The sequence below is a fragment of the Nicotiana tomentosiformis genome, chromosome 2, assembly GCF_000390325.3.
Source record: "Nicotiana tomentosiformis chromosome 2, ASM39032v3, whole genome shotgun sequence".
In the NCBI taxonomy this organism is placed as follows: domain Eukaryota; kingdom Viridiplantae; phylum Streptophyta; class Magnoliopsida; order Solanales; family Solanaceae; genus Nicotiana; species Nicotiana tomentosiformis.
This window is the reverse complement of record NC_090813.1, coordinates 28209939-28281109: the sequence shown is the minus strand read 5'-3', so window position 1 is coordinate 28281109 and position 71171 is coordinate 28209939. Positions and strand designations below refer to the sequence as shown.

At 35.9% G+C, this 71171-nt stretch overlaps 5 protein-coding genes across 7 annotated transcripts; 4 read left to right on the top strand and 1 right to left on the bottom strand.

Annotated features, from left to right (window-relative positions):
* The first annotated feature begins 3285 nt into the window (after positions 1–3285).
* LOC104088518 (two-component response regulator-like APRR7) lies at positions 3286–12875 on the top strand. 2 transcript variants are annotated; one of them, XM_009593216.4, is made up of 9 exons: positions 3286–3552; positions 3947–4412; positions 5715–5876; positions 5984–6117; positions 6398–6559; positions 7151–7334; positions 7425–7821; positions 7949–8744; positions 12053–12875. In XM_009593216.4, exons 2-9 carry the CDS (start codon positions 4091–4093, stop codon positions 12065–12067), a joined length of 2172 nt encoding a protein of 723 aa, XP_009591511.1. In that variant the 5' UTR covers positions 3286–3552; positions 3947–4090; the 3' UTR covers positions 12068–12875. The 2 variants fall into 2 exon arrangements, with proteins under 2 accessions (XP_009591511.1, XP_070051214.1); XM_070195113.1 differs by lacking the exon at positions 3286–3552 and having other exon boundaries at positions 3767–4412.
* Positions 12876–15865: 2990 nt separating this feature from the next.
* LOC104088537 (uncharacterized) lies at positions 15866–17520 on the top strand. Its single transcript, XM_070193031.1, has 3 exons — positions 15866–16486; positions 16592–16865; positions 17018–17520. The coding sequence occupies exons 1-3, from the start codon at positions 15866–15868 to the stop codon at positions 17518–17520; spliced, it is 1398 nt and encodes a 465-aa protein (XP_070049132.1).
* An 11316-nt stretch (positions 17521–28836) lies between these two features.
* Positions 28837–34274, top strand: LOC104088515 (probable serine/threonine-protein kinase PBL7). The gene is made up of 5 exons (XM_009593208.4): positions 28837–29036; positions 31540–31727; positions 32052–32241; positions 32324–32712; positions 33459–34274. The coding sequence occupies exons 1-5, from the start codon at positions 28955–28957 to the stop codon at positions 33720–33722; spliced, it is 1113 nt and encodes a 370-aa protein (XP_009591503.1). The 5' UTR covers positions 28837–28954; the 3' UTR covers positions 33723–34274.
* Positions 34275–34988: 714 nt separating this feature from the next.
* Positions 34989–46520, bottom strand: LOC104088506 (thylakoid membrane protein TERC, chloroplastic). Of its 2 annotated transcripts, none has more exons than XM_009593195.4 (14): positions 46223–46520; positions 46063–46146; positions 44962–45101; positions 44786–44862; positions 43476–43563; positions 43243–43323; positions 43052–43108; positions 38929–39010; positions 37694–37743; positions 37402–37458; positions 37230–37308; positions 36775–36833; positions 35357–35414; positions 34989–35273 (listed from the first exon to the last, which is right to left on the bottom strand). In XM_009593195.4, the coding sequence occupies exons 1-14, from the start codon at positions 46380–46382 to the stop codon at positions 35182–35184; spliced, it is 1164 nt and encodes a 387-aa protein (XP_009591490.1). In that variant the 5' UTR covers positions 46383–46520; the 3' UTR covers positions 34989–35181. The 2 variants fall into 2 exon arrangements, with proteins under 2 accessions (XP_009591490.1, XP_009591493.1); XM_009593198.4 differs by having other exon boundaries at positions 44962–45020.
* An 896-nt stretch (positions 46521–47416) lies between these two features.
* LOC104088504 (protein MODIFIER OF SNC1 11-like) lies at positions 47417–52907 on the top strand. The gene is made up of 6 exons (XM_009593182.4): positions 47417–47828; positions 48782–48862; positions 48948–49073; positions 49233–49293; positions 51526–51586; positions 51680–52907. The coding sequence occupies exons 1-5, from the start codon at positions 47545–47547 to the stop codon at positions 51565–51567; spliced, it is 594 nt and encodes a 197-aa protein (XP_009591477.1). The 5' UTR covers positions 47417–47544; the 3' UTR covers positions 51568–51586; positions 51680–52907.
* The last annotated feature ends 18264 nt before the right edge of the window (positions 52908–71171 follow it).

Sequence of the window (71171 nt, the reverse complement as noted above, 5' to 3'; positions counted from 1 at the left end):
AACTTTCCAATCTAAAGGTGGACATATAAGTCCCTTTGCACCTTAAGTTGGCTTCTTCGTTGATTTGTCCTTAAAAGGAAACTATAACTTTCCAATCTTAAGGTGGACATATAAGTCCCTTTGCACCTTAAGTTGGCCTCTTCGTGGGTTTTTTCCTTAAAAGGAAACTATAACTTTCCAATCTTAAGGTGGACATATAAGTCCCTTTGCATCTTAAGTTGGCCTCTTCGTGGGTTTGTCCTTAAAAGAAAATTATATTTTCCAATCTTAAGGTGGACATGTAAGTCTCTTGAGAGTAATCTCTTCGATAGTCGGGTCATTTTGAGAGTAATCTCTTCGATAGTCGAGCCACATTGAGAGTAATCTCTCCGATAGTCGAGGCACGTTGGGAGTAATCTCTCCGATGGTCAAGCCACATTGAGAGTAATCTCTCCGATAGTCGAGGCACATTGAGAGTAATCTCTCTGATAGTCGGGGCACATTGAGAGTAATCTCTCCGATAGTCAAGCCACATTGAGAGTAATCTCTCCGATAGTCGGGTCATTTTGAGAGTAATCTCTCCGATAGTCGGGTCATTTTGAGAGTAATCTCTCTGATAGTCGAGCCACATTGAGAGTAATCTCTCCGATAGTCAGGTCATTTTGAGAGTAATCTCTCCGATAGTCGGGGCACATTGAGAGTAATCTCTCCGATAGTCAAGCCACATTGAGAGTAATCTCTCCGATAGTCGGGTCATTTTGAGAGTAATCTCTCCGATAGTCGGGTCATTTTGAGAGTAATCTCTCCAATAATCGAGCCACATTGAGAGTAATCTCTCCGATAGTCAAGCCACATTGAGAGTAATCTCTCCGATATTCGGACAAAGATAAGTACTCATCCCCTCGTACCCCAAGATTATCTTCTTCATGCATGGACTATCTTATTAAACAAGAACAAATTCTTCTCGTTCGACCTAAAAAAAAGAACAGAAAACCCAAAAGAATTAAAGCGAAAAAAAATTACCTTTGCGTAGGCTTCCTAAAGGTTAGAAGTCTGAAGTAAGATCGACTTTGAGAATGCTGCGGGTTTATGCTCAATAAACATGAGCAGGCGACTTTATATAAGTGGTGAAAGGTGACGTTGAAGATCCTTTTGTCGATATGGGATCGGTGCTAAGGCGGCAACTATAGTTTGTCCCCAACATGGATTAGGCGTGAGTGGCTGACTTCAACAAGGAATCAAATAGCTTCCTTGTTTAAACCACGTAAAGGCTGGAGGAAAAAGCAGTCGTCGACGCGTCCAACATTAATGCGGAAACTACTCACAAATCTTTTCATATTGAGTTGCTCAGTTCTTTGCAAATGAAAGCCCATAGAGTTTCCATGCATTATTTTGTCTTATATGAGCTTATCTCTGATTTTGCTATTTGCTCACATGAATTAGTTGATTTAAATTAAGGTCTTGGCATGGGTTATACACTGAAAAAACGGTTTAATTTGAAAAGCTTGAGAATTTATAGCTTTTCATCTCTATGACAAGGGACGTGCGAGTTGCTCATTCTTTTAAACACCGTACTTCAAGCCTCGTCCTTGATAAGTTGATATTTTGAGAAATTTTGAAGTAGGAGCATTTGTAAACATTTAAATTTTATCGAATCTAAATCGATAAAATAATTTGGACTATATTTTAAATTCAATATATATTGGTCCAAACAAATATTATGGGCTAATATAATTGATTTAATTATATAATCCATATATATGGATTAAAAAAATAAGTCTTAATCCATTGGGCTAAAGTGATGAGCCCACTTCATTAAGCCCAAGATGTCATCTTCCTAGAGGCCCAATTCGGTGACACGTGTCATATGGCGTGGTACGCCAAGTCAAGCAGAAGAACCAATAGGATCATGCCACGTGTCAAAATGACAAGGCATGCCAAGTCACATTAAAAGGCCAATGAAATCGCGCCACATGTGCAAGTGACATGTTCTGGCCAATCAAATTGCGGCCATGTCACATTTCAATTTGATTGATCGGAAAGAGTTTATTCTTATCATAACTCTTCCCTCCCACAATTATAAATAGGGTCTTCTTAACCCAGAAAAGACACCAGAAGTTATAACAAGAAGCAAGAAAGAGCTCATGGATCAAACGCCACAAATTTCTCTACAAGTTTCAAGCTTCAAGCAATCAAGTTCAAGTTCAAGAAATCAAATTCAAGCTCAAGAACGAAAAACTTCAAGCTCAAGAACGAAGAACAAGTCAAGATTCAAGGAGTACGAGTTCAAATTAAAGTTCGTGCTAGTTGAATTCAAGATCATCGTTCCTGAAAACAAATTTAGATTCAAGATCAAGCTCAAAGGCCATTGGATTTATTTACTATTGGAAAGAAGAATCAGAGGATTCATAGAGATTGTACACTTAGAAATTTGAAATAAAATACTACGATTGTTGCAATATTTTTCAGTCTCGATTATTTTCCTGACGCAAATTTATTGTCTACAGTATTATAAGAAAGTATTCTTTCCATTTTTATTTAAATAATTATTTTAAGTGGACACAATTTTTTTTTTTAAAAAAAGATTGTAACGTGAATCAAAAGTACATATAAAAACATGTGATTTTGAATAATTCATGAAATTCTTTTTGATGTTATTAAATGTAACATGAAAGCTTTTGGTGAAAAATTAGTCATACAAGTTTAATGATAGAGTACCAGTGTTAGGTGACATTCTACACCTAAATGACGCACGTTGAATCATAGTAATTGTTTGTCAATTTGGCAGAATTTGACGTTATTGTGAAAACTTGATGGTGACATGATAAATGATTTGACGGCTGAGATTAATTGAAAGAATGGTGTATACCAAAATGTGTGTACGCACATTACAAACCAAAAGTTGCCCGTGCAGATATTCACTTTTAGATATTTCTGCCTAACCACATGGTTTCTCAAAGGGTATTTATGTAACTTGACGAAAATCTAACGCCGTCAGAACCGTCTTTTCATTTCTTTGTAGGCATGGTAAGGCAAACTGAAACTGTGCAACCCACTTGACGTCGACGTTTGTCTCTTAAGTCGAAAAATACCGAAAAATACTCAGCAGTTGCCACGTGTCAGTCCTTCAAATATGTCCTGATTCGGCCCAAACCCTCGATCTCCCTTCTTTTGATTCTCCTCAGTATACTGACTGACGTGGCATATCTCATCCTACGTGGATACTATGGGGCCTACATTTTGTCCACGTCATCCGCTTCGATTCGTCCCAACTTCCAAGTTTCTTATTATTACCTCATAATTAACTTTCCGTGGATATAGTAAAGTGTTTCTTCGCACAACCAAAATCTCCCTGTGAGAAAAATAGTTAGAAACCCCTTCTTGTTTTTACTCGATAAAGCAATTCATTTCTATATCTGTTCCTTAATTTTCTGTAAAATTCATTATGATATAATTACTAATTTTCTCTCCAAATCAGTTATCATGACTCAGTTGCTCTATTTTTTGCTGGGTTTAACGGAATTTCGATTGAAAAAGCAATCTCTTTAACTGCTTTCTCGATGACCTCAGAAGGTGCGTCTCTATTAATTATCATCAAATTCAAGTATATATTGTAGCTGTATGTCTATTTTTGTTTTTGGTATCTGTCTTTCTGCTATGCAATTGTATCATATGCTTAGTATTAGTCTCTGTGCTGGTTAGTACTAGGGTTTGGTGTGTAATTATTAAGTAGTATTTCAATATTATTGATTTTGTTATTCAATTGATCGTATATTTATGACAGTAGTGTCCGGGTCAGTTTGTGCGCACTTCTGTCTATTCCGCCGGGTACCTGCTACCTAGGTACTCGGTAGCTCTGCCTACTATGGTAATGGCTTAGGCTGATGAGAAGAAATTTACCTTGTGTTTTTACCTCGATTATTCGATTAATCGTCTAACATTTCTAATGTGGAATGGGTTTGAGAAGGTTTGTGTTATGAAGAATTTGGGTTCTTGATGAAGAAGCAATGCACAGTTTGTTTTAGCTGACAAGGATTTATGAGAGATTATGCCGGTACCACATCTTCCTTTGCATTAGTATTTTTGGATCTGGTTCACAGGGAGTGTTTCAATGACAATAGTTGGTGATGAAGAAAGAGAAATGCCAGATGAGGACAAGGTTATTGGAGATGGGATTTCACATGAGAGGCTAAATGTAGTTCAGGATAATAAGATTAACACTAATACAACCAATAGTGATAGAATAGATGTGAGAGGGAACACATTGCAAGCTCAAGGTGGTTTGAAATTGCAACAACAGCAACAGAGTCAAGGGTCGGTAGTTTGTTGGGAACAATTTCTTCATGTCACCTCCATTAAAGTGCTGCTGGTGGAGAATGATGATTCTACACGACATGTCGTCTCTGCTTTACTTCGAAATTGCAATTATGAAGGTTAGTTCTGTGTTATTTACTATTGTCAAGTTTGAGTTTTAGCTTGATGCAATGTTAGCAAATAGTTAAAATTGGATTTTTTTTTAAAAAAACTTAGGTTGTTCTTGTATCTGCATAGCTTTCCTTTTATCCTTTCAACTCTATCTTGCAATATTCAAATACAACTGGCTGAAAGATTAGCGAGATTTTACATCTGAGTTTGTTTTAATTTCTGGTTATGACTATTTGCGACCAATCGGATATTGCTTATAATATTGGGTACTTAAACAAGGATATTGAGGTATCATTTGCAGTATATTTGTTTGCATGTTTTATCACTAGATGCTAAACTTGAGTTGCATAATGGGTTGCCATTGTTTGTCAACCTGATGGATACCAGAGTAGTTTAAAGCTGAAGTCTTTTGGGGCTTTAATTGCGAAGCAGAATTAAAGTATTGCTTTAATAAAGGAAAGCACTAATGAAGAAAAAATAAAAAAATGCATGTGTAATGCAACAAAAACAACTATTGTAACAAAGGAATTGAAATAACTGCTATAATTTAGTGGAATATATGGAGTAAAAATCATATCAATCAAGTTGAAAAATCATCTTAAATTTCTGATTTAGATGAAAAGACACGGACAAAGGCTTTCAAAGAGAAATCCAGTAACGAATGAAATGAATAGTTGCGATTCTGCAAGGATCTTACCCCTCTTCTACTTCAGAATGACTCAAAGAGAAAGATCTCAAATATTTGTATAACTTAATGCATGTGGGGTTTTTTTTCCCCTCAGAACATCAATTTAATATTGCTTTTAAAAAAAATTGTTAGTATTAAATAGTTCTTTATGCTTGTCTCAGATGCTGCTAACCATGTTCTATATCATGTAAGTAGAGTTACTATACCATGTAACTAGAGTTACTTGAAGGGCAGCCAACTGCAACTGAAGAGCTGCTGAAATCCTTCTCCTGATCTAGCAACTTAGTTCCATTCTAAATTAAAATATAAATGGGTTGTGGTCATCTAATTGGTATCTAAATTTGTGAATCTTGTGGATGAAGCTATATACTGGCAGCAGAAATCTTTCATGATTTTCATACTGAAAAATATATCACTTCAACTTAATATGATGTTTCAAGTTTCATTTTGTGTGATATTTGGTCAGAGGAACCTAATTCGTTCTCTATGCTTTTCCCTTTTTATTACACTTTAAATGCATGAGTAGTATCTGTTGTATTTGTTGTAAATATCTTTTGTGTGGTTGCTCTCTTACCACTTTTGTATTCTTTATTATCATCTCATAAACCTTTGTTATTTGCAGTTATAGAAGCAGCCAATGGATTGCAAGCTTGGAAGATACTGGAAAACCTGACCAATCATATTGATCTAGTGTTAACAGAGGTTGTAATGCCTTGTTTGTCAGGCTTAGGCCTTCTATGCAAAATCATGAGCCACTACACACGCAAGACTATTCCTGTGATCAGTAAGTAACCCCTGCTAGTTTGGCCAATTCTTCTATTGTAAAACTCTTACTATACCATGTTTAATTTTGAATTGATACTATTAACACCTGATGAGGGCTATGTGTAGTGATGTCATCTCACGATTCAATGGGTTTAGTCTTCAAGTGTTTGTCAAAAGGTGCAGTTGACTTCCTGGTAAAACCTATACGGAAGAATGAGCTTAAGAACTTGTGGCAGCATGTGTGGAGAAGATGCCACAGTGTGAGACACCATTACTCTCAATATCATTTTTCTTGTAAGCTTCTTGGTGTAAAATGAATGGATGATGCATTGATGTCCATCAACATACCTAAATAATCAGTTAGTGTTAGTTATGGAGATTAGTCTCTGCTAATTTGTTCAGTGGGCTGTTTTTCTAGTTATTGGCTGTTTCTTTAGTTGTGTGTAATATGCCATTTCTGTAGTCTGTACTCACCTTTTAAAGCTAGCCTTCCCAGTATTTTGGTGTACTAATGTGATTGATTTGTTTTCATTTTCTCAGTCTAGTGGAAGCGGGAGCGAAAGCGGTACTCAAACCCAAAAATCTATAAAATCAAAAAGCAGTGAGAAGTCTGAAAACAACAGTGGTAGCAATGGCGGGGAAGATAATGGGAGCGACGACCTAAATGCTGGTAACGGCAGTGATGATGGTAGTGGCACACAGGTACTGCCATTTGGTTGACTTCACTAAAAATAAAAGAACATTGTGCAAAATCTGCCTTTTAGCTTATTTGTCATTTATTCATATGCAGAAAATAACAAATGATAGCAACAGTCTCCAAAATGGGCTAGGACTCCTCTTTCATATTTATTTGAAGCATTAGATAATTGAGGTGATTTCCTTTTTTTTTCTTCGGAATGTTCTACTGATTAGTACATGTAGACGAGAGTCTGAGACAGTATATTGACACATTTAGAAATTAGAACACTAATTTCTGCAGAAAATAAACGAGGTAGAAATATAAGACTTCATTTGAGTTAAGAGTGCATTGGTTAGTCCATTGTGAGTTAAGATAATTTTAGATGTCCCAGCAATTGAAACCAGTGCTTATATAAGTTTCTTACAGAAAGGAAAGAAGTAAAAACTCCAAAATTTATTGTGTTTTTCCTTAGTCACATTATCATTACGGTTCAACATAATAGTTCTATAATGGTATCCCCGTTAAGCATTAAAATTCCAATGATTAATGACCAATAGAAGTACATAATGATTTGAATAATATTTTTTCCCGAGTCTGAAATTTTTATGATGCAGAGTTCCTGGATAAAGCAAGCTGTTGAAGTTGATAGCTCTCAGGCAGTGCCTCCACAGAATATGTTACCAGAGTGTTCAGACAGCACTTGTGCACAGGTTCTTCATTCAAATGCAGAAACCGCTGCTAACAGGAGCGCAGACATAAACGCCAAAAGAAAATGCCAAGAAGGAGAAGAAAAACCTGGTAATGATTATTACTCATCTTTTTCTCCTCTTTGGTTCTAGCTTCTCTTGGTTGACTGAAATGTATCTATCATGTGTTTCATTGCAAAAGGAAAACCCTACCTCATAGGCATACCTAGAAATCAGAAGTCACAATCTGAAAATGCAATTCAGATTCCATTCAAACTTGTTAGTGCGAAACAGAAGAGTCTGCTGGAAATAGATTCCAATGCAAGCAGTTTTAAGATGGATAAACACCAGGCAAATCTAGATGGTAATTGTCCATCCACTGAATATCATGATGTGACTGCTGAGACGACTCATCCTCGGAGTGACAGCAGAGAGCTGAACAAAGCTGTATTAGAAATCAATAATGCATCCATTAATGAATCTAAACAGCCAGTTCTTGAGCTAAGTTTGAAAAGGCTAAGAGGACCAAAAGAACCAGGAAAAGCTGCTCAAGATGATCGCAATGTTTTGAGAAGATCAGATCTTTCAGCTTTCTCAAGGTTTGGAGACAATAGTTACTAGTTTATGCTTTCTAAACTATTTTATCAGAGCTACTGCTGACTTCCTTTGTTGGATGGGTAACTTTCAGCAATTTACCTTTTGCTCTGTGGGTGGGCCATTTTGCAGGTATAATTCGTCCTCAAACCCTACTAGGACTCCTCATGGGATCACCCTAAGTAGTTCTTTAATTGATAATAGCCAAGAAGTTGCCAAGAAAGAGTTGGTATGTGATATTCCAACTCATACAAATAAGAAATTACAACATCCGACCTCAAATGGAATTGGCAATAACATAGATCTGGGATCCACTACTAATAAACTTTCTAAGGAACTATTCCTTTCTAGAGATAAGTCAGAAGCAACATCGACAATTAATGGTTTGCAACCATCGTCAGCTTTCAAGCCTGTAAAAATTGACTTCAGAATCTCCCCTCAGCAAGGACCACAAGTTAAGCCTTGTAACATGCAAGCCACAGCCAATCTTGCTCAGCAAGGCTCTCACACTGACATCCTAATTCAGCACCCTCATCAGCACCACCGATATCATCATGTCAACGACCTGGATCAGCATTGCACTTCCAACCATGTTGATTGCTCATTGAAAAAACTGGCTGTGGGTGGACCAAGTTGCACTTCGTCCAATATTCTAGCTAGGCCTTGTGAAGGGAACCCTGAATATCAGAGTTTGAACAGAAGTGCTTCTGGTAGTAACCACGGAAGCAATGCGCATGATGGAAGCTGCACGGCTATAAATGCTGGAGGCACAAATGGGGAAAGTGATAATGGATTAGCTGGCAAAAATAGAAGTGGTGATGCCAGTGGCAGTGGTTGTGGAAGTACGATAGATCCTTCTAAACTTGCGAAAGCAGCAGCCTTGACCAAATTTCATCAGAATAAGAAAGAAAGAAGCTTTAAGAAAAAGGTATATTGGAACATACCATTTGTAGCTTATCTATCCTAATCTTGCTTTCATCAGTGACCTATCCTATTCCTACTTTTCTTGTGAATCTTTGTGCTGAAGTACCTTTGGCATCAGCATATTACACTGAGAGTCTCCTAATTCACTTTTATAAGACACATAAAATCTCAACAGCCATTCATTTTATTTTTTTTGGTAAATAAAGAATTTTACTAACCAAAACGTAAATATGTACAGCTCAAGGTGTAGAAAAAAACATAAAATGGGCTAACTCTGAACAAACAGGTCCCAGAGTTTAGCTAACTAACATCTGCAGACAACTTGCACCCCTCTTTTCCCCTCCTAGTCGCTATTGCTTGTTACACATATAAGTTCTAAGGATAGAAGTTCAACTGATTCTTCATACTTCCCCTCTAAAAGATATCCTGGATCAATTGCCTTGTCATTACATCACTGTCTCGCTGCTTGTGTTGGAAGCACCTATAATTTATTTCCTTCCATATATTGATATGTGCACCCTGCTAGAGACATTTGATATACTTCAGCTGCGACAGACTTTCATCTAGCATTTGCCACAGCCCATCTGATTTCTTCTTGCCAATGCCCTGCCACCCTCTGAATTTCTTGCCACCCTCTGAATTTCTTGCCACATTAGTATTCTATTCCAGATGTTTACAGACACATTACACTCAAAGAATAGATGGGATATACTTTTTTTCTTCTATGTTGCACAGAGGACAGATTTTGTCAGTGACTACTCCCCACTTAGCTAGTCTATTTTTAGTAGGTAGCTTCCCATGCAGTGCTAGGATGAGAATAAATGTCCATTTGGGCATCCCCTGATTATTACACACTAATCTTCTCCATTCCATTTTTTGAAATAGCCCTCGCATGCTGATGTACATCTTTGTAGAGAAAACCTCACCCTGTTTTAGATCATGGGTAATCCAAAAGATCCGGAAGGCAGCCAAGTTCATTTCTTATGCTTTAGAGTTAATTTCTACTCTAGTCCATTGCACACAGACACAGCGTGATATAATAGTATAATTCTGCAATTTCATCGTCATCTTATGACCATGACTCCCTTAAATTAATTCGTTGGTAAATGATAGTATCTGTTGTAGTTTTCTAACAAGTAGTACTCCCTCCACATAAAATTAGGTGTCACAAGTAGATTGACATGAAATAAATTAGGCAAGAGCTGAAAATTTAATTTATCTTGATGGAAGTGGAAACTTTTGGATCAATTTAAAATAAATTGATGGTTAAAGTGCAATTTTTATTCATAAGGAAGCAGATCAGTCAGTATACTATTGTCATACCTGGTCAATGTGTTTATTTGGTGTTATATGTAGATGGCATAACCATTTTAGCCAATGACTATGAGAAAATCCAGTTAAAAAAGATATCAAACCAGTCATTTTCAAACCAAGTATTTAGGAAATCTAAAATACTTTCCTGGTTTGAGGTCACCTAATGGAGAAATGATACTGTTATTTCACAAAAGAAGCATGCATTAGCTATTTTTAAAGAATATGATGCAGTGCAACGTATTGAGTCCCATTGATCCGAATAGTAAACTGTTGTCAAATCAGGCAAAGCCATGTCTAGATCCAAGTCTCCACATAGTTGGGTTAAAGGCTTAAAGCACTAAAAAAGGAGCTCTTCGTTTGCTGCTTTTGGCAACCGGATAAAACCATTGGCTTATAGTAATATTCTAGAATTAGAGGCTGCAAACAAAACTTAAGTCGAGTTACTTTTATTTAAGTCCATTAATTTCTGCAAAAGTTTCTACTCATAGTGGGAAGAATATACCAATCCTTCACTGATTGCAGAGGCTATATCATGTAAAAGGTATGTATAGTCACTGTTTATTCTTCATATGCTCTAATATTAGTTCCAAATTTACTTATATTTGTGCCTCTTTGATGAATAAATGGCTCTGTATATTCCCCTGGTTCCAGTTTGCTTCGCGCTCTTAATTGACACCTTTCTATATTAAAAAGCTGACAATTTACCTTTTCCATGCTGCATTGACGTGACTTGTTGAAGGTCCCACGGAATCAAAAACAAGTCGTTTGCTACAAGAGTACTTTTCATATTTTATGTATATCTAGCTTACGTGTCGGAAATCTTCCGTTTTTAAATTGTCTGGTCAAAGATGCTTAAAAAAATTGAGATGGAAGGAGTAACAGTAGAAACTTTTTCCTTTTAACCTGCTTAGCTGCCAACAGTATCAGGTTTTTCTGAATCCAAAATACAAAGACACATCAGAAGAAGTAAAAGAAGGAAAGGGAGTTGATTATGTGATTCCCGGAGGGATAGGCTTCTTGGAACTTTGACGTGCAAGTGACAGTTAACTTTAGCAATATAGTTTAAAAGTTTTCAGCGGCTTTTGGATCCTCAAAAGATTCCAAAAGAACGAGATGCCAATTTGGAGGACATTTTAAAATAGTTATGGATGGATGAAAATTTCTTATGCATGTGTGATTCCATGGTTGAAATGTAGAAGTACTACCGGGGTGTTAAGTGATAAAAGGATGCCTACCAAAGTGAAAGGTAAGTACCGTAGAATAGCTATAAGACCGGCTATGTTATATGGTAGTGAATATTGGCTGCTAAAGTCCAACATATCCGCAAAACTAGTGTTGCAGAAATGCGAACGCTAAGTGGGATTGCGGTCATACAAGATTAGATAAGATTAGAAATGACCACATTCGCCAGAAGGTGCAAGTAGCATGCATTGAGGATAAAAATGAGAGAATGTTGCTTGAGATGGTTTGGTCTTGTCCTGCGTCGACCTATAGATACACCGGTCCCTAGGTGTGAAACTGTAGTGAGGGAAGGTGTTAAAAGGGGACGGGGTAGGTCCAAAATCATAAGGAAGGAAGCTATCTCGAAAGACCTTCAAATCCTTGGAATCAATGCAGACTTAACTAAAGATAGGGCACAATAGAAAGGAAGATCCATATAGTTGATACCTACTAGTTGGGAATAGGTTTAGATGCTAGAGAATTTTCAATGTTGTTATCATTATTATTATTATTATTATATACATTTATTTATTTATTTATTTATTTTTACTTGATTTTGGTAATGATGATGATTTGAGTAGAGCTTATAGAAAGAAATGAGGATTCATATTGCTGACCTCGACTTGTTTGGGACTGAGGTATAGTTGTTTTTGTTGGTGTTTGATTCTTTTGAGTATGAAATGAGCTGAGTATGTATGTCAAATGACACTTCTATGTTCTTTTATCTAAGTTATAAACTGATAACTAACATCGTGGATCAAACTGTTACTTTTGCAGGGAAATGGACTGTAATTTTTAAATTCAGATAGGCAGTACTTGAAGCATCATGTATGAACCTCTTGAGCAAATTGTAAGAGAACTGATTTTTCTGCTTCAAAGTCAAGTGATCCTAACTAGTTGAAGCTGGTCTACTACCTCTCTGCATCATACAGTTGATTGTGAGGAACACACATATTTCCAGTTTCAGTAATCTTCCTGCTGTATCTTGCATGCCGACATTCAGAAACTGATAGGAGTGCCTTATATGCGTAGGGAGTTGAATTTTAGAAGGAATAAGGTGACCTCAAAAGAGAACATGAGCTGTAGACCTAAAAGCTATCTGGCAAATTGCATGCAACAATCATGAAGTTCTTCATTTTCTGCTATTTTGCTGAAGTCAAATGGCTAAACCATACATTTGTGCCAGGATAGCGTAGTCGCAGTAATCTTTTTTTCCTTGAATTGTATCTTTTGATTCGGTACCAAACAGAAAGAGGATAGCAGAACTGTATCGAGGATATTTTCTGCGGCAGTCAGAGCTAAACAACCCAAGTAATACTGCAGAATGATGATTTAGAGTCGTACTTCCTGATCCTGCATGCATCAAGTTTTATTGTTCATAATAGTGTCTTGTACTGTGAGGATCTGGTCATGTAAAACATATAGTCAGATTTAACCATTTATTCCTGGCAGATATTCACTGTGCCAGTAATCGTGACTTGTTATTTGGGGGGGGGGGGGGGGGGGGGAGTGTTCTGCTGTTGCCTTCTATAATAACAACTTGTCACTCTTCATCTGTGTTTAATGAACAAAATATATATGGTTTGATTCTGTTTTTGATCGATTTGTGTGTATGACATTCTGACGCTCGGATTCCGCTCTGTTTAGCATTTTGGATTCCAGCAACAATTGGATCTCTTCAGCGAATTGGTATGAACCATTCTTTGCCATGAAATGTTTTAGTATCTCATGTTACATGGTTGCTATTTGAAGGCTTGAAGCTTATTTCTTCCTACACAAATCAGCAAAATACTACCGAAGAAAGAAGAAAAGTTGAGCATGTGGGTTCCATCTGACCTCATGTACAAAACAAGGAAAATGGTGTTTGGTTATTCCTCATGCTTATCTTTTTCTCGTCTTTTGTTGGTCGGTACTTACCAAGAAGGTAATCACCCATTTGATTAGCTTCCATATTCTGTTTGTTTTGTCTCCCTTTTCCTGCAGAGCCATCTTATCCCAAACTCATCGTATCCTTTCTACTATAGATAGTTGACTACAATAATGCAAAAAGGGAGCAACCTTTTACGTAAATTGCTTGTGCTTTGAGCTACTAGTCTAGTTTTGATTTTATCACCCATGTGCTTGTTGATGCCTAATTATGGCTATTCGACCATTTCCACAAATTACTACCCGTTGTTCTATTAGTCTGTTCCTAAAAGCGACAAATTCTATATGTGAAGATAGTTTAACTTTAGACTTTTTCATTTCACAAAAAATTTCATACCATATTTGAAATCACAAGCTTCAAACAAAATTCTTTCTTATATGTCAATTACCACACAAATTGAAGCGGAGGGGGTAGTATTTCTATTCTCTTTTTGTCTTTTCCTTCGATTTTGCTCCCTATTATGACCGTCACCATTCAGTTGTATTAAATTGATCGTCGGCAATCTAGTGAATGGATCGTCAATATTGATTCCAATTAAAAGAATTAACCATGCCGGTGCTTTTTTTCCCCTTCTGGATAACTAAGCACAAAATAAAGACGAAGCCATTGTAAGAAAAAAGAAGAGAAAGAAAAGACAAATTTAAAAATATCGGAGTAATTAATTTAATTCAATGGACATTGCATGTTGATAATTAATAATCAATACTTCCTCCTTTCCACTAAGTCACCATTTTACCTTTGATACACTTATTAAGGAAATACGAATTTCTAGGAAAAAAATATATTTATTAAATTAATCTTAATTAATTATTAACTTGACACGTTGGAATATGTAAATAAGGATAAATTTTATAAAATAAAATTAATTTTTTTTTGATAATGTAAATAAACACTTATTTTGAACTAAATTAAAAAGATAAAAGATCGCGGAATAACTTAAATGAGATTTAAGGTTCTAAAGTTTCAGGGATGTGTCATATATATCTCCCTAAGTTCCATGTGTTTACTTGCTACCCACCAAGTAATGTATATGGCGATATGCTGGCAAATGGCAATGAATCAATACACACCACCAAAAGCCCTTCCCAATACTGTATATGCATAGGTGTTGTGTTTCCCTATCTAAATGTATATGCAATTTTATATCCTCTTCAAGTTCCTCCATTTCTTTTATACCTAATCCTTGAAACACCACATAAGAAGGTTCATCTATTTCTTCTAACTGCTTTATAAGTACATCAAATGGGCTTAACACGGCCTTGACGGAGGCAAATTTCGGTCCGAACTTTACTCTGATCGAATGAAACTCTTCTTCTTTCTTCTCCCAGTCCTGAAACTCGGCCCGGGCCCGTTCTCTAGCTAACAACTGTAGTTCCTCTTCCCGTTGGGCTTTTTCCATTGCTCGTTCTTCTCTCCTTTTTTTCACCTTTTCGATTTCGGCCATTTGTTCTCTCTGCCTATGCTTCTCTGCCTTCATCGAGAAGGTATCGAGCGGCACGCCAAGTGTGACTACGTCTCGTTCGATTTTCTTCTTCCACACGAATTTCTCGTTCAGATTTGAATCTCCGAATGGATTTGAATCGTTAGAGTAACCGCAAACTTTCTGTACTTTCAGCTTTTGTCGCGACTTTCATTGCCTTCTTCTGTGCTTTCTTAGCTATATATAATGTGATTTCTTCTTCAGTAATTCTCCTCTTTTTCTTCTTCTTTCGCTCGTCGTCAGTACTCTCTTCATCGGAATAATCATAGTCTCTCATTCTGCTTTTTGCTTCGGCGGCCGAGGGATTTGGTTAGAGGTCGAATAATTGGGTTTTCGAGAAAAAACGCAAGTGGCCTGTGCTTTTATAAAAGAGTTACTACTATAATACTTGGCGCGCGTTTGTACATAATAATTGTAAAATAACATATAAATGGTATTTGAAAATTAAAGTTGTGTTTGTACATAAATATAATTTAGAATTATTTTTTTGAGTGATCTAGAGTGAATATTTTGAAAAATAAATTTTTGGAGTTTTTCGCAAAAAATTTAAATTTATTTTTAAGTGAAAATTAAAAATTTTATGCCCAAACATGAATTTCGAAAATTTCAAAAGTGAATTTTTTTCAAAAAAAAAGTAAAAGAAATTCATGGCCAAACGGGCTTAAAAACCCCGCTAAACTATCAACTTTTTTTCAGTTAAATTATTATGTGTCATTCAGCGCACGTTAGAGTGCATGTGCTAACGTACGCCAACTGCCATGGGGAGGAGACGATTGAAGAGAATTGCAACCACGAGCCAAGTAACTGATTACGCAGGAACAAACACTCCAATTATGAGGAATGAGAGCAATATGGTTAGAGATCAAGGGGAAGCTCCAATGGAATAGTGGCCGCCATTGTCAACCACGAAGGAAGGTATGAAAACTCCACTGGATAAGGGTAATCATAGTGGTAAAGTAGTTGTTAATGGTCCGATGATACATGCAAGCCCTAATGTAAGCAAAAAAATGTGACAATTGGTAAGAGTTCTGTACCAATTACTGGTGAACTGGGAGGGGGGGAGGGGGAAGGGACTACAACAGAGATAACTAAACCTCAAGTGAATTTGCCTTCTATAGAGGCTGATAAAGGGCAGAAATAGTGGGCAAATCTATTCGTGGGATCGAAGTTTACAGCAAAAGGTATGGATCTGAGTTTTATTGCACCAACTATAAAAAATGGTGAGCTGATTGTGGAACTCTGCAAGGAAGAAATTAAGAAGGAGACTCAGAAGTGGAAGCAAGCGTTAATTCTGTATGTTGTTGGAGGAAGTCCAACAATAGGTGTCATGGAAAGGTACATTGCTTCAGTATGGAACTTTGTAGCAAAGCCTAAGGTGTATTTTCACAATGATGGATATTTTGTGGTTCGTTTCAATTCTATTGAAGATAGGGATGAAGTGATGTATTCAGGACCTCACATGTTGAATAACAAGCCTATCATTGTCAAAATGTGGTCTGCTAATTTTGACTTCAATAAAGAGGTGCTTCAAACTATACTAGTGTGGGTCAAATATCCTAATTTGCTTTTGAATTGCTGGGAAAATAGGTCACTAAGTAGGATAAGTAGTGGTTTGAGAATCCCTCTATATGTTGATGCTTGTACTACTCAAGTTGATAGGATCTCCTATGCAAGAGTATTGGTGGAAATGGATGTTACTAAAGAGTTGCCTAGGTCCATCAAGGTGACTGATCCAAATGGGAGGGAGTTTATTCAGGAAATAGCATATGATTGGGTCCCTGAGTTCTATACTAAATGTATGCAAGTTGGCCACAAATGCAGAGTAGATGAGCAGCTAGGACCAAAACTGAAGGCTAAGAATGCAAAGCAGAAACAGGAATGACAACCTAAACCTGTACCCAAAGTGCAGGAAATTGTTGTTAAGGAGCAATCGAAGTTGATAGAGCCTAATATTGAAGGAAATGCTAGCACTAGTACATTGGTTGCTAGTGCTGGTATAGGAGCACTGAAAGGAAATAAAGAACAAGTGTGGCAGACTGTTATAAGAAAGTCAGTAGCTAGAAGCAGAGAGCGGCAACCAGTTAATGCAGTCAATGTGCTTAATGGTTTTAATCTTCTCACAGAGTCTAAACTGCAGCTAGCAATGCCAAGACAAATGGAGGAAGGAACAAGTAGACAGCGAGGTAATAATGGGCAGGAAGGGACTATGCAACCCCTTTTCATACCTGTATGAAGCTAGTAACTTGGAACATAAGGGGCTTAAATAAATCCCCTAGACAAAAATAGGTGAAGTGGTTCATTCGAAGTAATAAAGTACATATGATTGCATTATTAGAGCATAAAATAAAAGAACAGAAGGTTATGCAAATTATAAGAAAAATTACACCTGGATGGGCATGCTTAGACAACTATGAATATAGTAGTAGAGGAAGAATATGGTTGCTATGGGATTCAAGTGAAATAGACTGCATAGAGTTGTGTAGAACTTCTCAAATTATACACACTTCAGTTTATGTTAGGAGATTGGATATGAGGTTCACTTTTACAACTGTATATGGATTGCATAGTTTGGAAGATAGAAGAAGTCTGTGGGGTGAACTGACAAGATTACACTCTATACAGCAAGGGCCATGGTTGATAATGGGGGATTATAATGCCATTAGATTAGGGGAAGATAGACCAATTGGTAATCCTGTGCACGAGCTGGAGGTCAAAGACTTCAATGAGTTTATTGAAAGCATTGGATTGACAGAAATGAAAACTAGTGGAAGGAGCTTTACATGGACAAATAGACACACTTATATCAAGATTGACAAAGCTTTGATTAATGCTGAATAGATGTTGTCCATGCCACACTTAGAGGTATGGATTATGGATCCACATTATTCTGACCATTCCCCACTGAGTATAGCACTGGAGGAGGATGAAGATTGTAGTCCTAAGCCATTCAAATTTCTAAATCATCTAGTTGAACATGATGAGTTTATAAAGATAGTAAGTAAAGCATAGGAGAGGCCACAGGAACAAAACAATATGAGGAATGTCTGGCAGAAACTAAAAAGAGTGAAGCAGGCTATGAAGGTGTTAAACAATAATAAGTATAATGCCTTTGGTGATCGGATCAAGGTATGTAGGCAAAGACTAATTGCTTTGCAAGAACAAATGAAGGATCCTGGTCAATCTGAGGCCCTAGTAGCTGATGAAAAAGAAATGAAAGTATAGTTGGAGAAATGGTTAGGGGAGGAGGAAAGTATTATGAGGCAGAAGTCAAGAGTAAAATGGTTAAAGCTAGGTGATGCCAATACAACATATTTCTTTACAAGTATGAAAAACAGATACAGTCAGAACAAGATCAAAAGATTAATAAAGTGTAATGGGGATACAGTGCAAACAAGGTAGGGAATTGAGGAGGAAGTGACATGGTTCTACCAACAACTATTAGGTTCCTTAGCAAATGAGTTGCCTGCTATTAATCCAGCTATCATGAGAGATGGTCCTATGGTGAATAGAGTGCAACAAGTGCAACTGATAGTAGAGGTATCAAAGGAGGAGATATATCATGCTCTAAAAGGCATAAGTGACAACAAAGCCCATGGGTGTGATGGTTTCAATGCTTTATTCTTCAAGAAAGCTTGGCATGTAGTAAAAGACACAATTACAGATGCAGTAATGGAGTTCTTCTTAAGTTCAACTATGTACCAGCCTATAAATTGTACAACAGTAACATTTGTACCTAAGGTGAAAAATTCTTCTAAAATTACTGAGTACATGCCAATATCATGTTGCACACTACTTTACAAGCTTATATATAAGGTCCTAACTAATATATTACAAGGAGTGAGGGATGGGTTGGTGGATAAAAGTCAATCAGCTTTTGTTTCTGGTAGATTGATACTTGACAACATAATACTTAGTCATGAGTTAGTTAAAGGGTATGGTAGAAAAGGTGTTTCTCCTAGATGCATGATGAAAATAGGTATGAAGAAGGCTTATGACTCAGTTGAGTGGGGTTATTTAGAGCAAGTATTGACATATCTGCAATTGCCAGGGAGATTTGTGCAATGGATTATGAGATGTGTAACAACAGTCTCATATTCCATCATCATTAATGGGCAGCCTACTAGGCCATTTCAAGCTAAGAAAGGATTGAGACAGGGAGATCCACTATCTCCTTATCTATTTGTATTGGCTATGGAGTATCTGACAAGATTATTGAAGACTCTCAAGAGGGATCCTAACTTCAATTACCATCCTAAATGTGGAAAAATGAACATAGTGCAACTGAGCTTTGCTGATGACTTATTGTTGTTCTGTCGAGGTAATGCTATATCTGCTCAGCTACTGTTTCAGTGTTTTCAGAAGTTTTCAAGAGCATCAGGGTTAGTGGCAAATTCTAATAAAAGCTCCATATTTTTTGGTGGAGTGCATGATGACAAGCAACATGAGATTTTACAAGTTATAGGTTTTGTGAAAGGAACATTGTCAGTTAGGTGCTTGGGAGTGCCTCTCAGCTCTAAGAGATTATTATTGGTGCAGTGCCAACCTCTACTTGAAAAGATGCTAGGGAGAATTCAATCTTGGACATCAAAGTTCATGTCCTATGCAGGAAGAATTCAGCTAATTAAGAGTGTGCTATTCTCTATCCAAGTGTTATGGTCTCAGGTGTTTTTGCTGCCAAAGAAACTGATTCAACTCATTGAAAGAGTCTGCCGGACATTTCTATGGACTGGGGGTGTGGAAGTATCAAAGAAAGCTTTATTGTCATGGGACAGTTTGTGTAAGCCTAAAGCAGCAGGTGGCTTAAATTTGCTTGATATAGAGGCATGGAATAAGGCAGCTATATGCAAACTTCTATGGAATTATCACGATCCAATTTTTCCTCCGTTGGGTATCGTGCTGGCACCTAGTCTTAGGGACTAGGTAAGCCTAACAATAATTATAACAATAATATTATTTAAATAGAATCTCTAAAAATCCCAAAACCGGTATTACAAGTCATAAGCTCTACCGAGTGTTTGCTAGAAAACTTCTAAATACAACTGTCTAGAAATAAGAATAAACAGTGCAAAACAAAAACTGGAAGGTGACTCCGAAGCCTGCGAACGCAGCAACAGGTTTACCTTGAGTCTCCACAGCAACAGGTTTACCTTGAGTCTCCACAGCAACAGTCCACACAACTAGCTAACGAACAATTACCTGGATCTGCACAAAAATATGCAGAAGAGTAGCATGAACACACCACAGCGGTGCCCAGTAAGTATCAAGACTAACCTCGATGGAGTAGTGACGAGGAACAGTCAAGACACCCACTGGTCTAATAAACTGAACAAATATAAGTACATGAATAACAGAAGTATGATGTATACATAAAGACTATGCAATATGACTCACAATACAGTAATGGCATTAAAGCAAGAAAATAACAAGTATCAGCGAAATATCATAGAAATGACGCAGAGAAAGTAAATGGAACACAACCTAAATCCGGAATCACGAATACAGCAAGGACAAGTAATAACTCAGTAATTACAACCGCTTTTACATCAGGTTTAGTCAATAACTCCACGAGGTACCGAACCTCGGACAAATCACAACTCACGGGTCTCAATGCCTGAACCCTAACACTTGGCATCATGTGCTCTCATAACCACACTGACGACTCACGTGCCAATAGAGTCATTCTCACATAGAAGACAAGTGAACAAGGGTGAGCATCTATGCTCAACAATATCAAGAACACCTTTTAACCGATAAGAGTGCTTAACTACGTATATGTTTGTGCAAGTGTCCTAACATAGTCCATACCAACAAATAAATATAAGGAAGAAGAAGAATGGACAACACGTAGAATATTTTCTCACAGCTTTCACAAGATAAAGCTCACGCAGGTACGTATACCACTACACAAATATCAACAATAAGAATGCCCGCATGCCATAAATCATCACAAATCAATCCCTGACACAGCCCACCTTGTCTCGCCACGTGTGCAATAGTAACATAAATGCCCGCTTTATCTCACCACACGTGCATAATAATATCCCCACCTAGTCTCGCCACATGCGCAACCCACACACACACACACACACACACACACACACATATATATATATATATATATATATATATATATATATATATATATATATATATATACCACATTGTCACGCCGCATGTGCAAATATCAATAGTAATAATAGCACGGTAGAAACCTCGTGCAACCCCATAACAACAACCGCACGGCAAAAACCTCGTGCATCACAATAATAACAACCGCACGGCAGAAACCTCGTGCATCACCACAACAAATACAACAACAACAATGGCAATAGTACAAAGTACGACAAGTAAATCAACTCAAGAACTTTTAAATCACAGAAAAATATGGGACCAAATCACAAGGAACAACCACAGTAAAGAATGATAGGCGTAAAGAGAACAACTCAACAAAGGGGTAACTAATGTGTATCAACGATCCCACAATATACATTTCAACAACATAGAAACTAATACGAGTCAAATAATTCCAAATAAAACAAGTCGACTAAGACATATGATATCTAAAACTTCTTTTAAGGTTGAGAAATTACTAAGGATTTTCAACAATTAAATTAAGGATAAGCATCGGAAAGATAATCATAACCTCAATTAAGACTGAACAAATTATAAGATGATACAATAATAATTTCAAATAAAGATAAGCAGTTATGAAAAGTTAGCATGACAATAGGGGAGGTAAAATCTTCAGTTAAGTCAAATAAGAGTCAAATAGGCAATAAAAGTGAATCTTGAAAGCAATTAATTTTAATTAAAGTATGTAGAGGCGAAACTAGTAAATAAGAACTTAATCATATCAAGAACAACTTCATACTCAATGAATATAAGGACCTAAGAATCCTAAAAGGCCAACTTTTCACAAATAAGTCCGAGCACGCACTCGTCACCTCGCGTGCATGGACTACAATCAACATAGAAGACTCAAATCCTAAGGGAAAAATATCCCACACAAGGTTAGGCAAGATACTTACCTCGAACTAAGCTCAAACAATCTGTAAGAATGCCCTATCCTCAATTATCCGACTTCGAATGGTTCAAATCTAACCAAACACAATTGCATATCATGAATACAACGATAATAGACTCATCTAATTAATGAAATCAATATTTTAACAAAAATTCCGAAATTTGCCCTAAAAGGTTGACCCGGGCCCACATCTTGGAATCGGATAAAAATTACAAAATATGAACACCCATTCACTCACGAGTCCAACCATATAAAAATTACTCAAATCCGACCACAAATTCCCTTTCAAAACTCGAAATCTTTATTGAAGAAGTTCTTCCAATTTCAACCCCAAAATCCGAAATTAAATGGAGAAAATAACTATAGATTAATGTAATACAACCATGGAGGAAACTGGTGTACAACAATGTTGGATTGCCAAAATGGATCTTTACAATATTCCTAGCTGCACATCGAAGGCTGCTGACTAAAGACAGATTGAGGGGATGGGGTTATGTGGAAGATGCAACCTATTCATTATGTAACAATGAGGAGGAGACCATTGATCACTTGTTCTTTAGATGTCCTTATTCTTCAAGAGTATGGATAGCAATGTTGCGATGGCAAGGGATTCATAGGCAAGCAATGACATGGACTAATAAAATTGAGTGGACAGAAAGATACTATAAGGGTAGAAGCATAACAGCTGAGCTGTATAAACTCATTCTGGCAGGTAGTCTGTACTATATATGGCAAGAAAGGAATGGAAGAATTTTCAAAGGTGAACAACAATCAGAAGCAGTGCTAAGCAAAGTAATAACACAAGATGTACATGGTCGAGGAGCTAGTAAAAAACGACTACAACGAAGATTGATGGAACTTAACTACTATCCTAATGTATATTTAGATGTCATTTCTAGTAGTTTAGTAGTTAAAACTGAGGACAGTGAATTGAATGACTAAAATCTGGGGCTTATGTCCAGATTAAGCTTGATCACAGCTTGTAAATATTACTGGTAAATTAAAGTTTCTTAATTACCAACAAAAACTATTATGTGTCTCCAAATGCACCTTAAACTATATTGCCCTTTATACTAAAAACTTCCTCGTTGCATTCTTAGAGATATGTCTAGTATCCTAATTATCTAAAAAAATATATATCATTTAACACTGCACATAACCATTTAACTCAGCTTAAAACCTTCCTAAAATATCATCTTTTTGTCAATTACCTATTCAAATTACCTAGTGTCCCCAACTGTTGAAGTTTATTTCCCTATATATTAAAATCCACCGTTAATTTTTAGCGCTACGTCTATATAACTATATTAACTTATGGTTTGTATAAAATTTTTTATGTGGTTTACTCATAATGTATTACTCTTGACTGGTAAATTCTAGGAATTTTGGCCAAAAATAGGATCTAATGTAATGTGTTATTTTTTAAGTTTAATTTTGGTTGTGCTTTATGCTAGACTCTAGCTGAATAAGTCCTCGTATACATTCACTTTGCATCTCTCTCTCTCTCTCTCTCTCTCTCTCTCTCTCTCTCTCTCTCTCTCTCTCTCTCTCACACACACACACACACACACACACACACACATACACACACACAAAAGACAAATAATATCACATTTTTTTTGGAAAAATCATCTTATATTACACAAATAAGATTACACAAGACAACATTCCATAAATAAGAAACTATTGCGGCCAACAATTATATTCTCTAATTCTAGATTACACAAACAAGGTTCAAAAGATTCAATTTCATTCTCTATAAGGTGCTCGTTTTAATAAGAAGATTTAAATGGGTATTCTTTAAACAATATGAATACGACATGAAAGAGATTAAAACAAGAAAGGGAACAAGTCAGTTTAAAAGGAAAAAATATAGGGGGAATTCTTTTTAAGGAAACCCATATGGAGAATTGAAAAAGAAAGGCGAAAAAATCTATATATATATTAAAGGAATAAAGTTATCATATATAATTGACATTATGGTTAAGCCAAGTGACAAGCTAATAAATGTCAATAGTATATGATAACTTTATTCTATATATAAAAACTGAATTTGAATTAAAAGATAATTTTGAATTTATAGATTAAGTTTTAAAATTTGAATTTAAATTAAAAATAAAAATTTATCTTTTAAAATCATATTATCATACTTAATTCGGTTAATGATCATATGCAATCATGCTAGGAACTTTTTTTTATCTTTTCTAATTATTTAAATACTATTTTGCCTCTAGAAAAAAAAGAATACTCCATATAACTATAAAACTCTTTCACATTTAAAACTCTATAATTATAGTTCTTTAAAATACTGTAGATAGATTTGAATAAAGAGAATTTCTTTTAAAATAAATGTAATATATAGGGTACACGTCTATATTTATCCAAATAACAAAAAGAGGTTAAAAATCGAATAAAAATTTACTTACATATATAATGAAGTAAACATATATGCTAGAGAAAGAAACATCACAAAAATCAGTCAATATTAAAATAAAAAAAGTTATTTTTTCTTTTCTTTTTAAAGAATATTTGTTTGAAGAGTTAGTTTGTATAAATGGACATTAAACAAATAACAAAACTTTGGCTACACAATTGCTATCATTAATTTTAATTTAGCACATTCTAGGAATTTAAGGGTATAAGCTGAAACCCCTTCATTTAGCTGCAGTCAAGCCAATATTGCAAGGGCATAATATTTTTTTCGTTGAAGAATATTAGTTTTGAATCATTAGATTATGTGAAAGGTTTTTTTTTCTCGAACTCAACACGAGAAATATTGGTTTCTAATTGATAGTTTCTATAGCAATTTTCAAGTGTGACAAAGAGTATATTTTTTTAAAAAACATTTGGTATGACGTGATTTTTTTAAAATGTAAATAAATTATTTCGAAAAAACTCTTTACTTTTTTCTACTTCAAAGATAATAAAAAGATATGATATTTTTGAACAATAGTAGAGAGTTTTTAAAATTATTATCTTATCATGGATAAACTCAAAAAACCGAAATCTTATGGAATATTTACATAAATATCCGGTCATATTTATTGTTTACTTTTTATACCTAATATAAATAGATGATATACCGACAACACACGATTATACACACACACACACACACACACACACACACACACATATATATATATACATATACATACATCAATTTTTTAATTTAAGTGGTCGGGTGAGAACCTATTTAGGCTTATTAGATAAAGCCAAAAGAAAAATATGAAAGAATTTCAACCAAAGACTAAAAATATAAATAAAGTTCTTGTGCAGACAATTTCTATTAAAACTCATCCTTTTATAGTGAAATAAATTATTATTTTTTTTAACAAAAGAAAGAATGACATAAAAATAAGATAAAAGAAAATAAATATTGAAAAAAATGTATGAAAGATCTAAAAACTAAAAATAAGAGATGGCAACGAATTTCTTCTTATGTTTCATCTTTGTTGAATATAAAAAATTTGAAAGCTAATCTCATTGATTTCAAATATTTGTTTCAACTCAAATACATAGATTATAAGATAAAGAAATATTAAAATATTTTTTTTATTTACATTGTGTGTCGTTTTAAAAAATCACTATTACTAACAAACTGATATGATATTCGAATTTGAATTTAAATGTAATTTGAGTAGTTTGTATTGAGGTTAAGCCAAGTATGGTGTCGAAAAATAAATTACTTGGTAATTTTAGGACAATATATGCAATGTTATATAATAACAATCAACAAATTTAACATTTAATGATTCAAAGAATATTTTTTTGTATATATAGGGTATTAAAAATTCAAAATATGTAGTTAGAGATATCGATAAACTTAAAATGGAGTCATACTGAAATAAAGTTTTTCTGGATAAAGAATCATTTATATCTTTAGATAGCCGATTAAAGTGAATTTTAAATTAAGGATAATATCTTCACTTGCATCATTATAAATATAATCATTATTGAAAAATATATATAAAGTTTTAGAAATTGGAATTTCAAAATAGAAATATTTTTTGAAAGATAATGTCTTACCATATAAGAGCTCAAGTCGTAGTAAAAGAGTTACGTCGTAACCAAAGAATCGTTTATATTGTTTCAACCTTTGTTCTTTGCCATAAATATGAGTTATTATTTCGCTTTGTGGCTATTTTTAGGTTCCAATGACACCAATGAGAATAGTGTAAAAATAAAATTATCACTACGAGATTTGAGAAAATGTTAGTCTTTTTTCATGTAGTGTTTCTTAGTTAATATCTAATGATTATCTATAATTATTTAGAAGGCTTAAATGTTAAGGTTATTTATATATAATTCAAATAACTCATATATTTAACATGGTTAATGTCAAATATCAAAATGGAGTCATACTGGAAAAACAAATTCACTGGCTAAAGAATTTTTAAAATTTTTAGATAGCCAACTTAGATGAGTTTTGAATTAAGGATAATATTTTCACTTATATTATTATAAAAATAATTATTATTGAAAAATAAAGTTTTAGAAATTAAATTTTTTATAAAGAAATATTTTTAAGAGATATCAACACACAAAATAAGAGTTCAAGTAGTAGTAAAAGAGTCAAGTCGTATCCAAAGAGTCATTCATAGTCTCAATATTTGATTGTTTTGTCATAAATATGAGTTATTATTTTATTTTCTGACTATTTTTAGGATCCAATGACACCGGCAAGATTGATATCAAAAAAGAAAAATAGAAGAAATGGTTGATTTTTTTTCATGTAGTGTTTAATATCCAATGATTATTTATATTTACTGAGAAAGTTTAAATTTTAAGATTATTTATATATAATTCAAATAACTTAAATATTTGACATAACTAGTGTCCGCGCGGGATGCTAATACTAGTGAATAAGAAAGGCGAAAAATGACGAAGAATGATGAATACAAAGGAAATAAGGGTTAGGCTAATTAACTGTTACATTCGACCAGGTGGACCATTTTGTTGTAGTAAGATGATAACGCAGGAGTTGTTTTTTTTAGTAGACCGGAGGTGATGAAGGAATAGATCTGGGGCCTTATGTCAAGGTTTTTTTTTCTTCTTTATAATTACATATTCGGTGTATAAAATATTTTATTTACCAAAAAAAAGTGGTCCATTTTGATGGTTTTTTTAATCTGATTCAAGACTCAAGAATGAGATAAGAAAAATATTAGATGAGTTTTTTTCATCTGTCTAATTTAGATGGATAGAGTACTTGTACTAACTTGGTGAGCAAAAGAACATGCCCGGGCCGAGTTTCAATTAACAATGATGGTCTTTTGTCTTCTTGATAATTAAACACAAAATAAAAGATGAAAGCATTGTAAAAGAAAAAAGAGAAGAAAGACGAAGACATAATTAACAATATCTAATTAATTTAATTCGATGGACATTGAATTTAATAATAATCAGTAACTTAAAATGAGATCTATAGTTTTAAAATTATAGGAATGTGTTGTGTCAAATATATATCTCCATAGGTTCCATGTGTTTACTTACTTGCTACGCACTAATTAATGAGTATGCTGGCAAATGGCAATGCATCAATACATTTTTTTTGGGTCAATAGAATAGCATACCAAAAAATTAATATTTTGTTAGTTGGGGTGGAGTGGGGTGGGGTTGCTCCAAGTTCTTTTTAAATTCCTGTGGACTTTTTCACTTTTAGCCGCACCAGAAATTACATTCAGTAGTCAAAATAGTGTATAATTTTTGTATATAACATACAGAATATATATATATATACAAAACTTATATATTTTTTGACTATTATTTTGAAAGCGGCTATACATTGTCATTTTTCCCATTCTTAATTAGATAGATCTACATCACTAATATCATTGTCAAGTGATTAATTTTTTGTGGCAAGTATATTCATCTATTTTCCATAAAAATTGCCAGCTTGGTATACAAAATATCCCGTATTCACACATGGTTCGGCGAAGGGTCGCATTTTAAGGAGGGGTTATGTAGGTAGTCACGCTGATGCAAGTATCAATGGCTAATTTCATGGCTCGAGCCGTGATTTATAGGTCATACGGCTCGAACCCGTGAACTATTTTTCACAGTGATTTTTTATGATCTGTTTTCAATTTCGGATATTGCTAATATGTTATGCCAATGGGATATAAGAAATACACACTGTTATTTATTGAAATAGTTCGATAAACTAAGTGAAACATGTAATAAAATAAATTACCTTCTATGAAAACATTTGTCACTTGCATCAAAGATAAAGAAGTTCTCCACATTTTCAAGTATATTCCAACGAATGTTCCATTCTTTGATCAATATTCTTCTCATTGATGTTGAATCAGTTTATGATATCTCTTTTTTTGCGAAAAAAGAAAAGAAAATCAGTTTGTAATATCACCTTCTACTATTGCAATTACGGCACCCCTGCAAAACCATTTTAATACCATAGGCCATAGCCCTTGTATTCATAGTCACTATCAAATACTAGGATGGTAAAATCATACTAATAAGAGTATATGTGAAGATATATATAATTATATATCATGTATTTAACATTAGATTGATTTAAACACCAAATATAATAAGTTTTTACCTATGAAGACTAACCAAAATAAAAACCTCCCATTACAATCTCTTACCATAAAAGCAGCGCCATCAATATTATATTTTGATAAAAAATAAATATCAATGTAAAATTTCAACGACTGATAAAATTTTGTAAGGAGATATCTCAAATATAGTTGCAGCTTGAACATGCATTATGCTTCCAAATATTGAAATAAATATTTGTAAATTAATGTCTGGATATTAACTTTGCTCATATTTCAACTTTCACTTGAAATAGAGAATTTGTAATTGAAATAATAATTTGAGCAGCATTTCAAGTAAAACAATAATTTCCACACACAATTTTCACCTTTCACAAACTTTTTTTTTCAAACGAAATCTCAACTTCAATTTTTTTTTCTTTTCAATTTCAACTAAATAGTCCAAATGCCTTGGAGAAGAAACAAAAAGAAAAAAAAGAAAAAGATTTTATGCCTAAAATTGACCAAGTCAACCAACTTTAAAAGGGAAGTAATCATTCATTAGTCCTTAAAACCAAATTTACAAATATTAAATAAATAAAAACGGTAAAAAGGAATACACCCACCAAAAAGGTTAAAATCCTACGTTTTCAGTCTTCACTTTTCTAGACAGCTAATCAGCTGTGCAAAACTTCCCTTTGCTACTCTTTCCATAAACTTCCAAAGAAGAAGAAATAAATTGGAGAAAATGGGTTGGTTTCCTTGCACTGGACCATCCAAACAGACCTCAAAGAAGAAAAATTGCATCGATTCAGTTCAACGCTCTTCTGGTATTTTATCAAATCTGCATATTTGTGCATTTAATCAACTGATTGTTTGATTTGGTGAAATGGGGTTGTTTTATATTTGTTAAATTTCGTGGGTTTTGATTGTTTTGGATTTTAACTTCCGATTCTTGGAAATTAAGCTGTGTACTGTTTTCCGTAATTTGATGAGCTGGATCTTGATACCTGCAATCGTAATACAATGGCTAATTATTGTTCTTGACTGTTGTTGTAATATGTTATTGGAGACCCCCCCATGAGTCCATGACCTGCTACTTTAGGTTAACTTAGAGTCTAGGATGTAGTTTCGGACCCAAGGGTGTGAAGCTGGAATGAAAATCATGGGAGATCAGGGTTCAATTTCAGTAGAATAAAAAATAAAAAAAAATTACTAGGTGATTTTCTCCTGCTTGATTAACCTTGGTAGGAAGAGTCACCCGATACCTACACTGATGAGAGAATGCAGGCGTGGAGTGGAATAATTAAGATGCATATAAGCTAACCAAAACACTACCAGTAAATTAAAATTAATCGTGGTAATAAAAGAGTTGATTGCAATTTAGAGACACCCAAGGGTGTGGTAATGGTCAATGAAGTAGGAGGAGACCCATGAGGTCTCAGGTTCAGAACGACGGTGAACCAAGACATGAAGAAGTGCAATGCAAAAGAACGCCTTCTTTCTGGAGGCCTAGATTCACTCGTTCTTGTCTCCAGCGATTAAGCCCCCCAACTAGTTGTATGGGGTGGGGTGCTTGTGACAAGCTGCTTTGGATATGAGTAATAAGTCCGGTATTTAATTGATGGGCAGAGTTACCTAATACTTGTGCTGGTGAGAGATAGCAGGTATTCGGGGAATAGTCGAGGTGCATACAAAGTTGGTACAGACACCACCATCATTAAAAGAAAAAATAATTGCAATTTAGAGGCGGTGTCTAACAATTAATTCTGATGCAGAATTTTGGGACTAGAATTTATGGTTCAATTTGTTGAATGGTTAGTACTTTAGTTTGGAAGTGGTAAAGGTCAGACGACTTAGTGCTTTCTATTAGTATCTTAATAAGAAGTTAAAGTAGTAATGATATCAATTCTGTTATTTCATTTTGTATGAATGCCTCATAGAACCAGTCGGGAGGTCCTTGTAACATGATAATGGGATGCAATGCTAGAGGATTTTGGTAGCCTCAAGTCAATTGGTTCCAATCTTCCTTCTGCAGATAAGGCAAGATAGTTTTTAACATGAAAACTTGACTAAATTTGTCCTAGTTAGTCTTCCGGGCGGAGTGGAAGAAGGGGGGATTCTTGAACCTGGAAAAGGATACAATGAATTCGAAAGAATTGAACGAGGAGCCGTATGAGGTGAAAATCTCATGTACGGTTCTATAGAGTGGCTGTAAGGGGTGGTGTTTGTGCTCCAAGTTTGTTCAAGTAAGATGACATGATTTCTCTGACCTCCGAAGATTTGCAGCTTTTCCATTTTACAATATGGATTTCGGAATATTTAACTTTTATTTCAGTATATCACCTTAGTTAACTAGTTATATGTGTATCAATTGACAATATGTATTGTGCATCCTTAAAATTTTGAAGAAGAATGGTTGTTTCACCAAGGAATGTCGCAGATAAATTATTGGTACATTATCTGTGTGAGCTATTCAACTCCTGCTGTTTTTGATACAGTATGCCACATTAAACAACATCAGCTAGTGAAGTCTTTGGTTGGATTGTAACTTGGGGAGCCTGTTTAACTCAAGAAAATCTCCAAAGAAGAGGTTTTCTCCTGGCTAACAGGTGCTACTTATGTGAGGAGGATCAGGAATCAGTTGAACATCTTTTTCTGCACTGTAGAATTTCAAGACAATGTTGGGACCTTTTTCTGAGTATCTGTGGTGTCTCTTGGGCAATACCTAATAGCATAAGGGGCCTACTCGAGTGCTGGCAAGGGCAGAGGATTCAGAAAAGCTTGCAGCAGATTTGGAATACTATTCCTATATGCATATTTTGGATCTTATGGCTGGAGAGGAATAGAGCTTGTTTTGAAGGACAAAGAGACCATATTTCTAGAATTAAGAACAAATGTTTGCAGAATCTTTTCTTATGGTGTAAGGGTAGTCTTATTGGTAGCACAAATGAGTATATGGATTTCTTGGACTTGCTAGGGGGCAGACAGTAGATGTAATATTTATGTTCTTTATGTTCTGATCTGCATTCCCTTTGTTATTGTACTACTTGTACCATCTTGGTACCTTCTATCAATAAAACATTTACCTTTTCAAAAAAACAAAAAAAAAATCAGCTAGTGAAGTATCATATGTCAATTTTCAAACAACTTTTTACAGTTAAAGGAAGCTTCATAGTTCATATAAGCAACCTCCCACATTCCATAATTGAATCAATAAAAAATTTATATCTAATTTTTTTCCCCTGCTTGTTAATGATGTTTCTGAACACTAGTTGCCTCATTTCAACGCCATGCTTTGTTTACTTTTCTATTTTATGTTCTTATCTTCAGATAAGTTGAAAGCAAGGAATTCATTAAGCACAAAGGAAGTTGTTAAGGATGCAGGGTCCAACCAAATTGCAGCCAAGACTTTTATATTTCGTGAATTAGCGGCCGCAACAAAAAACTTTCGAGGTGATTATCTTCTTGGAGAAGGAGGCTTTGGTAGAGTATACAAAGGGGTGATTGATTCCAATCAGGTCAATTCTCATGAACTCTCTTTGCTTTTTACTAATATGGAATGTAACAAAAAGAGATTGCTTTGCCTCTAATCTACCAGACTCTGTTAAACTCACTATTCTCTGAATAGTGTTCATGCGTGAATACTGAATTTTCTTCTTGATTTTTACTGACCCAAGATCACATACTTTTATCCTTTTCGGATGAGCATAGCTATGTTATCATCAGTTGGCACATTTGTAGAGGGCAAGGGGTGACACCATACTTGATGGTTTGCGTCTCAGTTCTAAGTTATTGGCTGGAGCTGAAGTTTAAGATCTTTTTGTTGATTTTGATTGGTGCAGGTCGTTGCGATCAAGCAACTTGATCGTAATGGATTACAAGGCAACAGGGAATTTCTTGTCGAAGTGCTGATGTTAAGTCTGTTACACCATCCTAACCTTGTAAATCTAATTGGCTATTGTGCTGATGGAGATCAGAGACTTCTCGTCTACGAATATATGCCATTAGGGTCATTGGAAGACCATCTTCATGGTAATCTTTCTTAGCCAGACATTCTTTTTCATTTTATTTTGAAAGTCGGCTTAAATTTGGAATTGAAGTGATTCTTCTGCAGATCCTACGCCAGGTAAAGAACGGCTAGATTGGAACACAAGAATGAAAATTGCTGCCGGAGCAGCAAAAGGCTTGGAATATCTACACAGTGCAAGTCCTCCTGTAATATACCGTGATTTAAAATGCTCAAACATTTTGCTTGGTGAGGGTTATCATGCAAAGCTCTCTGACTTTGGCTTGGCCAAATTGGGGCCAGTAGGAGATAACACCCATGTCTCTACGAGAGTTATGGGTACTTACGGGTACTGTGCGCCAGAGTATGCCATGACTGGACAGTTGACTTTGAAGTCAGACGTTTACAGCTTTGGGGTAGTCCTCTTGGAGATTATTACAGGCAGGAAAGCAATTGAAAGTTCAAAAACCGGAGGAGATTTCAATCTGGTTATATGGGTAAAATTTTCTTTATCATACATCTTTTTGGTTGCTGTTGATTCTGTGGTGGCATGTTGCTTCAATGTATTTTGATCTCTATAATTATTCAACTATAAAAGGGAAAAAGAATCTTATCGAACAGTTATAAAATGCGTTTACAGTAATCTGCATTCCATAAGATGAGTTCAATGAATGAGTTAAAAAGCTGGTCATTGCTGATCTAATATGATTATGGTTTGACAATTATCTTGTGCGTATCTGAAAGCGGATGCGTTAATGACTTCAGAATCCAGTGTGGAAGATTGAGATAATTTTAATTTTTCCTGAAAGAATTAACAAAAATGCTGTTATTTTTAAAGCTGGGTATTTCAGTTGATGTTGACGTGCTGTTCCACAAATCGTTCTCAGATGACACCACTTGAAGCAATGTATCTTAACCATTGTGGGTAGGGGCAAGGTTGGGTATTTCAGTTGAGGTTGATGTGCTGTTAATGGAGCATTTAAAGAACGAAAGTAATGGAGTATTTAATGTCGGGAGGCTAGAATTTACTTTCAGGCCGTGTATATGTGATATTTAAGGAAAATCTTTAGCATCTATCGTGTGTCAAATGGAGCGAAGGAGAGTTTTTTATTGTTCAGATCCTCTTTTTGTTCCCCCTTTTCTTGGCCGTGGTGTGTGAGGGGTTCTATATATTGTTCTTTTCTGTTAGCCAACCATAAAGAGAACCAGGTTTCTAACTTTTTAATTGTGCTCTGGAAATCAGGCAAGACCATTGTTCAAAGATCGGAGGAAATTCTCGCAGATGGCTGATCCAATGCTGCAAGGCCATTATCCAGTAAGGGGCTTGTACCAAGCTCTAGCAGTTGCGGCAATGTGTGTTCAGGAGCAACCCAACATGCGTCCAGTCATAGCAGACGTTGTCACGGCTTTGACCTACCTTGCTTCACAAAAATTTGACACTGAAAACCGGGGCATCCAAACTTCAAGGCCAGGACCTGCTACTTCACCTAGAATGAAACGATGGTAACAAGCAGCAAAAAGGTTAAATGGAGCTATGAAGCTAGATGGTGACTGGACAAAAAAAACGAGATCATCTAAAAGGGGGAGCCAAGACACAGGGACCTCCTGAATACCAGCTAAGTTGAAAGTACAGATAGCGAACCATAATCAGTGGCACCTTGAGTGCAGGTTCAATCATATTGAACTAAATTGGCGCGACAAATATTTTATCCCTCAGAAGTCAGACCAACTATGAGGTCCTCCCTCGTTCTTTTGTCAGTTGAAGCTGCTTGTTCCCCTTAAGCATAGCATTTATAGGTGATTTGCGTTCGTGCAATTTGTGGTTTTGGTCATTCTTTGGTAGACCTCCAAAGCCTGGTCCGGTATTTTGTTGTACAGACATGGCTTATATTTATGAGTGCAAGTATCTATTAGAATAGCTCATTATGATGTACAATCGTGTGATTGTGTTTATTTCCTATAGCCATATGTTTGAGGAAAACACATAAAATTGTAATACCACAAGTTAGCATATGACTTGAATGTTGCTGAAGAACATTTTGTTTTCTTGTTCTTTTAATGTTTGTTTACTGTTCAATTTGTTATCATCAGTGTCCATTACAAGGACTCTTTTAAAAAATCCAAGGATATAAATGAGTTAGCAATGTAAATCCAACTCGATAGTGAAGAGGTTAGAGTTAAAACCATAAAATCAAGAGTTCAAATTTCAGGACCCCCTTAGTCTTAGCTGACTCTTAGCTGACTCCATGAGGTCTCTTCTCCTTCTCAAAAAACATGTATCAATCGCTCCAGAAGATCAGAGTCATCTTATCTTGACTACTCCCAAAATGACAGAACTCTTAACGATGCTCTGAATAGCAATCTTTCATACCCCATTCAGAAAATGTTTATCCAGCATTTTACAAGCAGGTGTCTGGACACGAGTTGGTTCAGATAGCAAAAATAAGTACTAGTATTTAAAGTTGAAGTTGAAAAATGTGAGGGAAAAAGACAACAGGACATTGGTCAGTAGAGCCATTTCTTCAACACATAGCTTCTTAAAAAACTTCTTGGAAACACAGTTGAACCCCTTGTGAGTGGAAACTTGGAAAAATTCCTAAAACATCTTTTTTCAAACTTCAAATTCTATATTTCAAGTTTTAAGTTGAAACAATAGGCCAGTTTCATAAACAATCTTCAAAATTATTCCAAGTTTTGAGCCAAAATCTATGGTCAAACGGCTGACGTTTTTTTAACTTTGTTAATATCACTGAAAGAAAGTATATTTTGGCACTTGGCAGAGAAAGGCAATATTTTGGCACTTGGCAGAGAAAGGCACTCTAGTATACATGTAATGTCCAAGGCAACAATGAAGGAGAAAAAGGAAAGAAAAGAATATAAAGAACACAGCACGGATCCTTTATCCTCCTCGTAAGGAAGATCAGCATCCCAGAGAGGACACCAACACATTGATTACTCGACGCCCTCTAATCAGATTTCTTAGCAAGACTCAGCAAGACTCCAGCGCTAAGACATGTAGCTACAACGCCTAGAGAAGCCTCTGTGGAAACATGGTATCCTGCATGAATTTTGACATCAGTCGGACATCCTACTGGATTTGAATCGTAAGAGGAAAGGCTAAATGTGTTTGCAGAAACTCACCGAAAAAGTCTAGGATCATTTTGAATCCAATGAATCCCAGGACAACACCAATGCAAGGCTGAACAGAAATGAGAATCTTAGTTAAAAATTATCATCCATGAAAAAGTGAACCTTAGAGACCTCATTAATAGATTAGCGACTAGTTTGATTTGTTTTATGGGATAATGCATAATTACTCCCTTGGGGTTATCCCACTTTACCAGATGCACCCTTCTATTTTGCAGGGGTCCTGTGACCCCCTTGTATTTGTTTAAAGTGGTATAAGTTCCACCCTTTGAAACCGATACCAGTCTGAGAAGAAGCAGTGCACTGCACACACCAATCATCTTCTGACATGTAATTATTTTAAAATACTATGTTTATTTTCTTTTCTTTTCAGTTTTTACAATATTTTCTTTATTAAATATCTTTTTATTTTGATATTTTTATTGTTCACCTCTTTTCTTCTTCCCGACTAATATCCCTTTTTTTCACCGGAAGAAATTAGGAATCCGGCGATTGAATAGAAATTATCACCGGAGAAAAGAAAAGCCACCATCTTCAAGAAAGAAAGCCACTCAGCCCACTCCAAAATAATCCACCTTCCACAAAATGTGATTTGGCAGCGATTTCTAAAGTGCAAAAAGCAAAAATCGAAAATGGCCAGAAAATCCGGCTACCCCTCTGCCTAAAATTTCCGGCGACCCCCCAACAGGAAAATCTTCCCTTTCATCCATCAATACCGCCAATTAAACACAATCAAACCAAAACACCCGAGAGAAAAGACCTTAAACCACCTCTGTAAAGACAACCAACCACTTCCACTCCAAATCAACACTAATCAACATCTAAAAATCAAAATTTAAAATGTCAGTGCTTCAGATAATAAAAAGTGGTTGAGGAGGTGATGGGTGAGGAAAGAGAAAAGAACAGAAAAAGAAATGAAAGAATAGAGAAAGAAAAATGAAGGGAGGTACTGGGGAGAAGGTGTTGTGAAGCGTGGAGATAGGGAAATGGGTGAATAGTTCTCTGGCATGGTGAAGAAAACAAGAGAGAGAAAGAAAAGAAAAGGAAAATAAAAATTGAAAACAATAATGAAAAAAATGGTCAAATGCGTTATTTTGGGGTTCTTACGCGCCTGATTTTCGTGCTAACACGACAGATGCCACGTGGGTTCAAAAGGGGTTATTTATTTCACTTTAAACAAATATAAGGGGGTCATAGGACCCCCGCAAAATAGAAGGGTGCATCTGGTAAAGTGGGACAACCCCAAGGGGGTAATTATGCATTATCCCTTGTTTTATTTAATGTCTTAATGCTACTGACTCATATCTGCAGAACAAGAGCTCTAAAACTTAAATCATGACCGGCTCCAGATTGGAACGACTGGCTGTTGCAATGGAACAACCGGAGACTGATAAAAGCAAGTAAATTCTAACCTGTAAGTATTCCAACTCCGCCATACTTTCAGAAATGAGTGTGTACAATGACCTCAATCCTGCATAAAGAAGAGCTAGGTTGGTCACCTAGTTTATAGGGGGAAAACATGTTTTGGCGAAGGGTAATAATATAAGAAGATCTACATCTTCGTTAAATCTGAGTGAACAATAAAGTGGGAGATCTCTTTTAATTACTGCGTAAACTACCAACAACATGCACATGGGTTCTTGGTACATATGATATGATGAAAAGAACGTTAAAACATGATCATTTACAAAAGCACAGAGCAATATATGACAAATATTACTTAGTTTAGACCAACCCCTCTTTTTTGAGAAGGTTAGTTTAGACCAACTCTAATTTGGTAAAAGAAATCACATCTTGATTAGTAATTAGTTCTTTCTACAGCTCTTGATATAAAAACAAGAAGCAAGACAGAGAATCAAGGGTCTACCCAAAATTGCAAAGAGATTGGAAGTGAAAACTATGAAAGGATCTCTTGTGACACCAAAAACTGCTGGTATAGAATCAACCTGAGAAAAAGCACAACAGTGTTGTTAGGACAGAAGAACATGCATGTCAGTCCTTGAAGATATGTCATATCCAGTATGAAACAGAAAACTCACAGCGAATGCAATATCACTGAGTTCAATAACTGCTACTGTCAGAAGTAAAGGTGTAGCCTGCCCAAAATGTTAAAGCCAATTATTCTAAAAATATTCTTTTCAAGTTTTTCTTATAACTAAGGAACTATATAACAAGTACACAGGGTTTCGTGCTTATAGATGGTCAATAGACACAGGATACCATTTATCTGAAATTTAAAGGTATAAACCGATATATGCATGAATATTTGGGAGGTGACATGCCAGGACAAAGATAAATTTCAACTGCTAATATTACTCCCTGTTGACTTACTTTCCATACACCATCCTGCAAAGTTAGGAACCGGTTACCATCATATTCAGCTGTAACACCAAGAAAAGTTTGAAAAATCATCATATATTCCAGAAGCTCAAAGGTTAAATTTCTGCACAAGCAGCAGAGATTCATCATCTTAAGAAAACTTGGGCCTAAACACTACTCATGTATCATATGACCTAAAGAATAATTCGAAAAACATTAATCTCTTGTGGGGGGGGGGGGGGGGGAAGTTAACCTAATTCATGGGTTCCCACCCACCCTTGCACTAATAAGCTTGCTAAATCAAAGCAAATTTGAGGCAAGGAAAAGGATTATTTTCTATATATGGAGTTTAAGTTACAGTGGACCGTGAATTTTGGTGATACCCAATAGATTTATAGCATGTGCCGTATTGTATGTTTTTTTTTTTTTAATGAAGTCAAATTGTATGTACAAAATAATCATGCTCAAAGTGTACCTTTGTTCTATACGTGTTTTCTAGTTAGTTTTCAAAAGACATTGGCACTAATTTGTCTCACCGTCAATACTTTAATGCCTCCAAAAATGATACTCTATTTTGTAAGGTCCAACAACATTATCTTTGATTAAGAATTTTTTTTTTTTTGAACGAAGTAAACAACCTGGAGTATGTCATATATCTAAACCTCTAAGTTCTATTTACAAAAAACAGTTTGTATCAAATCCCACCTTGATTGGAACCTAGAAGGGAAGAGAACAATCAAATACGAAAAAGGAGCATAGCTTATTTCCCAAAACATGTCTACGGAAAATAGTAAGTAAATGATCACATTATGCACCTAAACAGAATCAGACTCCACATCTTACAAAGGGGACAACAAAAAAGAAAGAAGAGAGAAGGCTCTCATTTCCACGTTTGCAGCATGCACAACTTAATGATTTTTGTGGAAACTTTACAAGAAGCTCTCAACTACAAGCTACGATTGAGAAACCACCATAGGATGCAGTTGTTGTTGTTGGAGTCAATCTATTTGAGGACTGCAGAATCACCAATTCATTTTTTTTAAAAAAAAGAGTCACAAGAATAAATCAAACTAGCAGCTGTCGTTGTAGTTGGACTTGATCACTTTAACTATTCCAGAACAACCAATACAAAGTTAATACCACAATAAGAAAAAACCAAACCAGCAGTCATTTGCAGGAGCACATATAAGACCAACTAGAAACCAAGTATTGCACCTCATTATGCAAAGACGCAGAAAGAATTTTACATGTGATGGGAATGAATTTCTGGCAGGTCTTCACAATGAAATTGTCAGATAGATCAGCATCTTCTTCTTCTCCAGTGAACAGCTATGATGAGATAAAAAAATCGGTATCATGATTTAAATTGCAAAAATGTTTCTGGGACAACAATATAGATCAGAAGTAATATATGAACACCTTTAGGTATCTCATAGGTGGTTTTATTATTAGTTTACGATAATTCGAAACGGGTGTCGGCAGTTATGCTAAGCTTATATTCCATTTCCACATGGCATGGAAAAGAAAAGTCATTGATACTAAACCAAGATGTATTTTTATGCAGACATCCAGGGGAACTCCTATGGGCATCTAGGAGTCTTTTTTCAACAAACTTTTAGCCTCGATTGCTCAGATTCAAAATTCTGGCAGTATTGATAGCATGACTTAAGTAATAACTCTTAAATGGTCATTTCCTGGTATTCCCTTTTAGCAAATTACTGGAAAACATGTTGTAATCGATGATCCCTCGTAAAGAAAATGTTAAAGTTGTTTACTAGATTTGCAGCAAGTGGAGAGATGGCTCTGCCTTTTACATCTTTTAAAATAAATAATCGGAGTTTTATTTCACCAAAAGCACCAAGAAGGTGCTTATACGTACAAGTCAAAAACTCAGGTTCCCTCCTTAAAAGTCTAGGGAGCTGAGGAACTCAAGTGGCACGTTAACATCAAATATCTGTCATTTTACACCAAAAAGCCAAAAAATTTGCAAACATGAATATCTAATTTTGTTATATTTGATTGGCTAAACCTTCAAAATATCTTCTAGTCCCCTCTTGCCAAATTACCCAAAAGATGCAGGCTGGGATAGTGAACCATATCTTCCTGTCCTCTCTTCCCATCTACCTTCAAGTCCAGCTCCATATTAGTTCCTTCAATGCCTAACCAATTGTTTAAATTGTACAGACTGAAAAACATGCTCCAAAGGCCTGGCAGTGTATGAACAAGTGAATTATCTCTCCTTCACTGCCTTCACATATGAAAAATCTATTACACATTATCATACCCCTTCTTTGTAAATATAATTGAGTTAGACAAGCATCATGTGCCCCCATGTTTGAGTTAATTGAGTTAATATTTCATAACCATATCTGACAGAGTACTTTCGATCTCTCTGATGTCTCCCCATGTTTCCTCCTGGTATATCAGCATCCTTTAGTATTCGCATAAATTCAGATGCTTCCTGTCTCAAAAGTTCTCTTAAGTTTGCTCCCCCAGCGTTGTGCAACTGATGCATCAGGGTTGACTACCAAACCGTACAAGTTTAGGAACTGCTTTTCCAAAGGAATATGGCCAATCCAGGCACCTTGCTTGAATCTTAACTTCTGCTATTCCCCACCAAGAAGCAGGTGTTTGCAACATAAAACCTTACATTCTTCCAGAGACTAATCCCACAGGAGCCTATGACAGGTTAGCTGACCAACAGCCCTTGGGCCCTCACTGTTGACCTGTTTCCACGCTGTTTCCACAGTAGTTCTCCTTCCAAATTATACTTCTGCAGCCATGTACTTGGAGCTGTAACACCTACACCTCCGTTAACTAAAGGGAAAGTAATCTTTCCCTTATTTCCTTTCCAGGAAAATTCTCTAGTTAGTTGTTATTCTGTCCATTTTTTCTCCTACTTTAAAGTGAGGGGTAAGAGTGACTTTACATGCGTTGCCAAACTATCTAGCACACTACTTATATGTCTAGCACACTGTCATTCTTGTCAAGTACTTCATAAGTTTTGACTTACACTCTTTCAACTAAAAGAAAGCACTAATGATTTCTGCAAAGTTTCATGGCCATATGAAACCATTACTCCCACTAAAATTAGAATGTAATAAATTGTACCGGACGATGTGAAGGTGGCTATACCTTCAGATCTTCTTGGCTTAAGTGTCATCTCTATTTTCTCAATTATGAGATCAATATAGCACATTACTAAGTTTCTTGTTTTTTTTTTTTTCATTTTGTAACAAGAAAGCACATTCATTGAAGTGGAGTTTACATGATGGTAAGAGGATTCTGTCTATGTTGGTCCTCAAAACAACAAAGCAAGCTAATTTGTCCTGGTTGAGAAGCAAGGATTTAATCTCCCTCTTCCACCTTTTTACTGCAATGTACTTTTAGTTACTTCTTCCAGATGATACCAGTGACAAAGTTGATATGACATCCTCAAAAGGGATTATATCATCAAATCAACAAATTTAAATAGTTCTGTCCTTATATTTTTGCAACAGCACTAAAATAAAAACGTTGCAACTTTCAGAACAACAACAACAACACACCCAGTAAAATCCCACTAGTAGGGCCTGGGGAGGGTAGAGTGTACACAGACCTTACCCCTACCCCGGAAGGGTAGAGAGGATGTTTCCGGGAGACCCTCGGCTCAACAGAAGAGACAATAATATCATAAAGGAAACGAAAATAAAAGATCTGTAACAACAAAAGAAGCCAGAGAAGTAATAATATCGTCTTAAGAGACACCAAATAAGTGAAGGGAATGCAATAACACAATACTATGCAAAACAACAAAATAATGTGAACATAACATAGACTGCTAACAGACATAGACAAAACTCTATCAGATTACTCGGTACAAAGAGGAAAAAACTCTCTACAACCCCCTAGCCTACAACCCTAATGCTCAACCTCCACACGTTCCTATCATAAGCCATGACCTCGGAAATATGAAGTCGCGCCATTCCCTGCCTGATCACCTCGCCCCAATACTTCTTAGGCCGCCCTCTACCTCTTCTCGTGCCTGCCAAAGCCAACCGCCCGCACCTCCTAACCGGGGCATCTATGGTTCTCCTCCGCACGTGCCCGAACCATCTAAGCCTCGCTTCCCGCATCTTGTCGTCCACGGGAGCAACGCCCACCCTCTCCCGAATATCTTCATTCCTTATCTTATCCAGTTTAGTAAGCCCGCACATCCATCTCAACATCCTCATTTCGGCTACTTTCATCTTCTGGATATGTAAATTCTTAACTGACCAACACTCAGCCCCATATAACATAGACAGCCTAACCACCGCTCTGTAGGACTTTCAGATGGATCCTTTGCAACAAATATGCTAATTCAAATAAATTGGTGGTCATCATGTTCTTATGTAGGATCCTTTACAAATTGCAAGTTTATTTAAACAAGAAATAGCAGTTGCAGAAAATGAGCATCATAAGCGTTACTGAAGCAAGACAGTTATGAACAAAGGGAAGACTTTTTGCGTCCCTAAAGTGATGATCGTAAAAAATAAGTATCTAATTGCCCATTCCTAATCCCCACCCTCATTCCTACCCCTCAAGAATGATATCCATAAGGCTTTGTGCATGTCTCAGATGCTGCCCTACCTTCAGTGCTGTCAAAGGCGCGCTTAGAGCGCGCTTAAGCCCTGAAGCAAGGCTCAAAACACGTTGAGTGCTTCGCCTCGCTTTGTGGGCGCTTTAGTGTCGCATCAAAGCTCTACACATACTTTTCCTTGCCAATGAGTGTAATTCTGAAAAGGCGACCTTAAACAATTGATATTTCACTTTATCATGATTTTTTTTTTTCATTTTCTTTGTCCATATATTTGTTATTCATGCTTATAATGATTATCTTGGACTACTATGCATATTTTTACTTTTTCTCCCGTTGCGCCTTTTTTCATTAAAGCCCACACTTTATTTGCGCTTTGCGCTTAAAGCCCCAACGGAACCTAGAGCTTTTTTGCGCTTTTCGCCTTTGATAACACTGCCTACCTTTTTGTTCCATTGCAGAAGAAATACAAAATCTATTGTCACTACCCATGGTAGTGTGGTACTAATCTTTTGGGGCATGCTCATTTAAATCTATGTTACATGGACTCAACTACGAATATATATCCAGTATAGATATTTTTAAGTATCAGGTATGTGTTATAAGCATCAGGTACAAGACTTTGCTAGTTATAGTATGACACATCCATATAAAGTATCCATATTCATGTCGCACTCGTTCAACATGGCTACATCAAGGCAAATTAAAGATCATGCAACATAATTTTATCTTCTTAAAAACATTGCATCAATGAAAAATAGCTAACGGAGATGGCATTTAATTCCTGAGAATGTAGATAAAAGATATTGCACCTTGAATGACGAGTATAGAAGAATCCCAGCCAAAAGTAGGTTAACTGCCTCAAATTTCTGAAATGACAGAAAGATAAACGTGAAATAAAGTTTTGAATGTGTACTTCTCTGGGTAGGGGGGTATACTTGGAAGCTGGAACTTCTGCATGTTCGTGTAGTTACATGTTTCTGCAAAAGAATTAGCAGCCAACCTGCAGGGTCGCTGTTCCTAGCAGTATGATCGACAATCGGAAGATTATGGCACCAGCAATTCCATATGAGAGCACTCGGTTCTGTAGACCCAATATGCGGATTTGCATCATGAACAAGGTCTCATAAATGACAAATAGAACCATTGCGCGGCTTATATAAAGTAAAAGTAGGTCCAGAATGAACACAATGTGGTGAGTGCTGACAGTAAGTGCAGAAAAGATAAGCACAGCACCTGATACATAAGTGGCACTTTGAAATATTTGAATATCAGAACAAATACAAATAAATTGTCCACCGACAAACTCTGCTCCAGCAGATACCTGAAAATATATAGCTAAAACCAGTAAATCTAGAATCAAGCCTAGAAAACACTGGAACTTGATAGGAAAAATTAGTAAACCTAGTAAAGGGAACACATTTTGTAAGATTGAGTAATAGAGAAAAATCAAACAACTCAGATCAATCCCGAGCAAAAATCAATCAATCCTCAGGGCAATCCAGTGCTAAAAGCCTAAAACATTAACAATTTTTATTGTTTTGGTTGGATTTAGTCCTCTCCTCTGTAAGGTACTTCTTACTTGGACTATGATTAGATTCTCACTACTGACCAACTGCAACACGAGACACCGGTAATACAACTACGCTTTTCCCAGTCAAACATGTAACCTATCCTGGCACAGTTAATAACTCCAAGATAGAACATTGCTCTAGGCTGACCCCTTATCAGCTCTTCCGGGCCACACACACCTGAATGACCTCTCAAACTCCTTAGCTAGGTGTCAAATCAACAAAATCATTGCTCTGTTTGATACCCTAGACACGAGATCTTTGACTTTGAATTAAAGAATCTTTGGCCTACTTCCACTTCTTAGGATGAGCCCTAATACATCAGTCTCTCTCACTGAAACACATTGTCAAATTACTCTCTCCGTCCAAATTTATGTGGCACCCTTTGACTTAGTACGGAGTTTAAGAAATAAAGGAAGACCTTTAAAACTTGTGGTCTAAAACAAGCCTTATATATTTGCGTGGCTATAAATCATCTCATAAAGGGTATACCGAAAATTTTCAAGTTAAATTTGTTTCTAAATATGGAAAAGGTGACATTATTTTTGGGACATGCTAAAATGGAAAAAGCGCCACATAAATTGGGACAGAGGGATTATTGTTCTACCTGGTCACTACCACATTGCCTAGTAAAAATCCAATAAAGATACGCAAAGGTATTGTATATTTAGAAGTTGTAAGAGACCCCACCCTTCTCAAAAATTATTTCTCCTATTCTCTACTCTCCATAAATTTTTTAAAGTTCTTCTCACTTGAATCATGGAGATAACCTATAGTGGCAATTCTAAATAGCATTATAGTTTAGTTATCACTTTGCATTACAAATAATTTTCAAGTACTCTGCATTCTGTAGTGGCAATCAGCACTAGACGTCAGCTTTAAACAGCAAAGCACTAAATATTCAGTGTGCTGATAAAAGTAGTTTGACTCTTTTTTTTTTTTTTTTTTGAGAAGAAAAGTAGTTTAACTCTTTACCCAGCGAAAAATTCAGATGCCTTGCCAACTCCATCAGTGAACCCTACGCCAACACCAAATGCCATAGCTGAAAGCACCTATATAAATCCATCACTATATTTCCTTCAATTTAGATTGCTTTAGATCAGTATGACAAAGAATAAATGTTGTTATGACCATAGCAAGGAATTACTTACACACAAGGCAACTGTCCTGACAGAAGATACATAATTGTCAGACCCTTGCGTTCTTTCTTCTGCTTCATCAACAGCAGATGTATTATGAGACCTTTCAACATTGTTGGTAACATTATGTGACTGTGATGACGAAGTCTCCTCTGCAGAATTAATTTTTGCCAGCCACATTACATTTGAACAGAAAAGGATTCACAATCAATGACCTTCTAACATGCTTAAAAGCTTCTCAAGACAGATGGACATCATTTATCTCTTTTTCGACAGCTTTTCATTTTAGCTATTTAGTAAGTTGAAACCATTTTGGTGAGCTTTTGTCAATTTTTTTGCTTTTTTGATGACCGAGAAATCCCTTTGCGGTCAACTGTGAGGACCAACCACAACCTTTGAAACTCGGGGATAATGGGCCCGCCCCCTCTAAACTTCACCACCTGAATATCAAGCTTAGTTCATATGACGTAGGGCTCAAACCAGTAACCTAAGTCACTAGTCCTTTCAACCTTTGCCCCTTAAACTAAGCACTGGGGCCGAAACCATTTTGGTAAAATTAACCAATGGAGATCAAATTAAATGATTGGTGGGGAAGATATATAATAGATAACTAACATTCACTTTCGAAAGAGCTTGATGGTGAAAATGGATTTATTACTTTGGTAATCAAAAGGTGACAGAGACTTGGAACTAAGTTCCCCCTTTTTTTCTTCTTTGCAGAGTGGCAGGTGTGGGTTATGTTTATAGAAATCAACCATATGGAAGCAAGGATGATTACATTAAATATAATAACCAACATTCTTATAGAGCTGAATATGCTGACATGGTTTAAAACGTTATGAAAAACAGTACATAACATTTCAACTAACTTTGGCACAGAAGTGTATGGTTCAGACTAACAGAAAAGAGACTCAACATGCCCTAAGCAAAACTAACTGAATGTGGATAAACATTACACTAGTGTGTTAGGAAATGCCACATCAACAGAACTGCACAACATATGATAGGTTATCAGCATAACAGTTGAATTTCCATATTCATATCATTTCGTTTCCCTTAATTAAGTTTGTATTTTATTTTTTTTAAGAAAACAACAAGTACAGTAATTCTAACCAGCAGTAGATGATTCTTCCCCTTGTTCGGATTTTCTCAAGCAGGAAATGGCCACACTATATCTTCGTTTGCAATTACACCCAACTGCAAAAAAGAAGAAACTTTAATACCAAATTCAATGTCAAAGAAAATAGTATTCATTAACACATTAGCATTATACCTAAATTGGGTGGTGGAGAGCGAAGAGGAGCTAATTTAAAATGAACCCATTTTGGGTATGTAGCAGGCGAAGAGATTGGGGAAATCCTGAACGAGCTGGAAATGAACTTAGGAGGGAATTGAGTAGTGTTGTTATAGAGTAGCGCAGGAGCCAATTTCATGGCTTTAAACTTTTGATGGGGAGTTGGAAACTATCTGAAAAAGGAGTTTTCTGGTTCAAGAACCGCTCAACTTTGCAGTTTCGCAGTTTTGTTTCTTGGTACGAAAATGACCACAATTCCCAGATCGTCCACCGATATAAGATAGACAGGGTATGCAGAAAATTAGATTACAATACTGAGATTGTAATTCAAAAAAAAAAAAGTCATTGAGTTTTATATTGATTTTATGGCATAATGCAAATGTTGTACCATTGGTTACATTTGACATTTTATTAGAAGATTAGTGAAAAAAATACATACATCTCTATCTTGATAGGCAGAAATAATCAAATAAGGTTTGCGTATACTCTATCATTACTCAGCAAGATTATAGTTGATTTGTTATTATTGTTGTAATGAATTAAAATACAAGATATCTTTATAGATATTCTTATCTGCTTCAAATATAACAAGTCATTAGAAATTATTTTCAAATTTATGCATGCATTTTTATAGACATTTGATTTATTGTGTTAAACATAGGATATCAGATAGATAATATGAACTATTTATCCATTTTAAATGAGATAAAGAGCGTTATTCAATAATACATTTTGGCTATAGATAACTCATATGTCATTTTGAAAAATTATAGTAGGATAAATTTGCGTTGACGATTGTTACATAAAATGTTTGAGCATTATCTTTAAATAGTTTTGGTTTGATATTTATATATTGCTATACAATATATATTAGTAAAATTATCATATGATCGTGTATTGATTTTGTATTGTTGATAAATACAAGTGATGCTACTATGTTTCACTCTTACTTGATTAAATATACTTAATCAAAAATCACAAAAACCAAATCAATACTATTTATCAAAGTGCTAATTTCCTTATCAAAAGATAAAATAGTCCAACCCTTGTACATAGATTTTTTATTGGAACAAAATTATAGGAAAAAATTAAAACACAACACGAGAGGTTTTGGAGTTTAAGGCTTGAGGGTGTTTTTGGAAGTTTAGGCAGAAAATATCGTCCTCCATATTCCCAAAAAATCGAGCCATAAGAATACCAATCCCAGCAATCGCAGCTACCAAAATCCGAAACAATCGCGTCGTTTCCAATTCAGTGAGAAGGTTTCACCATTTCCAAAAGTTGTCTTTCAATCCTCAGCTATGGCCGCAACGGCAGCGCAAAATCCTGAAAACCCTATGAAAACCCTAGCTGAGCCGTCAGATCCCAATCCACCGGCTATAAGCGAATCCCCACACGATTCCGCACCTGACTCGGTAAAATCACCGCAGTCTGCCGATGCCAAGGAGGAAATCAAGTCGGCGGTGGCGGGCGGAGATGACAGCTGTCAGGGTAATGATATTCAGAAGAAGATGAAGCGAGCTGAGCGGTTTGGTATGCCAGTTCAGCTATCCGAAGAAGATAAGCGAAATTCTCGAGCTGAGAGGTAAATTACTTATCCTTAAATTTCTGAATGAATTAGGGTTTAAGGCTTATTCCATAATTTTGTGAGTATTTTTGTTTCAGTTTAGCATATCGCTACCTCTGTGCCAAAAGGAATGGCTGGTTCTGAGTGCAAGTATAAAGATAAAATTTTTGGTGTGAATTCCGGCATTTTCTTAATTCTTATTAGATAATAAGACTATTATATGATTACAAACTCTTAGTACTTTGTATGAAATAAGTTCTCAAGAACAAATGTCACACAATTGTTCTTGCTGGAAACTATTTTTCCTAATTGTTTTCTTGTTTGGTATTTTGGCTCCGTTTGTTGAAATTTCCTGGCAGTACCATTAGGTTCAACTGGATGTCTTTGTGGATTTGTGGTGGTTATTGGTGGGTTATATGAGTTGGTAATAGATATCTGGTTGTTGTGAGGAAAATTGCTTGGCAATTTAACTCAATATTTTCTGATGCATTTTAATGCTTAATTGATAAGATGAGCTGTTAAACAATTTTTAGAACTTTATCCTAGGAGCGTCAAGACACTTCACAAAAGATGCAGACATTGGGTTACTATTTTCTGAGGTTTAATTATCTATCTGGTTGCTGCCCTCAGGGTTTTGATTTAGTGGTAAGTGTGTGGTTTAGTATCATATCGTGTTTGAACACTGCCATAGTCAAAAGTCTAGTATTTAAGTAGAGAAGGGTAGAGTGCCAGGCCCATTATCCATCGAGTTTTGGACCTTGTGCCACTGGCCTTTGGTATTTCTCGGTTATCAAAAATAAATCTATCTGGTTGCAGTTGCAATCGAAATGCACATATATGTGACAAGTTAATGGCATCCCTTAGTTTGTCACCAAAAAAAGTGATAGCATTCATGTGTTCTGCACTTTCTGGTTTAATTTCTCAAATCTGTGTCTTATATTTCAGTCGTTTTTTTGGCTTTATTGTATCAGGTTTGGAACTGGGTCCTCAGTTCAAGGGTCAGATGCTTTAAAGAAATCTGAGGAGCATAAGAGGCAGGCTAGAGCTGAGAGGTTTTTGTTTCTGCCTATTTTCTCCGTCTGAGATGTAGTAGTTAAATTGTTTATGAGTTTCTTGATAAGTTTGGTTGTTCGTCAGGTTTGGGCTTGTGAAATCTGACACAACTGAAGAGGAAGCTAAGAAGAAGGCCAGGTTGACAAGGTTTGCACCACCGGTGAAGACTGATCCTGTGGAGGAAGATAAAAGGAAAGCTAGGGCTCTCAGGTTTTAAAAATGAAAACTGTTCACTTTCTCTTTATGCCATCTTTGGAGTCTGCACACTGTTTTCCATACATATATCAGTTTGCAGCATATAAGATTCCATAAATAAGTCCGTCTGTCAGATATGTGACTTAATTCTGATAGTCCTGTGTTTTTTAATAGGTTTTCACAACCCCAGTCTGGTTCACAATCACAAGCAAATGGCAAGGGAAACATTGAGCAGGTTTGTTTTTGTATACATAGGCAGCACATATGGTTTGACCCAAAAAGATAAAAGAAAAGAGAAGTATCATCATTATGCATTTGAATGCTTTTACTTTAATTTTGCATGTGGTGTTCACGTGATTTTGATAACAGGATGTGACCTTCTAATGTAGAAATTAAAGAGGAAAGCTTTTATTTATTTGGTCTTCATCACTTCTTCTCACTAGCCTGTGTGCTTGAGCTGAGCTCGTAAATACATAATAGGAACATAAGCCTAACATATTTTAGATCTCCCACTAGAATAGAGAAGAAGAGGAACACAATCCTAGTTTCTATATCCAAATCTCTTCCATGACATTCTCTAGAAAAGAGGTTAAAAAGAAAATGAAGATTAAATGAAAGAATTTAAATGTTCTTTTTCGATTCTTCATTCTTTTAGCTCCTATATGATGGCTGAATTTTGATGCTTTCCTTCAGCTGGTTTTGATTTTTTTCTCAGCCTTTCATTTTTAGAATCATTATCTTTCATCAACAATCCAAGCGGGTTCTCCTCCTCCTTTTTTGGGGATTTGGTGAACCCTACTCCCAAACCCTCTCTCCACCAAGGCTAATAGTGATCTTCCCACTTTTCACCCTTTGGTGACTCGAGTTTCCAGTTGCAAGTGGAAACTGTAGGTGGACTGTTTTCTGCCTAATAGGAAGTTATGCAATAATGCTGTCTCTGTGTCAGATTATTCATTATCCTTCTACTTCAACCGAAGCTAAGGCACATCAATCAATTTCCTTCTATCAAGGTCCCCGAGCTTTACTGTATTTTCTTTGATTTTTAATTTGGGCAAATTTTTGGTCTGTCTTTATTGATGTAGAAACTGAAGGATATAGAAAGTGGATGTCATATCGACTTGTTGTCTAAATATGCTTTTTGTCATTTTGATAGTGCATATTGTTTATGTTGAACGTCAATTATGCATAGCTCGTGGTAGTTTTGCATAGGATGTTTAAGCTTTTAGTACTTTGCATGTTGGTTCATTAGTTACCCCGGGGAGCCTTTGCCCTTTTGAGGTTCTCCTTCTCCATCACCTATAGATTTTATTTCAACCTCCAATTGTCCCAAAGATTGATAGTATTAGATTTCTTTCCCTTGCTGGTTTGATGTAGATACTGATTAATTAACAGTTCATGTGCAGACAAAATTTTCCACATGTGGTATTGAACATGATGTTTAAAGACCTACTCATGGTTCTTGGGAAAGATGGGACATCATTTTAGTAGAGCTAACTTTATAAATATAGGGTTGAATGCAATTTTACTAAATTTACTTCAAGATTGATGTGTGGAATTGACAAGCAAATCTTGAAGCCTTGAACATCATTAATACCTAGGAAAGCAAGCGTATTAGAAATGCTAGTCGGCACTGCCATGTGTCATGTAGATTTTTGGTTTGTCTATTTTAGGCAATCCAAAAACAGCTTCAGTAACTTATCTCTACATATGAGGTGGCTTTTGGAAGTACATATTCATCGCTCTCTGGAAATGAAGATGAGATCTACTTCTTAAAAAGGAACCCTTCCATTACAAATACCAATTAGTGGAGGGTTTGTACTTCCAAAATCTCAGGCTCCTATTGAGAGCCGTATTAGTGCACCTGAGATCTTCTAGTTTCACTTAAACAATTCACTTGTGAGTGAGAAGCTGTAAATACCAAAGATAGGTTTCCACAGAATTATTCTATTTTTCCTTACCCTGTTAGTTGCTGTTTGTCTCTAATTTCAGAGTATGGTAAGCCATTTGAGCTCAAGATTCTTGGAAATCACAACAATCACTAGTCATGCAGGCTAATTTTATTTGTTATCTTTGTTGCAATGAATTTTTATGTACTCTGTCTGTGGTTGTTTAGTTTGTTATATAAGGGTCTATGATCCAAAAAAAAATATAGAGGGTGATGGAGTTTGAAAGATGGAACATCAAGAGCAATTGCGAACTAGATAATTCTTAAGTTAAAAGATAACAATGTAACATTAGAATAGCAACATTTCATAATTGCCTTTTGTTTTGGTTTAGATAGTTGTTTTTTCCTATTTTGAGATGTATATTAAAGGTTTTTTGTTTATATGTTGAGTGGTTGTCACCGTCAGCTCTTCCAGATTGTGCACCCATTTGCTTTCAAATTCTAGACCCCTCTTTATTTAATACTATTTTGCTCTAGTATAAATTGAAGAGTTTTCCTAATCTACGAATACATTTAATTCAGGATGATGTTGCTGTGGACAAAGCTGGAGAGGAACCTGAATGATTCCTAATTTTGTTAAAGAGTAAGACTTGCCGTTGGGTGTGGTTTGGGCTTTGTTAACTGTGAGCCACAGTTCCTTAGATATCTTTTAACCACTTCTTTTTTATTCTTTCAGGTTGGTGGGCTAGGATTCTAGTGTTTTTGAGTTCCCCAGTAGATTATAGAATTCGGACCTTCGAATTTACAGCAAAAAAGCTTTTCTAGTCTCTTTCTTAAAGTAATAGGCCGTGTGTTTCTGGGAACACTAGGATAATTGACAACCACCTGCTTGGCGTCAAACTACCGGAAATGACCTGTGATCAGTATTAAAAATGATGAAACTACAACCAAAGTATCCTTGGAAGAGTTTGATTTGACACTTGATCATCAATCTCTAGTTATTAATCTGCAATTATTTTATATTGTTTGTATTACCCTTTTAACATAGAAAAAAGTTGTCGGCTGTGTCATGTCAAGGATCAACCAGTGTTAGACATTTAGTTCTGACTTATCCGAGGGGTTCAAAACAGATTGGGAATAGCTTGATGTTAAATGTCCCCTAAGGTTAGAAACTGTCATTGAACATGCCTAATTTGTGAACAATAGGTCAACTTCTTGGGTGTTTTGCTGTTTCATTCAGCCTTCATCACTGTTATAGCTGAAGTAGGAAATGTAGTGCAGCTTGAGTTTTCTAGCAGATAAACATTTATCTTGCATTTAAAGATCCAAGATAATTTGTACTTCTCTTTGATGCATCATATGGTTTTCGTTTGGCCATGTTATTATTAATTTCTCTGTTGGGTTCTCCATAGGCAGTAGAAAGGTAAGACTAGTTTTCTCTGTTGCATTATTTAGTTGCTAGTGCATATCTGCGCATCTCATGGTTCTTCTGACATGATTTGGGCCTTTAAAGTCATTTGGGAAAAAGTGAAAAAAAGAGACACCTTGATTGTGAAACTTGTTTGCACGTTGCTGGACTTTCTGCAAAATTTTACATTGCTTTGTCATATGATGGTCAAGTTGTCAAATCTACATTTCTTCAAAGTGGTTCTTGTTTGGATTTAGCTGTTTGCTTACTAAGGTTCACAGTGTTTAAGAGCTTCCCAAGTTTTCGCTTTACAATTTGATGTGGGTTATTTCGGACAGATTGACACTAAGCAGGTGTTGTTTAACTACCTAGTATCCCCAGGTAAATCTTGTAGGGATGCGGTCGATGCTGTGTAAAAGTAGGTGTAGAATTTCCTGTGAAGGAATCTAGTTATGCTTTTTTCTTGTTATTGTCACTTAAATTGTACAAGACACTGTTGATTTTGTTGTGTTCAGTCGTTGAACTTATCCTATAGCCAATTGGCGCATTTGTGTTTTCCGCTGTTTTTTATTTCTCTTCTTTAGAATTCAAATCCATCTAATTTTTATACGTTCTCAATTTCTTGCATTGTTTCGACTTGAATGGAGTTAGTGCTAAGTTTTTGAAAGTTTTTACTGATGAGGTCAAACAGAAACAAATGTCGAAGCAGAGGATCATAGGTTTTTATGTTATAGAGTTAGTCTGTCTTATACTGCTGTGGACAAAATATGAATGGCTGAAATCAGTTCACAGCAAAGTGATGAGACAATTAATGCCTAGCGGAGAAAATATTACTCTATTATTTTTTAGGCAAAAAAACCAGGCAACTGAAATGCCTCTTTTAAATACAATTTTTAGCCATCTATAGAAAGTTGTAAACTTATTTCTGAAATCGACCTAAATTGAACCATTTCTTTTTTTCAAAGGAAAAAGCAGTAAGGAATAAGGAGATTAAATTCTTGGATGAGTCTAAGAGCCTGTTTGAATATAAGAAATTTTTTTCTTTTTAAATTTTTTTTTTTCGAAATCAGCGTTTTTTCATAAAGTTTTCAATTTTCACTTTGAAAATACATTTTAAAATTTTTAGAAGAGTTGAAAAATTACAAAAAATTATTTTTCAAAATTCACTCAAATTATTCATAATACTTTAAAAATAACCTAAAATTATATTCATGTCTAAACACAACTTTATAAATTTTAAATACCATTTTTATTTGAAAATTTTTTCCCCTCTATTTTGAAATTTTACAATTCTTATGTCCAAACGCCCACCAAGTAGCTACGTTCTGACGTGCTCTTGACGTTTTGATCAAGACCAAATGCAGAAAATTGGAGAAGTGACTTTCATAGTTTCTGTTATCGCTGTAAACTCTTGCGCTAGTACAAGAAGTTCCATGTACTTGTGCTCGTCGCCAAAACTACAAGACTCTTGGTCTCCTATTTATTGTCCAATTGTTTTTAAAAAAAAAACTAAAGGCAGCATTGTCCAGTTCCCATAAAGTAACGATCAGTCAAAAATCATGAATGTGACATCAAATAAGCAAAGAAAACCTGAGGTTGTTTGGACATCTGCGACTATACCATATATTTATCTTCTTCTTTTTTGTCAACCTATATATTGAAAATTGGAAAACCTTGAGCCCATTTAGCAAGGGTGAAACTTCTTAATTATAATCTAGAGACTAGAGGTCAAAATTATAGAGTATACTCACTTCTATAAAATCATCAATTAGCTGACGAATCTTGCTATATGAGGGAGATATTTTTCTAACCAAAAACATTTTAGGCGAATTTAAACATGGCCGCAGCTTGGGGCTTTTGCATCTATACCCGGTTTTGGGGTCACAATTGAACCTATACCCACTTTGCAAAAAAGTTTGCAAGGGTACCCACTTTACGATCAACTTCAGACTTATCGGGTCTGAAGTTAAAAAAAAATAGTTTAAGTAAAAAAATTGCACTTCAAATGCACTTAAGGCCAAATAGGTCTAAAGTGCAACCAGTGGTTTCATGCACTTATGGCTAATAAGTATGAAGTGAAAATTACACTTCAGATGTACTTAAGGCCAATAAGTCTGAAGTAAAATATTGCACTTCAGATGTACTTAAGGCCAAAATGTCTAAAGTGCAACAAACGTTTTGATACACTTAAGTCCAATAAGTTTTAAGTGAAAAATTGCACTTCAGATGCCCTTAAGGCCAAAAGGTATGAAGTGCAACAAACGTATTGCTACACTTAAGGCCAATAAGCCTGAAGTGAAAAATTGTACTTCAGATGCACTTAAGGCCAAAATGTCTGAAACGCAACAAACGTTTTGCTACACTTAAGGCCAATAAGACTGAAATGAAAAATTGCACTTCAGATGTATTTAAGGCCAAAAGGTCTGAAGTGCAACAAACGTTTTGCTACACATAAGGCGAGTAAGTCTGAAGTAAAAAATTACACTTTAGATTCACTTAAGGCCAAAAGGTATGAAGTGCAACAAACATTTTGATACACTTAAGAGCAATAAGTCTGAAGTGAAAAATTGCACTTCAGATGCACTTAAGGCCAAATGGTCTGAAGTGCAACAAACGTTTTGCTACACTTAAGGCCAATAAGCCTGAAGTGAAAAATTGCACTTCAGATGCACTTAAGGCCAAAAGGTCTGAAGTGCAACAAACGTTTTGCTACACTTAAGGCCAATAAGTCAGAAGTCAAAAATTACACTTCAGATGCACTTAAGGCCAAAAGGTCTGAAGTGCAACAAACGTTTTGCTACACTTAAGGCCAATAAGTCAGAAGTCAAAAATTGCACTTCAGATGCACTTAAGGCCAAAAGGTCTGAAGTGCAACAAACGTTTTGCTACACATAAGGCGAATAAGTCTGAAGTAAAAAATTGCACTTCAGATGCACTTAAGGCCAAAAGATCTAAAGTGCAACAAACATTTTGATACACTTAAGGCCAATAAGTCTGAAGTGAAAAATTACACTTCAGATGCACTTAAGGCCAAAAGGTCTGAAGTGCAACAAATGTTTTGCTACACTTAAGGCCAATAAGTCTGAAGTAAAAAATTGCACTTCAGATGCACTTAAGGCCAAAAGGTCTGAAGTGCAACAAACGTTTTGCTACACTTAAGGCCAATAAGTCAGAAGTCAAAAATTGCACTTCAGATGCACTTAAGGCCAAAAGGTCTGAAGTGCAACAAACGTTTTGCTACACATAAGGCGAATAAGTTTGAAGTGAAAAATTGTACTTCAGATGCACTTAAGGTCAAAAGGTCTGAAGTGCAACAAACGTTTTGCTACACTTAAGGCCAATAAGTCAGAAGTCAAAAATTGCACTTCAGATGCACTTAAGGCCATAAGGTCTGAAGTGCAACAAACGTTTTGCTACACTTAAGGCCAATAAGTCTGAAGTGAAAAATTGCACTTTAGATGCACTTAAGGCCAAAAGGTCTGTAGTGCAACAAACGTTTTGCTGCACTTAAGGCCAATAAGTCTGAAGTGAAAAATTACACTTCAGATGCACTTAAGGCCAAAAGGTCTGAAGTGCAACAAACATTTTGCTACACATTAGGGCAATAAGTCTGAAGTAAAAAATTGCGCTTAAGGCCAAAAGTTCTGAAGTGCAATAAATATTATGATACACTTAAGGCCAATAGGTCTGAAGTAAAAAATTGCACTTCAGGTGCACTTAAGGCCAAAAGGTCTGAAGTGCAAAGATCGTTTTGCTACATTTAAGGCCAATAAGTTTGAAATGAAAAATTACACTTCAGATGCACTTAAGGCCAAAAAGTCTGAAGTTCAACAAAAGTTTTGATACACTTAAATCTAATAAGTCTGAAGTAAAAAATTGCATTTCAGGTGCACTTAAGGCCAAAATGTCTGAAGTGCAACAAACGTTTTGATACACTTAAGTCCAATAAGTCTTAAGTGAAAAATTGCACTTCAGATGCACTTAAGGCAAAAAGGTATGAAGTGCAATAAACGTTTTGCTACACTTAAGGCCAATAAGCCTGAAGTAAAAAATTGCACTTAGATGCACTTAAGGCCAAAAGGTCTGAAGTGCAACAAACGTTTTGCTACACTTAAGGCCAATAAGTCTGAAATAAAAAGTTACACTTCAGATGCACTTAAGGCCAAAAGGTCTGAAGTGCAACAAACGTTTTGCTACACTTAAGGCCAATAAGTCATAAGTGAAAAATTGCACTTCAGATGCACTTAAGGCCAAAAGGTCTGAAGTGCAACAAACGTTTTGCTACACTTAAGGCCAATAAGTCTGAAATGAAAAATTGCACTTCAGATGCATTTAAGGCCAAAATGTCTGAAGTGCAACAAACGTTTTGCTACACTTAAGGCCAATAAGTCTGAAGTGAAAAATTGCACTTCAGATGCACTTAAGGCCAAAAGGTCTGAAGTGCAACAAACGTTTTGCTACACTTAAGGCCAATAAATCTGAAGTAAAAAATTGCACTTCAGATACACATAAGGCCAAAATGTCTGTAGTGCAACAAACGTTTGGCTACACTTAAGGCCAATAAGTCTGAAGTGAAAAATTTCACTTCAGATGCACTTAAGGCCAATAGGTCTGAAGTGCAACAAACGTTTTGCTACACTTAAGGACAATAAGCCTGAAGTGAAAAATTACACTTCAGATGCACTTAAGGCCAAAAGGTCTGAAGTGCAATAAACGTTTTGCTACACTGAAGGCCAATAAGCCTGAAGTGAAAAATTGCACTTCAGATACACTTAAAGCCAAAAGGTCTGTAGTGCAACAAAAGTTTGGCTACACTTACGGCTAGTAAGTCTGAAGTGAATAATTGCACTTCAGATGCACTTAAGGCCAAAAGGTCAGAAGTGCAACAAACGTTTTGATACACTTAAGGCCAATAAGTCTAAAGTGAAAAACTTCACTTCAGATGCACTTAAGGCCAAAAGGTTTGAAGTGCAACAAACAATTTAACACACTTATGGCCAATAAGTATGAAGTGAAAAATTACAATTCAGATGCACTTAAGGCCAAAAGGTCTGAAATGCAACAAATGTTTTGATACACTTAAGGCCAATAATTCTGAAATGAAAAATTACACTTCAGATGCACTTAAGGCCAAAAGGTCTAAAGTGCAACAAAAGGTTTTCTACACTTAAGGCCAATAAGTATGAAGATATAAATTACACTTCAGATACACTTAAGGCCAAAAGGTCTGAAGTGCAACAAATATTTTGATACAGTTATGGCCAATAAGTCTGAAGTAAAAAATTGCATTTCAGGTGCACTTAAGGCCAAAAGGTCTGAAGTGCAACAATCGTTTTGCTACATTTAAGGCCAATAAGTCTGAAGTGAAAAATTGTACTTCAGACGCACTTAAGGCCAAAAGGTTTGAAGTGCAATAAAAGTTTAGATACACTTAAATCCAATAAGTCTGTAGTGAAAAATTACACTTCAGATGCACTTAAAGCCAAAAGGTGTAAAGTGCAACAAACGTTTTGCTACACTTAAGGCCAATAAGTCTGAAGTGAAAAATTGCACTTCAGATGCACTTAAGGCCAAAAGGTATGAAGTGCAACAAACGTTTTGATACACTTAAGAGCAATAAGTCTGAAGTGAAAAATTGCGCTTCAGATGCACTTAAGGCCAAAATGTCTGAAGTGCAACAAACGTTTTGCTACACTTAAGGCCAATAAGCCTGAAGTGAAAAATTGCACTTCAGATGCACTTAAGGCCAAAAGGGCTGAAGTGCAACAAATGTTTTGCTACACTTAAGGCCAATAAGTTAGAAGTTAAAAATTGCACTTCAGATGCACTTAAGGCCAAAAGGTTTGAAGTGCAACAAACGTTTTGCTAAACTTAAGGCCAATAAGTCTGAAGTGAAAAATTGCACTTCAGATGCACTTAATGCCAAAAGGTCTGAAGTGCAACAAACGTTTTGCTATACTTAAGGCCAATAAGTCAGAAGTCAAAAATTGAACTTCAGATGCACTTAAGGCCAAAAGGTCTGAAGTGCAACAAACGTTTTGCTACACATAAGGCGAATAAGTCTGAAGTGAAAAATTGCACTTCAGATGCACTTAAGGCCAAAAGGTCTGAAGTGCAACATACGTTTTGCTACACTTAAGGCCAATAAGTCAGAAGTCAAAAATTGCACTTCAGATGCATTAAAGGCCAAAAGGTCTGTAGTGCAACAAACGTTTTGCTGCACTTAAGGCCAATAAGTCTGAAGTGAAAAATTATACTTCAGATGCACTTAAGGCCAAAAGTTCAAAAGTGCAACAAACATTTTGATACACTTAAGGCCATTAAGTCTGAAAAAATTACACTTCAGATGCACTTAAGGCCAAAAGGTTTGAAGTGCAACAAACGTTTTGATACACTTAAGGCCAATAGGTCGGAAGTGAAAAATTGCACTTCAGATGCACTTAAGACCAAAAGGTCTGAAGTGCAACAAATATTTAGATACACTTAAGGCCAATAATTCTAAGGTGAAAAATTACACTTCAGATACACTTAAGGCCAAAAGGTCTGAAGTGCTACAAACATTTTGCTACACATAAGGCGAATAAGTCTGAAGTGAAAAATTTCAATTCAGATGCACTTAAGGCCAAATGATCTAAAGTGCAACAAACGTTTTGATACACTTAAGGGCAATAAGTCTGAAGTGAAAAATTACACTTAAGGCCAAAAGTTCTGAAGTGCAACAAATATTTTGATACACTTAAGGCCAATAAGTCTGAAGTAAAAAATTGCACTTCAGGTGCACTTAAGGCCAAAAGGTCTGAAGTGCAAAGATCGTTTTGCTACATTTAAGGCCAATAAGTCTGTAGTGAAAAATTGCACTTCAGATGCACTTAAGGCCAAAAAGTCTGAAGTTCAAAAATTACACTTCAGATGCACTTAAGGCCAAAAGGTCTGAAGTGCAACAAACGTTTTGCTACACTTAAGGCCAATAAGTCAGAAGTCAAAAATTGCACTTCAGATGCACTTAAGGCCAAAAGGTCTGAAGTGCAACAAACGTTTTGCTACACATAAGGCGAATAAGTCTGAAGTAAAAAATTGCACTTCAGATGCACTTAAGGCCAAAAGATCTAAAGTGCAACAAACATTTTGATACACTTAAGGCCAATAAGTCTGAAGTGAAAAATTACACTTCAGATGCACTTAAGGCCAAAAGGTCTGAAGTGCAACAAATGTTTTGCTACACTTAAGGCCAATAAGTCTGAAGTAAAAAATTGCACTTCAGATGCACTTAAGGCCAAAAGGTCTGAAGTGCAACAAACGTTTTGCTACACTTAAGGCCAATAAGTCAGAAGTCAAAAATTGCACTTCAGATGCACTTAAGGCCAAAAAGTCTGAAGTGCAACAAACGTTTTGCTACACATAAGGCGAATAAGTTTGAAGTGAAAAATTGTACTTCAGATGCACTTAAGGTCAAAAGGTCTGAAGTGCAACAAACGTTTTGCTACACTTAAGGCCAATAAGTCAGAAGTCAAAAATTGCACTTCAGATGCACTTAAGGCCATAAGGTCTGAAGTGCAACAAACGTTTTGCTACACTTAAGGCCAATAAGTCTGAAGTGAAAAATTGCACTTTAGATGCACTTAAGGCCAAAAGGTCTGTAGTGCAACAAACGTTTTGCTGCACTTAAGGCCAATAAGTCTGAAGTGAAAAATTACACTTCAGATGCACTTAAGGCCAAAAGGTCTGAAGTGCAACAAACATTTTGCTACACATTAGGGCAATAAGTCTGAAGTAAAAAATTGCGCTTAAGGCCAAAAGTTCTGAAGTGCAATAAATATTATGATACACTTAAGGCCAATAGGTCTGAAGTAAAAAATTGCACTTCAGGTGCACTTAAGGCCAAAAGGTCTGAAGTGCAAAGATCGTTTTGCTACATTTAAGGCCAATAAGTTTGAAATGAAAAATTACACTTCAGATGCACTTAAGGCCAAAAAGTCTGAAGTTCAACAAAAGTTTTGATACACTTAAATCTAATAAGTCTGAAGTAAAAAATTGCATTTCAGGTGCACTTAAGGCCAAAATGTCTGAAGTGCAACAAACGTTTTGATACACTTAAGTCCAATAAGTCTTAAGTGAAAAATTGCACTTCAGATGCACTTAAGGCAAAAAGGTATGAAGTGCAATAAACGTTTTGCTACACTTAAGGCCAATAAGCCTGAAGTAAAAAATTGCACTTAGATGCACTTAAGGCCAAAAGGTCTGAAGTGCAACAAACGTTTTGCTACACTTAAGGCCAATAAGTCTGAAATAAAAAGTTACACTTCAGATGCACTTAAGGCCAAAAGGTCTGAAGTGCAACAAACGTTTTGCTACACTTAAGGCCAATAAGTCAGAAGTGAAAAATTGCACTTCAGATGCACTTAAGGCCAAAAGGTCTGAAGTGCAACAAACGTTTTGCTACACTTAAGGCCAATAAGTCTGAAATGAAAAATTGCACTTCAGATGCATTTAAGGCCAAAATGTCTGAAGTGCAACAAACGTTTTGCTACACTTAAGGCCAATAAGTCTGAAGTGAAAAATTGCACTTCAGATGCACTTAAGGCCAAAAGGTCTGAAGTGCAACAAACGTTTTGCTACACTTAAGGCCAATAAATCTGAAGTAAAAAATTGCACTTCAGATACACATAAGGCCAAAATGTCTGTAGTGCAACAAACGTTTGGCTACACTTAAGGCCAATAAGTCTGAAGTGAAAAATTGCACTTCAGATGCACTTAAGGCCAATAGGTCTGAAGTGCAACAAACGTTTTGCTACACTTAAGGACAATAAGCCTGAAGTGAAAAATTACACTTCAGATGCACTTAAGGCCAAAAGGTCTGAAGTGCAATAAACGTTTTGCTACATTTAAGGCCAATAAGCCTGAAGTGAAAAATTGCACTTCAGATGCACTTAAGGCCAAAAGGTCTAAAGTGCAACAAACGTTTTGCTACACTTAAGACCAATAAGTCTGAAGTAAAAAATTGCACTTCAGATGCACTTAAGGCCAAAAGGTCTGAAGTGCAACAAACGTTTTGATACACTTAAGGCCAATAAGTCTAAAGTGAAAAACTTCACTTCAGATGCACTTAAGGCCAAAAGGTTTGAAGTGCAACAAACAATTTAACACACTTATGGCCAATAAGTATGAAGTGAAAAATTACAATTCAGATGCACTTAAGGCCAAAAGGTCTGAAATGCAACAAATGTTTTGATACACTTAAGGCCAATAATTCTGAAATGAAAAATTACACTTCAGATGCACTTAAGGCCAAAAGGTCTAAAGTGCAACAAAAGGTTTTCTACACTTAAGGCCAATAAGTATGAAGATATAAATTACACTTCAGATACACTTAAGGCCAAAAGGTCTGAAGTGCAACAAATATTTTGATACAGTTATGGCCAATAAGTCTGAAGTAAAAAATTGCATTTCAGGTGCACTTAAGGCCAAAAGGTCTGAAGTGCAACAATCGTTTTGCTACATTTAAGGCCAATAAGTCTGAAGTGAAAAATTGTACTTCAGACGCACTTAAGGCCAAAAGGTTTGAAGTGCAATAAAAGTTTTGATACACTTAAATCCAATAAGTCTGTAGTGAAAAATTACACTTCAGATGCACTTAAAGCCAAAAGGTCTAAAGTGCAACAAACGTTTTGCTACACTTAAGGCCAATAAGTCTGAAGTGAAAAATTGCACTTCAGATGCACTTAAGGCCAAAAGGTATGAAGTGCAACAAACGTTTTGATACACTTAAGAGCAATAAGTCTGAAGTGAAAAATTGCGCTTCAGATGCACTTAAGGCCAAAATGTCTGAAGTGCAACAAACGTTTTGCTACACTTAAGGCCAATAAGCCTGAAGTGAAAAATTGCACTTCAGATGCACTTAAGGCCAAAAGGGCTGAAGTGCAACAAATGTTTTGCTACACTTAAGGCCAATAAGTTAGAAGTTAAAAATTGCACTTCAGATGCACTTAAGGCCAAAAGGTTTGAAGTGCAACAAACGTTTTGCTAAACTTAAGGCCAATAAGTCTGAAGTGAAAAATTGCACTTCAGATGCACTTAATGCCAAAAGGTCTGAAGTGCAACAAACGTTTTGCTACACTTAAGGCCAATAAGTCAGAAGTCAAAAATTGAACTTCAGATGCACTTAAGGCCAAAAGGTCTGAAGTGCAACAAACGTTTTGCTACACATAAGGCGAATAAGTCTGAAGTGAAAAATTGCACTTCAGATGCACTTAAGGCCAAAAGGTCTGAAGTGCAACATACGTTTTGCTACACTTAAGGCCAATAAGTCAGAAGTCAAAAATTGCACTTCAGATGCATTAAAGGCCAAAAGGTCTGTAGTGCAACAAACGTTTTGCTGCACTTAAGGCCAATAAGTCTGAAGTGAAAAATTATACTTCAGATGCACTTAAGGCCAAAAGTTCAAAAGTGCAACAAACATTTTGATACACTTAAGGCCATTAAGTCTGAAAAAATTACACTTCAGATGCACTTAAGGCCAAAAGGTTTGAAGTGCAACAAACGTTTTGATACACTTAAGGCCAATAGGTCGGAAGTGAAAAATTGCACTTCAGATGCACTTAAGACCAAAAGGTCTGAAGTGCAACAAATATTTAGATACACTTAAGGCCAATAATTCTAAGGTGAAAAATTACACTTCAGATACACTTAAGGCCAAAAGGTCTGAAGTGCTACAAACATTTTGCTACACATAAGGCGAATAAGTCTGAAGTGAAAAATTTCAATTCAGATGCACTTAAGGCCAAATGATCTAAAGTGCAACAAACGTTTTGATACACTTAAGGGCAATAAGTCTGAAGTGAAAAATTACACTTAAGGCCAAAAGTTCTGAAGTGCAACAAATATTTTGATACACTTAAGGCCAATAAGTCTGAAGTAAAAAATTGCACTTCAGGTGCACTTAAGGCCAAAAGGTCTGAAGTGCAAAGATCGTTTTGCTACATTTAAGGCCAATAAGTCTGTAGTGAAAAATTGCACTTCAGATGCACTTAAGGCCAAAAAGTCTGAAGTTCAACAAAAGTTTTGATACACTTAAATCTAATAAGTCTGAAGTAAAAAATTATATTTCAGGTGCACTTAAGGCCAAAATATCTGAAGTGCAACAAACGTTTTGATACACTTAAGGCAAATAAGTCTTAAGTGAAAAATTACACTTCAGATGTACTTAAGGCCAAAAGGTATGAAGTGCACCAAACGTTTTGCTACACTTAAGACCAAAAAGCCTGAAGTGAAAAATTGCACTTTAGGCCAAAAGTTTTGAAGTGCAACAAATATTTTGATACATTTAAGGCCAATAAGTTTGAAGTAAAAAATTGCACTTCAGGTGCACTTAAGGCCAAAAGGTCTAAAATGCAAAGATCGTTTTGCTACATTTAAGGCGAATAAGTCTAAAGTTAAAAATTGCACTTCAGATGCACTTCAGGCCAAAAGGTTTGAAGTGCAATAAATATTTTGATACACTTATGGCCAATAAGTCTGAAGTAAAAAATTATATTTCAGGTGCACTTAAGGCCAAAAGGTCGGAAGTGCAACAATCGTTTTGCAACATTTAAGACCAATAAGTCTGAAGTAAAAAATTGCACTTCAGATGCACTTAAGGTCAAAAGGTTTGAAGTGCAACAAAAGTTTTGATACACTTAAATCCAATAAGCCTGTAGTGAAAAATTACACTTCAGATGCACTTAAGGCCAAAAGGTATGAAGTACAACAAACGTTTTGCTACACTTAAGGCCAATAAGTCTGAAGTAAAAAATTGTACTTTAGATTCACTTAAAGCCTAAAGGTCTGTAGTGCAACAAACGTTTTGCTACACTTAAGGCCAATAAGTCAGAAGTAAGAAATTACAATTCAGATGCACTTAAGGCCGAAAGGTCAAAAGTGCAACAAACGTTTTGATATACTTAAGGCCAATAAGTCTGAAGTGAAAAATTACACTTCAGATGCACTAAAACCCAAAAGGTCTGACGTGCAACAAACGTTTTGCTACACTTAAGGCCAATAAGTCTGAAGTAAAAAATTGCCCTTTAGATGCACTTAATGCCAAAAGGTCTGAAGTGCAACAAACGTTTTGCTACACTTAAGACCAATAAGTCTGAAGTAAAAAATTGCATTTCAGATGCACTTAAGTCCAAAAGGTCTGAAGTGCAACAAACGTTTTGATACACTTAAGGCCAATAAGTCCGAAGTGAAAAATTGCACTTCAGATGCACTTAAGGCCAAAAGGTCTGAAGTGCAACAAACGTTTTGCTACACTTAAGGCCAATAAGCCTGAAGTGAAAAATTGCACTTCAGATGCACTTAAGGCCAAAAGGTCTGAAGTGAAACAAACATTTTGCTACACTTAAGGCCAATAAGTCTGAAGTGAAAAATTGCACTTCAAATGCACTTAAGGCCAAAAGATCTAAATTGCAACAAACGTTTTGATACACTTAAGGCCAATTAGTTTGAAGTGAAATATTGCACTTCAGATGCACTTAAGGCCAAAAAGTCTGAAGTGCAACAAACGTTTTGCTACACTTAAGGCCAATAAGTCTGAAGTTAAAAATTGCATTTTAGATGTACTTAAGGCCAAAATGTATGAAGTGCAACAAACGTATTGCTACCCTTAAGGCTAATAAGCCTGAAGTGAAAAATTACACTTCAGATGCACTTAAGGCCAAAAGGTCTGAAGTGCAACAAACGTTTTGCTACACTTAAGGCCAATAAGTCTGAAATAAAAAATTGCACTTCAGATGCATTTAAGGCCAAAAGGTATGAAGTGCAACAAACGTTTTGCTACACGTAAGGCCAATAAGTCTGAAGTGAAAAATTGCACTTCAGATGCACTAAAAGCCAAAAGGTCTGAAGTGCAACAAACGTTTTGCTACACTTAAGGCCAATAAGTCTGAAGTAAAAAATTGCCCTTTAGATGCACTTAAGGCCAAAAGGTCTGAAGTACAACAAACGTTTTGATACACTTAAGAGCAATAAGTCTGAAGTGAAAAATTGCATTTCAGATGCACTTAAGGCCAAAAGGTCTGAAGTGCAACAAACGTTTTGCTACACTTAAGACCAATAAGCCTGAAGTGAAAAATTACACTTCAGATGCACTTAAGGCCAAAGGTCTGAAGTGCAACAAACGTTTTGCTACACTTAAGGCCAATAAGTAAGAAGTCAAAAATTGAACTTCAGATGCATTTAAGGCCAAAAGGTCTGAAGTGCAACAAACATTTTGCTACACATAAGGCGAATAAGTCTGAAGTGTAAAATTGCACTTCAGATGTACTTAAGGCCAAAAGATCTAAAGTGCAACAACCGTTTTGATACACTTAAGGCCAATAAGTCTGAAGTGAAAAATTACACTTCAGATGCACTTAAGGCCAAAAGGTCTGAAGTGCAACAAACGTTTTGCTATACTTAAGTTCAATAAGTTTGAGGTGAAAAATTGCACTTTAGATGCACTTATGGCCAAAAGGTCTGTAGTGCAACAAACACTTTGTTGCACTTAAGGCCAATAAGTCTGAAGTGAGAAATTACACTTTAGATGCACTTAAGGCCAAAAGGTCAGAAGTGCAACAAACGTTTTGATACACTTAAGGCAAATAAGTCTGAAGTAAAAAATTACACTTCAGATGCACTTAAGGCCAAAAGGTTTGAAGTGCAATAAACGTTTTGATACACTTAAGGCCAATAGGTCTGAAGTGAAAAATTGCACTTCAGATGCACTTAAGACCAAAAGGTCTGAAGTGCAACAAACATTTTGATACACTTAAGGCCAATAATTCTAAAGTGAAAAATTACACTTCAGATGCACATAAGGCCAAAAGGTCTGAGGTGCAACAAATATTTTGCTACACTTAATGGAAATAAGTCTAAAGTGAAAAATAGCACTTAAGGCAAAAAGTTTTGAAGTGCAACAAATATTTTGATATATTTAAGGGCAATAAGTCTGAAGTAAAAAATTACACTTCTGGTGCACTTAAGGCCAAAAGGTCTGAAGTGCAAAGATCATTTTGCTAAATTTAAGGCCAATAAGTCTGAAGTGAAAAATTGCACTTCAGATGCACTTAAGGCCAAAAGGTCTGAAGTGCAACAAATATTTTGATACACTTATGGCCAATAAGTCTGAAGTAAAAAATTGCATTTCAGGTACACTTAAGGCCAAAAGGTCGGAAGTGCAACAATCGTTTTGCTACATTTAAGGCCAATGAGTCTGAAGTGAAAAATTGCACTTCAGATGCACTTAAGGCCAAAAGGTTTGAAGTGCAACAAAACTTTTGATACACTTAAATCCAATAAGTCTGTAGTGAAAAATTGCACTTCAGATGCACTTAAGGCCAAAAGGTATGAAGTGCAACAAACGTTTTGCTACACTTAAGGCCAATAAGCCTGAAGTGAAAAATGTCATTTCAGATGCACTTAAGGCCAAAAGGTCTGTAGTGCAACAAACGTTTTGCTGCACTTAAGGCCAATAAGTATGAAGTAAAAAATTACACTTTAGATGCACCTAAGGCCAAAAGGTCAGAAGTGCAACAAACGTTTTGATACACTTAAGGCCATTAAGTCTGAGGTGCAATAAACGTTTTGATACACTTAAGGCCAATAAGTCTAAAGTGAAAAATTGCACTTCAGATGCACTTAAGGCCAAAAGGTCTGAAGTGCAACAAACGTTTTGCTACACGTAAGGCCAATAAGTCTGAAGTGAAAAATTGCACTTTAGATGCACTTATGGCCAAAAGGTCTGTAGTGCAACAAACACTTTGCTGCACTTAAGGCCAATAAGTCTGAAGTGAGAAATTACACTTCAGATGCACTTAAGGCCAAAAGGTCAGAAGTGCAACAAATGTTTTGATACACTTAAGGCCAATAAGTCTGAAGTGAAAAATTACAATTCAGATGCACTTAAGGCCAAAAGGTTTGAAGTGCAACAAACGTTTTGATACACTTAAGGCCAATAGGTCTGAAGTGAAAAATTGCACTTCAGATGCACTTAAGACCAAAAGGTCTGAAGTGCAACAAACATTTTGATACACCTAAGGCCAATAATTCTAAAGTGAAAAATTGCACTTCAGATACACTTAAGGGCAAAAGGTCTGAAGTGCAACAAATATTTTGCTACACTTAAGGGCAATAAGTCTGAAGTGAAAAATTACACTTCAGATGCACTTAAGGCCAAAAAGTCTGAAGTGCAACAAAAATTTTGCTACACATAAGGGCAATAAGTCTGAAGTGAAAAATTGTACTTAAGGCCAAAAGTTCTTAAGTGCAACAAATATTTTGATACACTTAAGGCCAATAAGTCTGAAGTAAAACATTGCACTTACTTAAGGCCAAAAGGTCTGAAGTGCAAAGATCGTTTTGCTACATTTAAGGCCAATAGGTCTGAAATGAAAAATTGCACTTCAGATGCACTTAAGGACAAAAAGTCTGAAGTTCAACAAAAGTTTTGATACACTTAAATCTAATAAGTCTGAAGTAAAAAATTGTATTTCAGGTGCACTTAAGGCCAAAATGTCTGAAGTGCAACAAACGTTTTGATGCACTTAAGGCCAATAAGTCTTAAGTGAAAAATTATACTTCAGATGTACTTAAGGCCAAAAGGTATGAATTGCAACAAACGTTTTGATACACTTAAGGCCAATAAGCCTGAAGTGAAAAATTGCACTTAGATGAACTTAAGGCCAAAAGGTCTGAAGTGCAACAAACATTTTGCTACACTTAAGGCCAATAAGTCTGAAATAAAAAATTACACTTCAGATGCACTTAAGGCCAAAAGGTCAGAAGTACAACAAACGTTTTGCTACACTTAAGGCCAATAAGTCTGAAGTGAAAAATTGCACTTCAGATGCACTTAAGGCCAAAAGGTGTGAAGTGCAACAAGCGTTTTGCTACACTTAAGGTCAATAAGTCTGAAGTGAAAAATTGCATTTCAGGTGCACTTAAGGCCAAAATGTCTGAAGTGCAACAAACGTTTTGATACACTTAAGTCCAATAAGTCTTAAATGAAAAATTGCACTTCAGATGCACTTAAGGCCAAAAGGTCTGAAGTGCAACAAACGTTTTGCTACACTTAAGGCCAATAAGTCTGAAGTGAAAAATTGAACTTTAGATACACTTAAGGCCAAAAGGTCTGTAGTGCCACATTACACTTAATGCCAATATGTTTGAAGTGAAAAATTACACTTAGATGCACTTAAGGTAAAAAACGTCAGAAGTGCAACAAACGTTTTGATACACTTAAGGCCAGTAAGCCTGAAGTGAAAAGTTATACTTCAGATGCACTTAAGGCCAAAAGGTCTGAAGTGCAACAAACGTTTTGCTACACTTAAGGCCAATAAGTCTGAAATGAAAAATTGCACTTCAGATGCACTTAAGGCCAAAAGGTCTAAAGTGCAACAAATGTTTTGCTACACTTAAGGCCACTAAGTCTGAAGTGAAAAATTGCACTTCAGATGCACTTAAGGCCAAAAGATCTAAAGTGCAACAAACGTTTTGCTACACATAAGGCGAATAAGTCTGAGGTGAAAAATTGCACTTCAGATGCACTTAAGGCCAAAAGATCTAAAGTGCAACAAACGTTTTGATACACTTAAGGCCAATAAGTCTAAAGTGAAAAATTGCACTTCAGATGCACTTAAGGCCAAAAGGTCTGAAGTGCAACAAACGTTTTGCTACACGTAAGGCCAATAAGTCAGAAGTCAAAAATTGAACTTCAGATGCACTTAAGGCCAAAAGGTCTGAAGTGCAACAAACGTTTTGCTACACATAAGGCGAATAAGTCTGAAGTGAAAAATTACACTTCAGATGCACATAAGGCCAAAAGGTCAGAAGTGCAATAAACGTTTTGATACACTTAAGGCCAATAAGCCTGAAGTAAAAAAATTGCATTTCAGGTGAACTTAAGGCCAAAAGGTCGGAAGTGCAACAATCGTTTTGCTAAATTTAAGGCCAATAAGTTTGAAGTGAAAAATTGCACTTCAGATGCACTTAAGGCCAAAAGGTTTGAAGTGCAACAAAAGTTTTGATATACTTAAATCCAATAAGGCTGTAGTGAAAAATAGCACTTCAGATGCACTTAAGGCCAAAAGGTCTGAAGTGCAAAGATCGTTTTGCTACATTTAAGGCCAATAGGTCTGAAATGAAAAATTGCACTTCAGATGCACTTAAGGACAAAAAGTCTGAAGTTCAACAAAAGTTTTGATACACTTAAATCTAATAAGTCTGAAGTAAAAAATTGTATTTCAGGTGCACTTAAGGCCAAAATGTCTGAAGTGCAACAAACGTTTTGATGCACTTAAGGCCAATAAGTCTTAAGTGAAAAATTATACTTCAGATGTACTTAAGGCCAAAAGGTATGAATTGCAACAAACGTTTTGATACACTTAAGGCCAATAAGCCTGAAGTGAAAAATTGCACTTAGATGAACTTAAGGCCAAAAGGTCTGAAGTGCAACAAACATTTTGCTACACTTAAGGCCAATAAGTCTGAAATAAAAAATTACACTTCAGATGCACTTAAGGCCAAAAGGTCAGAAGTACAACAAACGTTTTGCTACACTTAAGGCCAATAAGTCTGAAGTGAAAAATTGCACTTCAGATGCACTTAAGGCCAAAAGGTGTGAAGTGCAACAAGCGTTTTGCTACACTTAAGGTCAATAAGTCTGAAGTGAAAAATTGCATTTCAGGTGCACTTAAGGCCAAAATGTCTGAAGTGCAACAAACGTTTTGATACACTTAAGTCCAATAAGTCTTAAATGAAAAATTGCACTTCAGATGCACTTAAGGCCAAAAGGTCTGAAGTGCAACAAACGTTTTGCTACACTTAAGGCCAATAAGTCTGAAGTGAAAAATTGAACTTTAGATACACTTAAGGCCAAAAGGTCTGTAGTGCCACATTACACTTAATGCCAATATGTTTGAAGTGAAAAATTACACTTAGATGCACTTAAGGTAAAAAACGTCAGAAGTGCAACAAACGTTTTGATACACTTAAGGCCAGTAAGCCTGAAGTGAAAAGTTATACTTCAGATGCACTTAAGGCCAAAAGGTCTGAAGTGCAACAAACGTTTTGCTACACTTAAGGCCAATAAGTCTGAAATGAAAAATTGCACTTCAGATGCACTTAAGGCCAAAAGGTCTAAAGTGCAACAAACGTTTTGCTACACTTAAGGCCACTAAGTCTGAAGTGAAAAATTGCACTTCAGATGCACTTAAGGCCAAAAGATCTAAAGTGCAACAAACGTTTTGCTACACATAAGGCGAATAAGTCTGAGGTGAAAAATTGCACTTCAGATGCACTTAAGGCCAAAAGATCTAAAGTGCAACAAACGTTTTGATACACTTAAGGCCAATAAGTCTAAAGTGAAAAATTGCACTTCAGATGCACTTAAGGCCAAAAGGTCTGAAGTGCAACAAACGTTTTGCTACACGTAAGGCCAATAAGTCAGAAGTCAAAAATTGAACTTCAGATGCACTTAAGGCCAAAAGGTCTGAAGTGCAACAAACGTTTTGCTACACATAAGGCGAATAAGTCTGAAGTGAAAAATTACACTTCAGATGCACATAAGGCCAAAAGGTCAGAAGTGCAATAAACGTTTTGATACACTTAAGGCCAATAAGCCTGAAGTAAAAAAATTGCATTTCAGGTGAACTTAAGGCCAAAAGGTCGGAAGTGCAACAATCGTTTTGCTAAATTTAAGGCCAATAAGTTTGAAGTGAAAAATTGCACTTCAGATGCACTTAAGGCCAAAAGGTTTGAAGTGCAACAAAAGTTTTGATATACTTAAATCCAATAAGGCTGTAGTGAA

Excerpts from the sequence above, each read along its gene's own strand:
- LOC104088515 (XM_009593208.4), top strand. The coding sequence starts at position 28,955 with ATGGGTTGGTTTCCTTGCACTGGACCATCCAAACAGACCTCAAAGAAG. Across the intron at positions 29,037-31,539 it reads TTCAGTTCAACGCTCTTCTG|ATAAGTTGAAAGCAAGGAAT; the intron begins GTATTTTATCAA and ends TCTTATCTTCAG. Across the intron at positions 32,713-33,458 it reads ATTTCAATCTGGTTATATGG|GCAAGACCATTGTTCAAAGA; the intron begins GTAAAATTTTCT and ends TCTGGAAATCAG.
- LOC104088537 (XM_070193031.1), top strand. The coding sequence starts at position 15,866 with ATGGATCTGAGTTTTATTGCACCAACTATAAAAAATGGTGAGCTGATT. Across the intron at positions 16,487-16,591 it reads TCTATACTAAATGTATGCAA|GAAATTGTTGTTAAGGAGCA; the intron begins GTTGGCCACAAA and ends CCCAAAGTGCAG. Across the intron at positions 16,866-17,017 it reads AGGAACAAGTAGACAGCGAG|AGCATAAAATAAAAGAACAG; the intron begins GTAATAATGGGC and ends TTGCATTATTAG.
- LOC104088506 (XM_009593195.4), bottom strand. The coding sequence starts at position 46,382 with ATGAAATTGGCTCCTGCGCTACTCTATAACAACACTACTCAATTCCCT. Across the intron at positions 44,863-44,961 it reads TCAGGACAGTTGCCTTGTGT|GTGCTTTCAGCTATGGCATT; the intron begins GTAAGTAATTCC and ends GGATTTATATAG. Across the intron at positions 37,744-38,928 it reads GAAATTCATTCCCATCACAT|CTGAATATGATGGTAACCGG; the intron begins GTAAAATTCTTT and ends TTGGTGTTACAG.
- LOC104088504 (XM_009593182.4), top strand. The coding sequence starts at position 47,545 with ATGGCCGCAACGGCAGCGCAAAATCCTGAAAACCCTATGAAAACCCTA. Across the intron at positions 47,829-48,781 it reads CGAAATTCTCGAGCTGAGAG|GTTTGGAACTGGGTCCTCAG; the intron begins GTAAATTACTTA and ends TTATTGTATCAG. Across the intron at positions 49,294-51,525 it reads GCAAGGGAAACATTGAGCAG|GATGATGTTGCTGTGGACAA; the intron begins GTTTGTTTTTGT and ends CATTTAATTCAG.
- LOC104088518 (XM_009593216.4), top strand. The coding sequence starts at position 4,091 with ATGACAATAGTTGGTGATGAAGAAAGAGAAATGCCAGATGAGGACAAG. Across the intron at positions 4,413-5,714 it reads TCGAAATTGCAATTATGAAG|TTATAGAAGCAGCCAATGGA; the intron begins GTTAGTTCTGTG and ends TGTTATTTGCAG. Across the intron at positions 7,335-7,424 it reads AGAAGGAGAAGAAAAACCTG|GAAAACCCTACCTCATAGGC; the intron begins GTAATGATTATT and ends TCATTGCAAAAG.